Source organism: Bufo bufo, chromosome 4 (genome assembly GCF_905171765.1).
Source record: "Bufo bufo chromosome 4, aBufBuf1.1, whole genome shotgun sequence".
In the NCBI taxonomy this organism is placed as follows: domain Eukaryota; kingdom Metazoa; phylum Chordata; class Amphibia; order Anura; family Bufonidae; genus Bufo; species Bufo bufo.
Genome location: NC_053392.1, coordinates 31,051,677 through 31,123,765, shown reverse-complemented (window position 1 = coordinate 31,123,765; position 72,089 = coordinate 31,051,677). Strand labels below are relative to the sequence as shown.

At 45.2% G+C, this 72,089-nt stretch overlaps 1 protein-coding gene across 1 annotated transcript; it reads right to left on the bottom strand.

Moving 5' to 3' along the window:
• Positions 1-24,306: 24,306 nt before the first annotated feature.
• LOC120997107 lies at positions 24,307-55,342 on the bottom strand. The gene is made up of 3 exons (XM_040427046.1): positions 55,217-55,342; positions 52,326-52,447; positions 24,307-25,115 (listed from the first exon to the last, which is right to left on the bottom strand). The coding sequence occupies exons 2-3, from the start codon at positions 52,439-52,441 to the stop codon at positions 24,554-24,556; spliced, it is 678 nt and encodes a 225-aa protein (XP_040282980.1). The 5' UTR covers positions 52,442-52,447; positions 55,217-55,342; the 3' UTR covers positions 24,307-24,553.
• Between the last annotated feature and the right edge of the window lie 16,747 nt (positions 55,343-72,089).

Here is a 72,089-nt window from a genome sequence, read left to right as displayed (position 1 = left end):
CTCACTGGCGCTAACCACTCATCGATCTGTTGATCAACGCCTGTCCATAGCTCCTGCGCGGTTTGGGGTTTGTCCCCCAAACAGATACGTTTTAAAACTGCCTGCTGTCGTTTACCCCTGGCTGTGCTGAAGTGAAGGTGTAACGCTGACCGGAGGAGGAGTCGGTAGAGGATGAGAAAGCGGAGTAGGAGGAGGAAGCAACAGGAGGCAAACTGAAGCGCCCTGCAATCCTCGGTGGTGGACGGAATTGCTATCCGTCTCAGGCCCAGCCACCACTGCATTTACCCAGTGTGCTGTTAGGGAGATATAACGTCCCTGACCGTGCTTACTGGTCATCGTATCCGTAGTTAGGTGGACCTTGCCACAGGTGGCGTTGCGCAGTGCACACCTGATTTTGTCCCCCACTTGGTTGTGCAGGGAAGGGATGGCATGCCTGGAAAAGTAGTGGCGGCTGGGCACGACGTACTGTGGGAAAGCCACCGCCGTAAAGCTTTTAAAACTCTCTGTCTCCACCAGACGGAATTACAGCATTTCAATGGCCAGTAATTTTTGAAATGCTGGCATTCAGGGCCATGGATCGCATGTGGGTAGGGGATACTTCCTCTTCCGCTCCAGTGTTTGGAGGATGGATTGCTGAACTCTTCCGGGGGACATTGCAGAGATGCTTGGTGACCCAGGTGGTGTTGTTGCTGGCAGATCCTCTGTTTGTGGGGTGGCAGATGGCACTGTCACTCCAGAGTTGGATAAAGAGGCCAAGACTGCAGCAGAAGAGGAAGCAGGAGGAGCCATAGATCTTTCTTGGTTTTTGAGGTGTCTACTAGAGTTGAGCGAACACCTGGATGTTCGGGTTCGACGAGTTCGGCCGAACTTTCGAAAAAAATGTTCGGGTTCGGGATCCGAACTCGACCCGAACTTCATCCCGAACCCGAACCCCATAGAAGTCAATGGGGACCCGAACTTTTGGGCACTAAAAAGGCTGTAAAACACACCCGGAAAGGGCTAGAGGGCTGCAAAAGGCAGCAAAATGTAGTTAAATCCCCTGCAAACAAATGTAGATAGGGAAATGATGAGTTAACATAAAATAAATAAAAATTAAACAATATTAATTGGAGTGAGGTCCCATAGCACAGAATCAGGCTTCAAGTCACCCACCAATGGAGAAGGTCACTTACTATTATTTTGACCACAGCACCCAGACAAAGGAGAGAGGTCCCACAGCAGAGAACCAGGCATCATATCACCCACCACAGGAGTAGGCCACCATTTAGTTACTTTGACCCCTACACCCAGACGGAGGAGAGAGGTTACACAGCAGAGAATCAGGCATTTAGATCACCCACCACAGGAGTAGGCCACCATTGAATCAGACCCCGGCAACCATGTCAGATGGCACAAGCATAAGCTTTATATCAATCAGCACAGGAGAAGGCGACTTTGACAGACTTTGACCCCTACACCCGGACGGAGGAGAGAGGTTTCAAAGCAGAGAATCAGGCATTTAGATCACCCACCACAGGAGTAGGCCCCAATTTAATGGGACCCCGGCAACCATGTCAGATGGCACAACCATCAGCTTCATATCAATCAGCACAGGAGAAGGCGACTTTGAAAGACTTTGACCCCTACACCCAGACGGAGGAGAGAGGTTTCACAGCAGAGAATCAGGCATTTAGATCACCCACCACAGGAGTAGGCCCCCATTGAATCAGACCCTGGCAACCATGTCAGATGGCACAACCATCAGCTTTATATCAATCAGCACAGGAGAAGGCGACTTTGAAAGACTTTGACCCTTACACCCAGATGGAGGAGAGAGGTTTCACAGCAGAGAATCAGGCATCATATCAACCACCACAGGAGAAGCCACCATTTAGTTACTTTGACCCCTGCACCCAGGAAGAGGAGAGAGGCACCACAGCACATATTCTGGCATCATATCAGCCACCACAGGAGAAGCCACCATTGAGTTACTTTGACCCCCGCACCCAGGAAGAGGAGAGAGGCACCACAGCACATATTCTGGCATCATATCAGCCACCACAGGAGAAGCCACCATTGAGTTACTTTGACCCCCGCACCCAGGAAGAGGAGAGAGGCACCACAGCACATATTCTGGCATCATATCAGCCACCACAGGAGAAGCCACCATTGAGTTACTTTGACCCCTGCACCCAGGAAGAGGAGAGAGGCACCACAGCACATATTCTGGCATCATATCAGCCACTACAGGAGAAGCCACCATTGAGTTACTTTGACCCCTGCACCCAGGAAGAGGAGAGAGGCCCCACAGCACATATTCTGGCATCATATCAGCCACCACAGGAGAAGCCACCATTTAGTTACTTTGACCTATTCACCCAAACAGAGGAGAGAGGTTCCACATCAGAGAATCAGGCATCATATTAACCACCACAGGAGTAGGCCACAATTTAATGGGACCCCGGCAACCATGTCAGATGGCACAACCATCAGCTTCATATCAATCAGCACAGGAGAAGGCGACTTTGAAAGACTTTGACCCCTACACCCAGACGGAGGAGAGAGGTTTCACAGCAGAGAATCAGGCATTTAGATCACCCACCACAGGAGTAGGCCCCCATTGAATCAGACCCTGGCAACCATGTCAGATGGCACAACCATCAGCTTTATATCAATCAGCACAGGAGAAGCCACCATTGAGTTACTTTGACCCCCGCACCCAGGAAGAGGAGAGAGGCACCACAGCACATATTCTGGTATCATATCAGCCACCACAGGAGAAGCCACCATTGAGTTACTTTGACCCCTGCACCCAGGAAGAGGAGAGAGGCCCCACAGCACATATTCTGGCATCATACTAACCACCACAGGAGAAGCCACCATTGAGTTACTTTGACCCCTGCACCCAGGAAGAGGAGAGAGGCCCCACAGCACATATTCTGGCATCATATCAGCCACCACAGGAGAAGCCACCATTGAGTTACTTTGACCCCCGCACCCAGGAAGAGGAGAGAGGCACCACAGCACATATTCTGGCATCATATCAGCCACCACAGGAGAAGCCACCATTGAGTTACTTTGACCCCCGCACCCAGGAAGAGGAGAGAGGCACCACAGCACATATTCAGGCATCATATCACACACCACAGGAGAAGGCCTCTTTCAGTGATTTAGGCCTTTGGACCCAGACAGAGGAGAGAGGCACCACAGCACATATTCTGGCATCATATCAGCCACCACAGGAGAAGCCACCATTGAGTTACTTTGACCCCTGCACCCAGGAAGAGGAGAGAGGCCCCACAGCACATATTCTGGCATCATATCAGCCACCACAGGAGAAGCCACCATTTAGTTACTTTGACCCCTGCACCCAGGAAGAGGAGAGAGGCACCACAGCACATATTCTGGCATCATATCAGCCACCACAGGAGAAGCCACCATTTAGTTACTTTGACCCCTTCACCCAAACAGAGGAGAGAGGTTCCACATCAGAGAATCAGGCATCATATCAACCACCACAGAAGTAGGCCACAATTTAGTTTATTTGACCCCTGCACCCAGGAAGAGGAGAGATGCCCCACAGCACATATTCTGGCATCATATCACACACCACAGGAGAAGGCCTCTTTCAGTGATTTAGGCCTTTGGACCCAGACAGAGGAGAGAGGTCAGAGATTAGCTTCATATCCCCCAGCACAGCAGAAGACCGCTTTATTTGACTTAGGCCTCAGCACCCAGACAGAAGACAGAGGTAGCATGGCAGAGGTTATGGCTTCATGTCACCCGTTAGTTTAACCGGCCACTTTCATCTGGTTAGGCCCCGGCGCCCAGACAGAGAAGAGTTTCATTCAACTGTGGGTTTCATAAAATTTGTATCAAATAAAGAAGTGGCCCGTAGCACAACAAGACATGTTTTAGGCAGTTAATAAGGACTACTCTGCACAAGGGAGGGACAGGTCCTGTGGGATCCATGCCTGGTTCATCTTTATGAAGGTCAGCTTGTCCACGTTGGCTGTGGACAGGCGGCTGCGCTTGTCAGTAATGACGCCCCCTGCCGTGCTGAATACGCGTTCAGATAAAACGCTGGCCGCCGGGCAGGAAAGCACCTCCAAGGCATAACATGCTAACTCTGGCCACGTGGACAATTTCGAAACCCAGTAGTTGAATGGGGCCGAACCATCCGTCAGGATGTGGAGGGGTGTGCAGACATACTGTTCAACCATGTTAGTGAAATGCTGCCTCCTGCTAACACGTTCCGTATCAGGTGTCGGTGCAGATAGCTGTGGCGTGGAGACAAAACTTTTCCACATTTCTGCCATGCTAACCCTGCCCTCAGATGAGCTGGCCGTGACACAGCTGCGTTGGCGACCTCTTGCCACTCCTCTGCCTTCACCTTCCACCTGTTCCCCTGTGACATGTGGGAATGCTCTCAAGAGCGCCTCTATCAGCGTGCGCTTGTACTCGCGCATCTTACGGTCGCGCTCCAGTTCAGGAATTAAAGTGGGCACATTGTCTTTATACCGGGGATCCAGCAGGGTGGCCACCCAGTAGTCTGCACACGTTAAAACGTGGGCAACTCTGCTGTCGTTGCGCAGGCATTGGAGCATATATTCGCTCATGTGGGCCAGGCTACCCATGGGTAAGGACAAGCTGTCCTCTGTGGGAGGCGTATCGTCATCGTCCACCGTATCCCCCCAGCCACGCACCAGTGATGGGCCTGGGCTGCCACCCCGCTGTGAACTTGCGTCATCCTCGTCCCCCTCCACCTCCTCCTCCTCATCCTCCTCGTCCTCCAGTACAGTGCCTTGGCTGGCGACTTGTGAACCTGTCCTCTGCTGCTTAAACAAACCTCCCTCTGAGCCACTTCGAACAGACTGGCCCGAAAGTGTTAGAAACGAGCCCTCATCCTCCTCCTCCTCCTCCACCTGGGCCACCTCCTCTAACATCATTGCCCTAAGTGTTTTCTCAAGGAGACATAGAAGTGGTATTGTAACGCTGATAACAGTGTCATCGCCACTGGCCATGTTGGTGGAGTACTCGAAACAGCGCAGCAGGGCACACAGGTCTCGCATGGAGGCCCAATCATTGGTGGTGAAGTGGTGCTGTTCGGCAGTACGACTGACGCGAGCGTGCTGCAGCTGAAACTCCACTATGGCCTGCTGCTGCTCGCACAGTCTCTCCAGCATGTGCAAGGTGGAGTTCCACCGGGTGGGCACGTCGCATATGAGGCGGTGAGCGGGAAGGCCGAAGTTCCGCTGTAGCGCAGACAGGCGAGCAGCGGCAGGATGTGAACGGCGGAAGCGCGCACAGACGGCCCGCACTTTATGCAGCAGCTCTGACATGTTGGGGTAGTTGTGAATGAACCTCTGCACCACCAAGTTCAGCACATGCGCCAGGCAAGGGATGTGCGTCAAACCGGCTAGTCCCAGAGCTGCCACGAGATTTCGCCCATTATCGCATACCACCAGGCCTGGCTTGAGGCCCACCGGCAGAAACCACTCGTCGGTCTGTTGTTCAATACCCCGCCACAACTCCTTTGCGCTGTGGGGCCTGTCCCCCAAACATATGAGTTTCAGAATGGCCTGCTGACGTTTACCCCGGGCTGTGCTGAAGTTGGTGGTGAAGGTGTGTGGCTGACCGGATGAGCTGGTGGAAGCAGTGGAGGAGGAAGCAGAGTAGGAGGAGGAGGCTACAGGAGGCAGAGAATGATGCCCTGCGATCCTAGGGGGCGGAAGGACGTGCGCCAAGGAACTGTCCGCCGGGGGCCCAGCCGCCACTAAATTCATCCAGTGTGCAGTTAGTGAGATATAGCGTCCCTGGCCGTGCTTACTGGTCCACGTATCTGTGGTTAGGTGGACCTTGCCACAAATGGCGTTGCGCAGTGCACACTTGATTTTATCGGACACTTGCATGTGCAGGGAAGGCACGGCTGTCTTGGAGAAGTAGTGGCGGCTGGGAACCACATACTGCGGGACAGCCATGGCCATCAGCTGTTTGAAGCTGTCTGTGTCCACCAGCCGGAATGACAGCATTTCAAAGGCCAGCAGTTTAGAAACGCTGGCGTTCAGGCCAAGGGCTCGAGGGTGACTCGGGGGGAATTTGCGCTTCCTCTCTAAGGTTTGAGATATTGAGAGCTGAACGCTGCTGTGTGATATAGTGGAGACGCTAGTTGACGGTGGCGGTGGTGGTGGTGTCGGTGGCACATCCTCTGTTTGCTGCTCGGCAGGTGGCAACATTCCTCTCGAGGCGGAAGCCGAGGCAGCAGCGGTAGAGGGAGCAGGGGGAGCCTCAGCGAGTGCCTGGTTTTTAAGGTGTGTACCCCACTGCAGTTCATGCTTTGCATGTAGATGCCTGGTCATGCAGGTTGTGCTGAGGTTCAGAACGTTAATGCCTCGCCTCAGGCTCTGATGGCAGAGCGTGCAAGTCACTCGGGTATTGTCGGTAGGACATTGTTTAAAGAAGTGCCATGCCAGGGAACTCTTTGAAGCTGCCTTTGTGGGGCTGGGTCCCTGTTGGCGATGTCCAGTAGCAGGCGAACTCTGGGGGCGGCGGCTCGTCTGCTTTGGCCCCCTGCTCCCTCTTTGGCTTCGCTGTTGTCTCGGTCTCACCACTACCTCTTCTTCTGAACTGTGAAAGTCATCGCCACGACCTTCAGTCCATGTGGGGTCTAAGACCTCATCGTCCTCTGCATCGTCTTCCACCCAGTCTCCCTCCCTGACCTCCTCCTGTTCAGTCTGCACACTGCAAAAAGACGCGGCAGTGGGCACCTGTGTTTCGTCATCATCAGAGAGTCGGTGACTCTGCTGTGGTGGTATTCCCATGTCCTCTTCATCTGGAGACATAAGTGGTTGTGCGTCAGTGCATGGTATGTCTTCCTCCACTGGGGAAGGGCTAGGTGGACGCCCCTGGGAAACCCTGGAAGCAGAGTCTTCAAACAGAAGAAGAGACTGCTGCATAACTTGTGGCTCAGACCGTTTCCCTGATATGCTTGGGGGTGATGTGACAGACTGATGGGCTTGGTTTTCAGGTGCCACCTGTGCGCTTTCCGCAGAAGACTGGGTGGAAGACCATGTGGTGAACGTGCTGGAAGCACTGTCGGCCACCCAATCGATTAATGCCTGTACCTGCTCAGGCCTTACCATCCTAAGAGCGGCATTGGGCCCCACGAGATATTGCGGTACATTCTGCCGGCTAGTTGAGGGAGTTCGTTCCCTACTGTGTGCGCCTGGGGCCGAACGGCCACGTCCTCTACCAGCAACAGAGGCTCCACGGACACCACCACGACCGCGTCCTCGTCCCTTAATAGTATTTTTCTTCATTGTTGCGATTCAACTCGCACCACAATGAAATATATTATTTTTTATAAGCAAAATCCCCTCACTGGAATACTTTCAGTCTTTTGACTGTATGGATTACAGATGGAATGACTGTTATATGTGAGTACCGCTTTCTTTGACAGATTCTAGTATGGGTACATATATGTTTTCCCAACCCCAGCACATTAGTTTGCTAATTCCAGATGTATGAAACGCAGGCCTAACTGTATCTAGTATATTGAACGCCAGATAAACTAACTTGGCCTTTTTTAAATAAAAAAATAATTCCCTCACTGGAATACTTTCAGTCTTTTGACTGTATGGATTACAGATGGAATGACTGTTATATGTGAGTACCGCTTTCTTTGACAGATTCTAGTATGGGTACATATATGTTTTCCCAACCCCAGCACATTAGTTTGCTAATTCCAGATGTATGAAACGCAGGCCTAACTGTATCTAGTATATTGAACGCCAGATAAACTAACTTGGCCTTTTTTAAATAAAAAAAATTCCCTCACTGGAATACTTTCAGTCTTTTGACTGTATGGATTACAGATGGAATGACTGTTATATGTGAGTACCGCTTTCTTTGACAGATTCTAGTATGGGTACATATATGTTTTCCCAACCCCAGCACATTAGTTTGCTAATTCCAGATGTATGAAACGCAGGCCTAACTGTATCTAGTATATTGAACGCCAGATAAACTAACTTGGCCTTTTTTAAATAAAAAAAATCCCCTCACTGGAATACTTTCAGTCTTTTGACTGTATGGATTACAGATGGAATGACTGTTATATGTGAGTACCGCTTTCTTTGACAGATTCTAGTATGGGTACATATATGTTTTCCCAACCCCAGCACATTAGTTTGCTAATTCCAGATGTATGAAACGCAGGCCTAACTGTATCTAGTATATTGAACGCCAGATAAACTAACTTGGCCTTTTTTAAATAAAAAAAATCCCCTCACTGGAATAATTTCAGTCTTTTGACTGTATGGATTACAGATGGAATGACTGTTATATGTGAGTACCGCTTTCTTTGACAGATTCTAGTATGGGTACATATATGTTTTCCCAACCCCAGCACATTAGTTTGCTAATTCCAGATGTATGAAACGCAGGCCTAACTGTATCTAGTATATTGAACGCCAGATAAACTAACTTGGCCTTTTTTAAATAAAAAAAATTCCCTCACTGGAATACTTTCAGTCTTTTGACTGTATGGATTACAGATGGAATGACTGTTATATGTGAGTACCGCTTTCTTTGACAGATTCTAGTATGGGTACATATATGTTTTCCCAACCCCAGCACATTAGTTTGCTAATTCCAGATGTATGAAACGCAGGCCTAACTGTATCTAGTATATTGAACGCCAGATAAACTAACTTGGCCTTTTTTAAATAAAAAAAAAATTCCCTCACTGGAATACTTTATGGCTTTTCACTGTATGGATTACAGGTGGACTGGTATTAGTAGGGGTGACACAAGCACACCCAAGTCCCTGATGTAGGATTTCTATGGCACAGACCACTATTACAAGTGATTAATGGACGTTGGGAGAGATTGTGCTGCAGCACTAGTCCCAAGATGGCCGCCGCCTATCAGCCCAGTAACATGTGCCACAAAATGGTCTGCACAACCTTTAAAAAAAATAGCCTTGGACTGTGCTGCTAAATCGCTATTGGTCTGAATCCCAGGTGTAGATGTCTGACTTGTTTGGAGCTTTGGAATGCACACTGTGGCAGCTTCTGCTGCAGCACTACAAGTCGCAAAATGGCGGCCGGCGGTCAGCCCAGGTACATGTGGATGGAAAAATCACTCTGGCCACTCTAAAAATAGCCAATCCCTATCAAAAAAGCAGCTCAGCTGCAGTTGTTCAGATGAATCACAGGTGGAGGAGAGAAATTTGCTTCCAGTTATTCAATTATCCCTGCCTATTCTCGCCCTAGCATCAGCTGCGTCTATCCCTGTTCTATTCACATCGGGAGTGAGCACGTCCCGACGTGCGCACAAGCTTATAAAGAGGCTGAGTCACATGCTGCACTTGGCCAATCACAGCCTTGCCAATAGTAGTCATGGCTGCGATGGCATCTTAGGGCAAGTAGTATGATGCATGTTGATTGGCTGCTTTGCAGCCTTTCAAAATGCGCCAAAATACATGCCGAACGACGAACCCGAACCCGAACTTTTACGAAAAAGTTCGGGTTCGGGTCCGTGTCACGAACACCCCAAAATTCGGTACGGACCCGAACTATGCTCGAACTGTTCGCTCAACACTAGTGTCTACTCAACTGCAGCTCGTGCTTTGCACTTAGATACCTGGTCATGCAGGTTGTACTCAGGTTGAGAACGTTTATGCCTCGCTTCAGGCTCTGATTGCACAGCGTGCAAACCACTCGTGTCTTGTCGTCAGCACATTGTCTGAAGAACTGCCACGCCAGGGAACGCCTTGGAGCTAGATTTGGTGTGCTCGGTCCCTTGCTGCAGTGGGCAGTAGCAGGCGTATTGTCTAGGGGACGGCCGCTCCGCTTTTGCACCCTGCTACCTCTTCTGCTGTGCTGGTGGCTCTGTGCGACCACCGCCTCTTCCTCCGAACTACACAGGTCACTCGCATGACCTTGATTCCATGTGGGGTCGAGGACCTCATCGTCCTCCGCATTATCTTCCACCCAGTCTTCACCCCTGCTCTGCTTGTCGGTCTGCACACTTTTGAAAGCCACAGCAGTTGGCACCTGTGTTTTGTCATCATCCAAGACGTGCTGTGATGGTCCTCCCATGTACTTATCTTGAAACATAAGTGGTTGGGCATCGGTGCACTCAATTTCTTCCACTTCTGGGGCAGGGCTAGGTGGATGGCCCTGGGAAACCCTGCTAGGAGAGTCATCAAAAAGCAGAAGAGACTGCTGCATGACTTGGGGCTCAGATTGCTTGGCTGATTTGCAAGGGGGTGAGGTGAAAGACTGATGGACATCGGCTGCAGGTGCCAACTCTGATCTTTCAGCAGGAGACTGGGTGGGAGACAATGTAAAGGAACTGGAGGCACTGTCAGCAACCCAATCTACTATTGTCTGTACTTGTTCTGGCCTCACCATTCGTAGAGCCGAATTAGGCCCGACCAAATAATGATGAAGGTTCTGTCGCCTACTCGCACCTGAGGAAGGGGTTTCACTTGTGCTTGTAGCTGGCACAGATCGACCACGTCCCTGCAACAGGAGCTCCACTAGCAGCACCATGACCGGGGCCACGTCCCTTTTTTGACGCTCTGCTCATATTTCTCAAATTTAGGATCTTGCCTTAGGCTGGGTTCACACTTGAGCGTTTTACAGCGCGTTCAAACGCGCTGTAAAACGCTCAACACATGAAAACCAATGCTTCCCTATGGCCTTGGTTCTCACTTGAGCGTTTTACAGCGCGTTTGAACGCGCTGAAAAACGCCCTACGCTCAAACAAGTTCTTGAGCTTCTTTGGGGCTTTTTGACGCGCGTTTGTGGCCATAGGACACTGCAGTCAATCACACAAACGCGCGTTTACTATTGCAAAAAACGCGCATAAAAACGCGCGATAAAAACGCGCGTTAAACGCGCATATCAAATACGCTCAGGTCTGAACCCAGCCTAAGGCTACTTTCACACTAGCGTTCGGGGCTCCGCTTGTGAGCTCCGTTTGAAGGGGCTCACAAGCGGCCCCGAACGCATCTGTACTGCCCTAATGCATTCTGAGTGGAGGCAGATCCGCTCAGAATGCATCAGTCTGGCAGCGTTCAGCCTCCGCTCCGCTCCGCAAGCGGACACCTGAACGCTGCTTGCAGCGTTCGGGTGTCCGCCTGGCCGTGTGGAGGCAAACGGATCCGTTTAGACTTACAATGTAAGTCAATGGGGGCGGATCGTTTGAATTTGACACTATATGCTCAATTTTCAAACGGATCCATCCCCCATTGACTTTCAATGTAAAGTCTGGACGGATCTGTCTGAAGCTACTTTCACACTTAGAATTTTTTCTACAATATAATGCAGATGGATCCATTCTGAACGGATCCAAAGTCTGCATTATATGAGCGGATCCGTCTGGGCAGACCCCAGACGGATCCGCTCTGAACGCTAGTGTGAAAGTAGCCTAAAATGGGTGTTTTTTTTTTATAACAGAATATAACAGCAGTATCTAACGCGTGTATCTCACACTGACAGAAGCAGCAAAGGCCGCAAATTTAGCTTTTTGCCAAAAATGGGTGTTTTTTTTATAAATGTCACGGATGGTGTTACAGAAAACTAGAAGACACAAATGAAGATCCGACTGACTTGATCCAAAACTAAGGAACAAAAGGGTAAGTGTCTCTTATCCGCCCCACACTTATATCTCTCACTCATGCTCTTTAGATTATCCTGAATCTTTTGCCAAATAGATGACAAAGACGAGGAGAATCTCTCCTAATCAGGTAAACCAGTAGACCCCTCTCCAGAGAATGTCCCAAACTGCGGATGAAACCCATATGCACCAAAAAATGGTGACTTATCAATGAGATTGACAGCTGCTCCACTATCTACAAAAATCTAAAAAAAAAATCTTGCTCTCTAGCGCCACCCTGGCAGGTAGGACAAAACGGGAACTACAAACAAACGGAAAACCTTCAATTTCCGCATCAACCTTGCCAATAGTAACAGATGGAACGTTTTTAGAGGATTTTTTTCTTTTTGATTCTTTATTTCTCTCAAAAAACTGCCTGAATCTCCTAGAGGGACAAACATTTGCCAAATGATTTATACCTCAACAACAGAAACAAACCCTCCTCTGAGAGCTGAATATTCTATTGTCAGAGGCAAGCAAACCCAGCTGCATGGGCTCCTGCTCAGAGGGGATTGAGAGAGACTGAGACCCCTGAGCACTGAAAGAGACCGCCGCACTGTCCTTGGAGTGAGTATGACAGGAAGGAGTGATCTCTCCTCTCTCTCTAAGACGCCTGTCAATGCGAATGGCCCGAGACATGGCAGAGTCCAAGGAGGTAGGTCTCTCATGAAGGGCAAATGCATCTTTCAATCCCTCTGAAAGACCATGGCAAAATTGACTTCGGAGTGCAGCATCATTCCAACCAGTATCAGCTGCCCATCTCCGAAATTCTGAACAGTATATCTCAGCAGACTGTTTACCCTGGCATAAAAGACGTAGTCTAGACTCAGCCAGAGCAATACGATCCGGATCATCATATATCTGACCCAGGGCTAAAAAAAATTCATCCACTGAACGGAGGGGCCGTTCCCCCACCGGCAGCGAAAAGGACCAGGACTGAGCGTTATCCCTGAGTAGCGAGATGATGATCCCCACCCTCCGCTCCTCATCACCAGAGGAATGGGGAAGTAGGCGAAAATGGAGTTTGCAAGCCTCTCTAAAACGAACAAAATTCTCACTACCCCCGGAGAACGTATCCGGAAGCGAGATTTTAGGCTCAGAACAAATTCCATGAACGCAAGCAGAACGGTCACCTCAAACTAAAAGACAGTTTTCCGGAGATCTGCTACCTCCAGTGAAAGACCCTGCATGCGGTCAATCAAGGTTGAAACCGGATTCATGCTTAAGACGGTTTTGGCGGTTTATAATGTCACGGATGGTGTTACAGAAAACTAGAAGACACAAATGAAGATCCGACTGACTTGATCCAAAACTAAGGAACAAAAGGGTAAGCCCCGTAACAACCCTAGCTCTCTCCCTTACTGCTCAGCCTATGCAAAAATCTCAATGGTAGAAAATTGCATACCCTCGCTCCTCGACTGTATGACACCTGAACACCCTATAATAGTGAGGGAACACGACCACCGACTCCCTACACTTAATACGGAGAGAGTCAGGGTCACCTAGGATCAAGCCCAAAGGAAAACAGAAATAAAGAAACAGACTTATCTTGTGGATGCAGCAGTAACAGCTTCTAGCATCAGCACACTCCAGGAAGTTGTATAAACCGCAAAGTGATGCAGTATGGGAGGGGATTTATAGGGATGCAATCAGTGCAACTAGATGACAGCTGAGAGAGGGAAACGAGATGAGAAAACGAAAGCAAAACAAAAGAACCTCAAGCAGGAGGTTCTGAAGAACGTCTGTCAGAGCTTCTCAGATGCCTGGCGGTGACAATAACAGAATAGAACACCAGTATCTAATGCATGTATCTCACACTGACAGATGCAGCAATGGCTGCAAATTTAGTTTTTTGCCCAAAATGGATATTCTCTGAATGTGGCAGATGAGGAAATGGGGGAGGACATTACACAGGGTGAAAGCCAGCCAACCCTCAGTTCGTCTTCTCAGCGCAAATTGGACCATAAAGAGGAGGAGGAGGAGGAGCTGGAGACAGTTGCCTCTGCTACTTTAATTTTATCTGTTCAGCGTGGATGGGAAGAAGAGTAGGAGGAGGAGATGGAGAGTCATCCTGATGTTGACATCGACGTCTTGCCTGTTGGTACTCTGGCACACATGGCTGACTTCATGTTAGGCTGCCTTTCCAGTGACCCTCGCGTTATACACATTTTAGATCACACGGATTACTGGGTGTTCACCCTTCTCGACCCCCGCTACAAAGAGAACTTCTCATCTCTCATTCCTGTGGTGGAGAGGACGAGCAAAGTGGTGCAATACCAGAAGATCCTTGTTGGAAAATTGCTCCAAAATTTTCCATCAGACAACACTGGTGGCAGAGTCCGTACTTCCTTTGCCAACCGAGGAGGGGAGACAAGGGGAACACACAGCAGTTCCAACAGAGGCAGAGCAACACTCTCCAAAGCCTGGGACAATTTCATGACACCCCGCCAGCACCCTCACCCTGATGTGTGGCCTACTGCCACAAGGAGAGAGAAATTTTGGAAGATGGTGAAGGAGTACATAGCAGACCGTGTCAGCATCCTCAATGATCCCTCAGTGCCTTACAACTACTGGGTGTCCAAGCTGGACACTTGGCACGAACTGGCACTCTACGGCTTGGAGGTGCTGACCTGCCTTTCCCGCGACCCGCGCATATACGTATTTTAGACAACACGGATTACTGGTTGTTCACGCTTCTCGACCCCCGCTACAAAGAGAACTTCTCATCTCTCATTCCTCTGGTGGAGAGGACAAGCAAAACGGTGCTATACCAGAAAGTCCTTGTTGAAAAATTACTCCAAAGTTGATAGGGCAGACATCCAAAAGGATCGTCACCGTCTAGGGGGGATGTGTGACTGCCTAGAAGTTATCTAGAGTCAACAAAGCGGCAGCAGGCCCTCACCTACAAGTCCAGTCTCAGTATCCAAGAGTCTGGTCAACACAATGCTCACCATGATGGCACACTGGGTAAATGTTGTGGAGGCCGGGCGCAAGTTGGCTGCTGGCACCAAACTTGCCATCCAATAGATCCTCATTAACGGAAAGTGTACTCATTCCAATAACAGGGCCGCTTAGGAGTGCTGTATTGATATTTATCGTCACTACCTCTCCGAGTCGGGAGTGGGTAATTGCCACGCGCCTGCTGCCTTCCTTCAATGTTTTTGCTTTAATAGCTTGACACTCCCTCTCCACCCAATCAGATTTCAGCCATTGACCTCCCTTGGATGTGGTATCCCTTTCTCAATCTCCCTTTCCGGCATCAAACCCTGATTCCCCGTTACCCGTGATCACCATGGTAGGCGCAAAAAAGAACATCGAAAGTTGATAGGGCAGACATCCGAATGGATCATCGTCGTCACAGGGACATGCAATCACCCAGAGGTTATCTAGAGTCTCCAATGCGGCAGCAGGCCCTCACCCCTAAGGTTTTAGATGGTCAGATCAGCAGGCCCTTGCTCCAAATGTTTCTGAGGGTCACCAGCAGGCCATCAATCATAATTTTTCAATGGTGTGTATGATGCCCTCCTTTATGTGTAACAAAGGGTGTTTTGGAGTGCCGTTTCCTTGTAATTTTTGGCAGCCCTTTCACTTAGTGCATAGGCTTTATGAGTGTAGGAGTCCCACTACCTGAACAATTGTACCACAATGTGAATGAGGCCCTCCTTTATGTGATATACAGGCTGTATCAGAGTGCCTCTTGCTTGTAATTTTTTGCAGCACTTGCACTTTATATACAATTAAATATACTGGAAAGAATGTTTCCTAACAGTTTTTCCTGTAAAATAGATTTTTTTTGGGGGGTTTTGTGCGTATTTTTGTCAGTCTGTAAAAGTGGCGTACAACTCGGACTACATGGTTCCCAGCAGCAACCTGGGAGTCCAAGATGCATCCAGACATCGTCCCCATGCTGTTCCCGATCCATTTTGGTGCTATTTCTGTCACTTTCTGACCTTTCCCAATGGACCAAGGCACCTTCCCCTCTTCAGAGCAGGGGGTGCCTGGTTGTCTCCCATTGACTTCCATTATACTGGGGTGCTCGGAATATAGCAATGTGTTCGGCCCGAACACCCGAACACCCGAATACTTTGGTGCTCGATGATCACTAGTTATATCCTCTATGACTTATAGCAGACATATTTTATGCTAGGAGCATAGCTTTCTGCCTCTATGTGCTGTCATACAGCTTCCATACTCATGTCCCTGTCCTGCCATAGCTCTAAGCTTTATTTCTATATAGGATAAGAACATTATAATAAAGTGGTGGCTGATGTGATGGACACCAAGCTTTTGTGCTTTGTCATTGCGATGATGGGACTTTTTACTAAATAGAAGTTTTATTATCAGCAGTCGATGCCATATGAAAAAAAAATCAATTTTCCAGGTAAAATCCTTCAATCTTTATTTCATGCTTCTAAAATCCATGGAACCGACCAGAGTCACAGAATGGTCAGCGGGTTTCGATGTGTTGTCCTAATCATGTCATGACCGTTGACTGTTCTGTGACTCTGGTCGGTTCTATGGATTTTAGAAGCATGAAATAAAGATTGAAGGATTTTACCTGCTGTATTGGATGCTGGAAAATTGCTTTTTACATATGCCATCCCAGGTTCACGGTTCCCGTGCACAAACTGCTGGAAGCTTAGGTGAGCTGACACTTTTGTTTACTTGTCAGCAGTCAATGTTAGTGTTGGGCGAGCATGCTTGGCCAAACACCATTTTGACTCGAGCATCGCAAGGCTCGGCACATAGCAGTGTTCGGCCGAACACTGCATGTGCTCGAGCGCGATGCTCGAGTCTCCTCCCCGCATGTTTTCTGCCTTCTACGCAGCCAATAAACATGCTGTGAAGTTCTGGCACTCACTGTAATGCTGTAGCCATGTTGGTTACTGGCATTACAGTGATTGACTGGCTGAAACGCGTCATCGGGTGCTATATAGCACCTGATGACACATGGTTCGGCTCAGTCTTAGTCAGGGAGAGCTGCAGCAGAAGGGACAGATAGTGTAGGGACAGGAATTATTATTTTTTTTTAGGCAGGGTTTAATGTTGAAAGGTGTTAGAGACCCAAAAGTCCTTTTAAGGACTATTGTTTTATTTGGCTGCAATATATATTATTAGTGCAACCCTCGCTAAATTGCGTGCAATTGTTTGGCCGCTGCTGACAGTGACACAGCCTCTGCTACATCTGTTGTGTTACATTTGCGCATCGTAAATATCTGTGACATTCAGCGCAATTGTTTGGCCGCTGCTGACAGCGACATTATCTGCGCTACATCTCCTGTATAAGTTTGCGCATCCTAAATATCTCTGACATTCAGTGTAATTTTTTCTTAGCCGCTGGTGACAGTGACATTACCTGCGCTACATATCCTGTATAACGTTTGCGCATCCTAAATATCTGTGACATTCACAGTAATTTTTTCTTAGCCGCTGGTGACAGCGACATTACCTGCGCTACATCTCCTGTATAACGTTTGCGCATCCTAAATATCTGTGACATTCAGTGTAAGTTTTTCTTAGCCGCTGGTGACAGCGACATTATTTGTGCTATATCTCCTGTATAGCGTTTGCACATCTTAAATATCTGTGACATTCAGTGTAATTTTTTCTTAGCCGCTGCTGACAGCGACATTACCTGCGCTACATCTCCTGTATAACGTTTGCGCATTCTAAATATCTGTGACATTAAGTGTAATTTATTTCCGCATACACTTACAAAACCTGCGCTACTGTACGTGTGACATACTTGCAAGCATATATACCATTTAATATGCTCAAGGTGAGCAGTAAGGTACGAGGAAGTGGCTGTGCCTGCTGCCAGAGCACAAAAAAAACACTCATCCACGATACCTACTTCATGTGCCAGTTTGCAGGGTGGCGCAGGACACCACACTTGAAGTCACACCAGTGACGGTTGGATTGTAGCAGATAATGCTTCCAGTCGGTTAAGCACCACCCTGTCTTCCACAAAGTCCAGTCTCAATAGCCAGGAGTCTGGTCAACAGAATCCTCACCCTGATCCTCCTTCCTCCCACCATGGAGAATCTTGGCAAACAAGTCATCCCACACTCGGATATTCCAGGGAGCTCTTTTCATCGCCATTCCTTGATTTGGGCCTCTCGCCAAGCCTGCTTGAAGAGGGGCATGAGGAGATCTTGTGCACTGATTCCCAAACTCATGAGCATCCACAGTCAGACAGCAATTAGTGTTTCACGAGGTGGATGATGATGATGAGACACAGTTGCCAATAAGTCAACGGCAATTTGTGTCTCAAGAGGTTGATGATGAGGATGAGACACATTTGTCAATAAGTGAGGTTCTTGTTAGGTCAACAAGTCAGGAGAATGACCAGAGTGAGGAAGTGGAAGAGGAGGTGGTGGATAATGAAATCACTGACCCAACCTGAGAAGGTGGCAAGCCGAGCGAGGACAGCAGTACATAGGGGGAGGGATCCGCAGCACCACAACAGGCTGGAAGAGGCAGTGGGGTGGTAAAAGGGAGAAGGCAGGCCACATCAAAAAGGCCCGCAACTGTTCTCTGGAGCACACCCTTGCAGCAATCTCCCTTGCCAAGGGCTAGGTGTTCCACAGTCTGGCGCTTTTTTGAGGAAAGCTCGGAAGATAAAAGAATTGTCATTTGCAATCTGTCCCATACCAAAAGGAGCAGGGGCGTGAACACTAGCAACCTCACCAGCACCAACATGATCCGCCACATGACATCCAAGCACTCTAATAGGTGGGCCGAACACCTTGGTGCACAATCAGTGTCTGCGGGTCACACCACTGCCTCCTCTTCCCCTGTTTTACGTGCTGGCCAATCTCGTGTCCAAGGTGCAGGCCCGGATGCCTCCCGCCCTGCACCTAGACCTTCGCAAGCACCATCAGCTAGCACATCCACTTCTGTGTCCCAGCACAGCATACAGATGTCCATACCCCAGGCCTTTGAATGAAAGAGCAAATACCCAGCCACCCACCCATAGGCCATAACACTAAATGCGCACCTTTCCAAATTGCTGGCCCTGGAAATGTTGCCATTTAGGCTTGTGGACACTGAGGTTTTCGCAGCCTGATAATGGCGGCGGTCCCTCGTTACTCACTCCCCAGCCGCCACTATTTTTCCCAGTGTGCTGTCCCCGTATTACACTAGCATGTGTCCCATAACATCACCCGTGCCCTGACCAATGCAGTTATTGGGAAGGTCCACTTAAAGACTGACACATGGACAAGTGATTTTGGCCAGGGACGCTATATTTCCCTGACGGCACACTGGGTGAACGATGTGGAGGCCATGAGCGAGTCGTACCCTGGGATGGCACAGGTGCTATCGAAGCCAAGGATTGCGGGCCCTACTTCCATCAGGATTTCCGCCATCACCTACATTGGTGGCTGCAACTCCCCTTTTTCCACCTCCACCTCCTACCCCACTTCCACCTCTGAATTCTCATCTTGCAGCACCAGTCAGCCATCAGTCAGTAGCTGGAAGCAGTGTAGTACTGCAGTGGGGAAGCGGCAACAGGCCGTGCTGAAGCTGATCTGCTTAGGTGACAAACAGCACACCGCCACAGAGCTGTGGCAGGATATAAGGGACCAGACTGAGCTGTGACTCTCACCACTCAACCTACAACCAGGCATGGTTGTGTCTAATAATGGCCGTAAGTTGGTGGCGGCTTTGGAGCTCAGCAAGCTAACACACATCTCAAGCCTAGCCGACGTGTTCAACTTAGTGGTTCAGCAGTTTCTCAAAACCTACCCCAATTTGCCTGAGCTACTGGTGAAGGTGCTCCGCATGTGTGCCCATTTCCGAAAGTCATCTACAGCTGCCGCCGATCTGGCAACGCTGCAGTAGCGCTTGCAATTGCCAGCTCACCGACTGTTGTGCGAAGTGAGCACCGACTTGAACTCCACATTCCACATGTCGGTCAGGCTTTGTGAGCAGCAGAGGGCAGTAGTGGAATACCAGCTTCAACATTGTCGTCGCCTTTCCAGTCAGCTTCCGCTCTTCACAAGTGACAAGTGGGCATGAATGTCTGTGACCTCTGTGAGGTTTTACGCAACTTTGAGGAATCAACACAGATGGTGAGCGGCGATGCCGCTATTATCTGCATAACCATCCCACTTCTGTGTCTATTGACTTGCTCGCTGCTCACAATGAAGGCGGACACTTTGCATGTGGAAGAGGTGGAAATGGGAGAAGACAGTACACAGGTTGATAGCCAGACCACCCTCAGTTTGTCTTCTCAGCACAAATTGGATGATGAGGAGGAGGAGGAGCTGGAGTTGGTTGCCTCCGCTACAGAGGGTAGTACCCATAGCAGGTTTATTCCATCTGTTCAGCGTGGATGGCCAAAGGGGAGGTAGAGAATGAGGAGATTGAGAGTTATCCTCACCCCTATTGTTTTAGATGGTCAGCTCAGCAGCAGACCCTCCCCCCTAATGTTTTAGAAGGTCAGATCAGCAGCAGACCCGTACCCCTAATGTTTTAGATTCCCATGCACCCCTTCATCCACAATAAAGAGTATATGGTTCAATCTTTCTTTTTCTCATCCTCCTCCTCCATCATATCAACATGCATATTAGGCTGCCCTCGCTCCTAATGTTTTAGAGGGACAGCTCAGCAGCCAGCCCTCACTCCTAATGTTTTAGAGGGTCAGCTCAGCAGCAGACCTTCACCCCTAATGTTTTAGAGGGTCAGCAGCAGGCCCTCGCACATAATGTTTTAGATGGTCAAATCATCAGCAGGCCCTCACCCCTAATTTTTTTAAATGGTCATATTAGCAGCAGGCCCTCGCCGCTAATGTTTTAGAGGGTCAGCTCAGCAGCAGACCCTCACCCATAATGTTTTAGATGGTCAGATCAGCATCAGATTCTTACCCCAAATTTTTTACATGGTCAGCTCAGCAGCAAACCTCCACCCCTAATTTTTTAGATGGTCAGATAAGCAGCAGGCCTTCGCCCCTAATGTTTTAGATGGTCAGCTCAGCTGCAGACCCTCACCCCCAATTTTTTAGATGGTCAGCTCAGCAGCAGACCTCCACCCCTAAATTTTTAGATGGTCAGATCAGCAGCAGGCCCTCGCCCCCAATGTTTTAGATGGTCAGTTTAGCAGCAGACCCTCACCCCTAATGTTTTAGAAGGTCAGATCAGCAGGAGACCCTCACCCCTATATTTTTAGATGGTCAGATCAGCAGCAGGCCCTCACCCCTAATGTTTTAGAGGGTCACCAGCAGGCCCTTGCTCCAAATGTTTTTGAGGGTCACCAGCAGGCCATCAATCATCATTTTTCAAGGGTGTGTATGATGCCCTCCTTTATGTGTAATAAAGGGTGTATTGGAGTGCTGGTTCCTTGCAATTTTTGGCAGCCCTTTCACTTAGTGCATAGGCTTTATGAGTGTAGAAGTCCCGCTACCTGAACAATTGTACCACAATGTGAATGAGGCCCTCCTTTATGTGATATACAGTTTGTATCGGAGCGGTTCTTCCTTGTAATTTTTTGCAGCACTTGCACTTTATATACAAGTAAATATACAGGAAAGAATGTTTCCTAACAATTTTTCCACTAAAATTGATTTTATCTTATTTGGTGCGTATTATTGTCAGTCTGTAAAAGTGGCATACAACTTGGACAACATCATTCCCATCAGCGACCTGGGAGTCCAAGATGCATCCAGACATCCTGCCCTTGCTGTTCCTGAACCATTTCAGTGGTGTTTCCATCACTTTCTGACCTTTTCCTATGAACCAGACACCCTCCCCTCTTCAGAGCACGGGGTGCCTGGTTTAATGCTCGGGTTCTCCCATTGACTTCCATTGTGCTCTGGTGCTCTGTAGAGCACCCGAGCATCCCAAAGTGTCAAAATGGCAGCACTGATTGGATAGAGTGAGTCTGTGCAGGGACACCCCCCCAACTGGTTACCACACTTCTGTGCCCTTACTGCAGACTGCTAGCAATTCATTCATACCTTCTAGTGGAAATAATAAAGGAGTGGCACAACATAGAGCCATAAGAAGAGGTGTTCCAGAATAAGTTATTACATGGGGAGTGCATGAAGCTATTAAAACAGGCATGTCAGGAGAGGTGAAAGGTCCTCTCTAAGTCTCCAGGACTAGAGATTAACCCCTTAAGGACCGGGCTCATTTTTACCTTAAGGACCAGGCCATTTTTTGAAAATCTGATCAGTGTCACTTTATGCATTAATAACTCTGGGATGATTTTACCTATCATACTGATTCCGAGATAGTTTTTTCATGACATATTCTACTTTATGTTAGTGGTAAATTTTCGCCGATATTTACCTCATTTCTTTGTGAAAAATTTCATGAAAAATTGGAAAAGCTTGCATTTTTCTAACTTTGAAACTCTCTGCTTGTAAGAAAAATGGACATGTTTTTACTTTTTGAAGACGTTAGAGGGCTTCAAAGTTGAGCAGCAATTTTCCAATTTTTCATGAAAATTTCAAAATCTGAGTTTTCAGGGACCAGTTCAGTTTTGAAGTAAATTTGAGGGTCTTTATGTTAGAAATCCCCCATAAATGACTCCATTATAAAAACTGCACCCCTCAAAGTAATCAAAATGATATTCAGAAAGTTTGTTAACCCTTTAAGTGTTTCACAGAAATAGCTGCAAAGTGGAGGAGAAAATTCTAAATCTTTTCTTACACTAACATGTTCTTGTAGCCCCTTTTATCTCCTTTTTACAAGTGTTAAAAGGAGAAAAAGCACCACAAAATCCGTAGCCCAATTTCTCCCGAGTCAGAAAATACCTCATATGTTTTTTGGGGGGCATGTCACATTTAGGAAGCCCCCATGTTGTCCGAACAGCAAGAAACCTCCACATGGCACACCGTTTAGGAAACTAGACCACTCCATGTACATAACAAGGGGTACGGTGTCCCTTAACTCCCCACAGGTGTTTGGCGTAATGTTGTTAAAGTTGGACATCAAAATGAAAAATGTGATTTTTTACACTAAATTGCTGGTGTTACCCCAAATGTTTCATTTTTAAAAGGGGTAATAGGAGAAAAAGTGCCACGAAATTTGTAGCCCCATTTCTCCCGAGTAAGCACATATCCCATATGTGGAAGTAAAGTGCTCTGCGGGCAAACTACACGGCTCAGAAGAGAAGGAGCGCAATTGGGATTTTGGAGAGAGAATTTGCAGGTTTAAAATTTGGAAGACTGTGGACAAATAAATTAAAATGGGGGTAGGGGATTATAAATTTAGTACTCTATGGAAGTGTGGTACTCCCTGAAGCAACCGTCAATGCAGAGGCCCGGATGATCGGGGCACGTGTCCATTAGTATCCCCCTACTGTTACACGCTCTGCACTTTTTTGGGGACCGTTCCTTCTTTCCAGTATGGGGGACCACACCTGGAAAGTGTTGGCCAGGGACGATCCAGGCGCCTCCAGTTCCTGAGGTACTCCGGCCTGCTCTTTCCCGGTCAGAAAATATCAGGGCCTTGAGGACTGCCTCATAGAACTGGAGGAATTTCCCTGTGTTGCCAGCGCTCCGGGACAGCACAAAAGAGTTGCACAAGGCAACCTGCACCAAGTAGACCGCAACTTTTTCGTACCATGCCCGGGTTTTGCGCATGGCGTTATATGGCTTGAGGACTTGATCAGAGAGATCAACTCCTCCCATATACCGATTGTAGTCCACGATACAATCAGGCTTGAGGACCGGTGCCGCGGTGATCGGAAATACACAGGGCATACATGTACGCCCTGTCTCCTTAAGGACTCGGACATCAGGGCGTACATGTACGCCCTGTGTCCGTAAGAGGTTAAAGGCTATGTACACCTTCGGAGGCAATTTTTTAAAATTATTATTGCATTATACTTATTTTGAGCTAAAAATATTTTTTTTAGTTGGTCTTTATTAACAATATGGAATCCTTTTTTCTGTACAGAGCTGAGATGCTCTACTAGCTGCATGTGGATTTTATCTCTTTTCCGTCAGTTGGGGAGCTGACAGGCTCCTTATCTCTGCTCTCTGACATTATAAACACTAATTACAGCTCAGTTCTTATCTTACTAATAAGAATATGGCTTAAATAAGTATTTATTACCTCATATTATTTTAGAGATAAGGGTAATTAGATGACTGGCACAAAGTGAAAGTGAAAGTAGCAGTCACACAGTTAGAAAAATAGTTAACCCTTTGTAACTGAACAGCTCAATATTTTAAATAAAGGCCAATTGAAAATATGATTTTTAGCCAAAAATAAGTTAAATGCAATGATTTAAACAAATTACTCCAAAGGTGTACATAGCCTTTAAGGGGGTAATTTATGAAGACCGGCCGGTTTTAGACGCTGGTCTTAATAACCCCTTTAGCTGCCGGTGGATCTGGAGGAGTTATGAAGAGGCGCTGCCAGTTTTAAATATAATACAGCTTCCTTGCTGTCTTACATTTAGACCATTTTGTACGCCTAAAACAGGCAAAGAAAATGGTGAATGAGACAGGCCTGCGGCCCGACCCCTCCGCCGCCTCTCCATGGCAACTTTTTTTTAGACCTGGTGGGGAAAAGTCACAGATTTTGGCGCAAATAACCTTTTCGCTGCAATCTCTGCCGGAAATATGCCTAATATAGGCGCATTGCTGGATACTAAATGACCCCCTAAGTGCAGTGAAATGGAAATTAAACATCAAAGATTTTGAGATTAAAATTTCAGCAGTTTATTTATTATGCTGGTTATATGTTGTCATAAAGATATAAACTTTGAGCGTGACCACCAGCCGTCTCTCCTCAGATACTAGTATTTTATAGGTATTCATTTATGTATTTATTTCATTTGGTATACAAAAAACGCTAAATTAAAAAGGAAAAGCAAATCTTATAGTTAATATGCTACTGGGAAGATGTGTAATAGTTATAAGCAAAGCAGCAACGTAATCTGATCATCTAGACTAATCCTTATAGCAGGCCTCATTTTTTACTCCATTATTAAAGCATTTAATGCAGTTATTTCCGCTACACCGAAGTAAAGTCATTTTGCCATCGAGAACTCCCCAGTTTTTCCAAACCTCGTCCTCTGGTTTCTTCTTATCCTTCTCGAACACTTTGGTGTAAGCGAAGGCTCGGCTCGTGGGAAGGTTGTGTTTATTAAGTTTGTCGATAATGTTGTACTTCCCCTTGGGATCAGTGCAGGTCTGTACACAAGCGGAGTTCAGGGAGAAAAATACAACACAACCAGCAGCGGGGGTCCCCTCCAGTAGTTTGCTGATGGGAGACTTTGTAGGATCAGGGTTTAATAGGCGAGATTCGGAATGTATGTCAAATTTCTTCTCCTTTATGTAGGATGCGGCCACCATTCGAATTCCATTATAGATTTCTTTATCAACCACTTTTTTTCTTATGCCGGCAGATTTATCCTCTTTCAAAATCACGTCAAAATCTTTGGTTTGTAAATTTTTGTTGCATTCTTCATCAGTAAACTTAACAAAATAGGCATACTGATCCTGCAAACCCCTGTCAGATAATAAAACAAACCCGATTATTTACTTAAAACCTATTTTATATGTAAAATGAATAAAATAGTACAGTAATTACTGTTAAAAGTAAATTTTATTTCATACTTCTTACAAGGTAAATTATTTAGTATAATCCAGTGCTGCACTCACTATTCTGCTGGTGTAGTCCCTGTGTACATACATTACTTATCCTGTACTGATCCTGAGTTACATCCTGTATTATACTCCAGAGCTGCACTCACTATTCTGCTGGTGCAGTCACTGTGTACATACATTACTTATCCTGTACTGATCCTGAGTTACATCATGTATTATACTCCAGAGCTGCACTCACTATTCTGCTGGTGCAGTCACTGTGTACATACATTACATTACTTATCCTGTACTGATCCTGAGTTACATCCTGTATTATACTCCAGAGCTGCACTCACTATTCTGCTGGTGCAGTCACTGTGTACATACATTACTTATCCTGTACTGATCCTGAGTTACATCCTGTATTATATTCCAGAGCTGCACTCACTATTCTGCTGGTGCAGTCACTGTGTACATACATTACTTATCCTGTACTGATCCTGAGTTACATCCTGTATTATATTCCAGAGCTGCACTCACTATTCTGCTGGTGGAGTCACTGTGTACATACATTACTTATCCTGTACTGATCCTGAGTAGTGTTGATCGCAAATATTCTATTCACAAATTTTTATTGCGAATATCGACACTTCGAGAATTCGCGAAGATTTATAATATAGTGCTATATATTCGTATTCGCGAATATTCTAGATTTTTTTTATCTGAACCCATGATCCCTCCCTGCTTCTTGCTTTTGGGCCTATGAGAAGGCTGCAATGTCTTTGTCTGAGCTTAGCAACATCCCTAGCAACCAATAGGAAAGTTGCCTTTCCCTTACTATATAAGAACGTCCCCAGCAGCCATTTTCTGCTGTTTTTTTTGCAGTTCTGAGAGAGAAAGCAGTGCTATTGCTGTGCTCTGTGCTTTGCTGTGTAATTACATTAGATAGTTAGTTAGCATATATATATATTACAGATAGTTAGCGGGAGATAGTCAGTGTAGGTTAGATTGTGCTATAGTGTAGCTTATAGGTTCCAGTGCAGGGTGTTAGGTAGTTCTGCTGTCCATACATACATGCTACAGACATAGTGCTTAGTGCACAATACTTAATGCACCAATCAGTAATATGTAGTCAGACCTGATAAAATGTGAAGTTGCATGTATTGCGCCAAAAATGTGCGCATCATTAGTGCCGATGTTTGCAAATCACAATAATAATGACTGGAGATCACGAATTTGCTAATTTATTGCAAATATTAAGCGAAAAATGTGTGAAATATTGCGAAAAGGAATATTGCCTATGCCGCTCATCACTAATCCTGAGTTACAGATGTAGTAGATAACACACATGCTTTATGAGACGTGTTATCTAAACCAAATGTGTTAAGCAAACGCCTTCAATTGCTTTTCAGTGTCTTTTCTTTCAAGATAACCCGATGAGTTAAGAAATTCTGTACATCTTGTATTATACTCCAGAGCTGCACTCACTATTCTGCTGGTGCAGTCACTGTGTACATACATTACATTACTTATCCTGTACCGATCCTGAGTTATATCCTGTATTATACTCCAGAGCTGTACTCACTATTCTGCCGCTGCAGTCCCTGTGTACATACATTACTTATCCTGTACCGATCCTGAGTTACATCCTGTATTATACTCCAGAGCTGCACTCACTAATCTGCCGGTGCAGTCACTGTGTACATACAAAATATCACTGAAAGGAAATTACCCTCTAAAATATAACTTTTGTTTTATCATTAAAAAATATATAAATAAACCCCACAACAAATATTAGATGATTATATAAACCACACAAATAATCTGGTGTCCACAAAGAATGAATGACAACAATATAGTGAGGAAGAAACTAATAAGGAGACCTTCCTATAAGACTGATCTTGGTATAATAAAGATAAACTGGATAACAGGTGAATATCTAGCTTTTGACTTACGGTTACTTGATACCCAATTGTGTCCAAAGGGATGCCAAGTCGACAAGTGGAGTCGGGAAATGATTAAATCCCTAAAATAGCCCTACGACTATCCCTGCATGAAAGCGGAGCACGCGCCCCGACCCCACTTATCGGTAGCTAAACCATAGGATGACACCTGGAAGGCCCTAGAAGTATCTTCACGTTTTGCTATAACAGGCCAGTCCCGACGCGTTTCCCCAGTTGACGGTATACAAGTGGTTCATCAGGGGAATACAAATAAATATAAAGAAAGATAATGGCAACCTAGATTATATGGGCGCACCTGCATTTTGAAAGTAAAATTCATTTATAGTTCGATGGTCTGCATAACTTAAAGCACGTGGTTAAACTTCCAGCCGATGACGCACTTCCGGTAGCGGTAAACATAAGTTGCGGTCCAGCAAAATGAAAAAAGAAGTAGATGATGCTCATATAAATTCACTAATATAGCTATCCACTAGCCACATATTTAAAAAATATTTATAAACAGGCCTAACTAGGAGGCATAGAGGCAATGGAACGCACAGTGGGTCTGTCGCACCGGAAGTGCGTCATACAGCCATAAATGATGTGCACAGGTATGGAGAGAGATATGCTGGATCGGTGGAACGCAAAATGTGGTCCATCGTACCGGAAGAGCGCTTATAATGCTGATCTCAGATCGCATGCTCTAATTGTAACTAGCTATTGGAAGAGAGTAGACAGGGGTTCCAAACTGAGACGCATGCTATAGATAAGAGAGAATGACTAAATAGAAACAGACCGAAGGTAGCTTATTATTGTGCCAGCCTTCACTCGGTCAGCATTTGGTCAGTAATCCATCAGTATTGCTTATGCCAAAAAAACAGGAGTGGAACTAAAACAGAGATACGTAACTGGAATATTTGCATGTATTATGTGTTTTGTACCCACTCCTGCTTTTGGCTACCAAATCACAAGACAATTCTTTTTTTCTTTTTTTTTAATGGGGGAGAAAAAAAAACTGTTTATTTCACAAACAGGACACAGCAGGCACAGAAGGGGCAAAACCACAAGAATTAAAAGACAAACGGAAAAAAAAGTGCTTCATCAACAAGAATGGATTGACGACCAGTGTCGGGGTGACCATGATGGTAATGCATATTGATCCTGAATAGAGTTGAGCGGACACCTGGAAGTTTGGGTTAAACGGGTTCAGCCAAATTTCACAAAAAAGTTCGCGTTCGGGAGCCGAACTTGACCCCGAACACGATCCCCATTGAAGTCAATGGGGACCCAAACTTTGGAGCACTAAAATGGCTCTAAAAAGTCACGGAAAGGGCTAGAGGGCTGCAAATGGCAGCAAAATATGGTTAAGAGCTTTGCAAGTGCTCTGAAAACAAATGTGGATAGGGAAATGACTTAAAAAAACATAAAATATGTAAAAATAAAAAATATTGATCTAGGAGGAGGAGGTCCATATGAAGTAGGAGGTTGAGGAGGTGGTGGACGTAGTGCTGTAGGTGGAAGCGGCGGTGGAGGAGGAGGTAGCCAACACTGGTTTTTGGTTTTGTTTTTTATTTTATTTTATTATCTTTTTTTGTTTGTTTAAATTTAAGTAGACCCCAAAATTACGAAATATAAAAAATAAAACAAAGAGAAAGTGTGCTGGAGTACAACAATGGCTGGGTGAGGCCGGTATACATGTCTATTCTGCACAAGGTACGGACAAGTCCTGTAGGATCCATGCCTGGTTCATTTTAATGAACGTAAGCTTGACCATATTGGCTATGGACAGGTGGCTGCGCTTGACTGTGATAACGCCCCCTGCCGTGCTAAACAAACGTTCAGACAATACACTGGCTGCAGGGCAGGCCAGAACCTCCAAGGCGTAATGGGCAAGCTCAGGCGTTGTGCCAAATTTGGAGACCCAGAGGTTGAAGGGGGCAGACCCATCAGTCAGTACGTGTAGGCGTGTGCACACATACTGATCCACCATGTTGCTGAAATGCTGCCTCCTGCTAAGACGTTCCATATCAGCTGGTGGTGCTGGTTGTTGTGGTGTGCTGGCAAAACTTTTCCAAATTTCGGGCCATGCTAACCCTGCCTTCTGATATGCTGGTGGTGCCCCAGCTGCATTGGTGATCTCTTCCTCCTCCTTCGCCTTGTGCTTCCACTGACACCCCGCTGTCAGGTGGGAATGCCATCAGCAGCGCGTCTACCAGCATGCACTTGTGGTCGCGCATCTTCCGATCAGTAACGGACGTTTTTACTAAACTTAGTTCCGTGTCAGCAATGCAGAGCAGGGGTTTTTCACCAGCAAAAATGGGTTAATGTCAACCATCAATGAAACAGACGAATTTAAGAAATTTAGGTCCCTGTCACCTATGCAGAGCAAGGGTTTGTATACGGCAAAAATGGTAAAATGTCACCCAAGAATGTAACAGACGATTTTTTGTAAATTTAGGTCCCTGTCACCTATGCAGAGCAGGGGTTTGTTCACGGCAAAACTGGGTTCATGTCACCCACCAATGGAACAGACAATTTTACAAAATTTAGGTCCCTGTCACCTATGCAGAGCAGGGGTTTGTATATGGCAAAAATGGTAATGGACACGTACACACACACACACAGGGGGGAGGATAGTGACCACTGCGCTCCACCCTCACCCCTGGCCCTGCCTACTTGCCTCACGAGTCCTGATGACAGGGGACAACTGGACGGCAGTCCCTAGCTTAGTATACGTGCGGGAAGGACAGACAAGACAAATAACGGATAGTGAACGGACCGGGTCAAAACCAAGAGGACAACGCAGTACAGAGGGATAAGCAAAGAAAGGTCAGGAGAAGCCGGGGTCATAAATACCAGGAGAGTCGAGAAGTACCAAAGGAGGCCGCAAAGAATAGTCAGGTGGAAGCCGAGGTTCATATACCGGGAAGGATGCGCATTACAGGAGGAGCAGGCAAAGGATCGTCAGGGAACAGGATCAGGTAAGTACACAGGTATCCAACAACTGCCAGGAACCTAAATTAACAGGCAACCTGTGGCCAGCAGGCTGCCTGTATTTATAGTGGGGAGTGAGGGTCATGTGACATGGCCAGCGTCACATGACCGACAGACCAACCAGTCGAGCACCGAGTGATCAGCTCGGCACTCAAGGCAGACCTAGGAGCAGGGAGCCTCCCAGCTAGCAAAGCCGCCCTGGGAACGAGGTCAAACACAGATCCTCGCTCCCGAAGCTAAGCAGCAGGTCTGCGGCTGATGGGAGACCGAGTGTGCCTTCGGCACCCCGTTACAGGTAAAATGTCACCCGAGAATGTAATAGATGGTTTTGCACCCTGTTCCCTTTTTTGGCTCTGTGCGACCACCGCCTCTTCTGCCAAACTGCACAGGTCACTCGCATGACCTTGATTCCATGTGGGGTCGAGGACCTCATCGTCCTCCACATCATCTTTTACCCAGTCTTGACCCCAGCCCTCCTTGTTGGTCTGCACACTGCAGAAAGCCGCAGCAGTTGGCACCTGTGTTCCGTCATCATCCGAGAGTTGCTGCGGTGGTCCTTCCATGTACTCATCCTGAAACATAAGTGATTGGGCATCGGTGCACTCAATCTCTTCCACTTCTGGGGCAGGGCTATGTGGATGGCCCTGGGAAACCCTGCTAGAAGAGTCATCAAAAAGCAGAAGAGACTGCTGCATGACTTGGGGCTCAGACTGCTTGGCTGATTTGTAAAGGGGTGAGGTGAAAGACTGATGGCCATGGGGTGTAGGTGCCAACTCTGATCTTTCAGCAGGGGACTGGGTGGGAGACAATGTAAAGGAACTGGAAGTAACGTCTGCCACCCAATCTACTATAGCCTGTACTTGTTCTGGCCTCACCATTCGTAGAGCTGCATTCGGCCCGACCAAATAACGCTGAAGGTTCTGTCGCCTACTCGCACCTGAGGAAGGTGTTTTACTTGTGCGTGTAGCTGGCACAGATCGACCACGTCCTCTGCCTGCAACAGGAGCTCCACCAACACCCGTAACACCACGACCAGGGCCACGTCCCTTCTAATTTTTTGCGGTCACCCACCGAAGTAACAGACATTTTAACTAAATTAAGTTCCTTTTGAACAATGCAGAGCAGGGGGGTTTTGACGGCCAAAATGGGTTATTGCCACACATCAATGGAACAGACGAATTTTAGAAATTTTGGTCCCTGTCACCTAGGCAGAGCAGGGTTTTTTTGACGGGAAAAACCGGTTAATGTCACCCAACAATGGAACAGACAAATTTTTTTAACTTATAGCCCAGTCTGCTATGCAGTGCATGCAGCAAAGGTACTTTATTGCCCAAAAAGTTTTTTTCTCACACACAATAAGACAGATGGATTTAACTATATTTCTTTAACTACCAGAGATGCAGCACAGGGCAAAAAGGTACTTTATTGCCCTAAAAAAGTTTTTTTGTAACCCTAAATGAAATTGGATGGATTTAACTGAGATTATATTTCACTCTCACAAATGAAGCACAGGGATTTTTTACATAAAAAATGGTGAATATGTCCCCCCTACAATGAAACAGATGGATTTGCTGAATTTATGTGCCTGCCTATCACATGTGCAGGCCTCAGAGGTACTTTACATCCAAAAATGGGACTTTGAAGTCCAAAAGTGTAACAGCGGTATTTACTGGTTTTATTTGACTGACAGGAATGCAGCGCAGGCCGCAAATGTACTTTCTAGCAACAAAAATTTGCATTTTTCAACCAAAAATTTAACTGCAGTATTTGGCGGTTTTATTGGACTGTCAGAAATTCAGTACAGGGCAAAAAGGTACTTTATTGCCCAAAAAAGGGTTTCTTTAACCATAAATGAAACAGATTATATTTCAATCTCACAAATTAAGCGCAGGGTTTTTTTACATAAAAAATTAAAAATTGTGGATATGTCACCCCTACAATGGAACAGATGGATTTGCTGAATTTATGTGCCTGCCTGTCACATATGCAGTGCAGGCCTCAGAGGTACTTTACAACAAAAAATGTAAATACCGTATTTTCCGGCGTATAAGACGACTTTCTAACACTAAAAATTATTTTCAAAAGTCGGGGGTCGTCTTATACGCCGGGTATACTCAGATCCAATGGTATATTCTAACCCCCAGGCGTTCCCATGGGGACGGGGACGCTTGCCTGGGGGTTAGAATACACAGGGCCCCGCCGCTTAGAGGAGTATACATTTATTAACTGTAATCTGTAACTTTAACTTTAAATGAGCGCTCATCTCTTTACTAGGGTACCTTACTCTCAGCTCTGCTAACAGGCAGTGCGGGCGGCGCTCACTCACTGACGTTACGTGCCTGCTCCTCCCACTAGGCGGCGCAGGTGCGTGACGTCAGTGAGTGAGCACTGCCCGCACTGCCTGTTAGCGGAGCTGAGAGTAAGATACCCTAGTAAAGAGATGAGCGCTCATTTAAAGTTAAAGTTACAGATTACAGTTAATAAATGTATACTCCTCTGAGCGTTCGGGAGGGGGATCTGTGGATGGCACTGTCATGGCGGTGTGGGGGGATCTGTGGATGGCACTGTTATGGGAGGGAGATCTGTGGATGGCACTGTCATGGGGGGGGGGGGTCGGTGGATGACACTGTTATGGGGAGGGGAATCTGTGGATGGCACTGTTTAGTGGGGATCTGTGGATGGCACTGTCATGGGGTGGATCTGTGGATGACACATATAGCATAAGATGCTATATAGTGTCATCCATAGATCCCCCCCATAGCAGTGTCATCCACTGATCCCCCTCCCCATAGCAGTGTCATCCACTGATCCCCCTCCCCATATCAGTGCCATCCACAGATCCCAGTCAGTTCCCTGGACTGGAGAAGATCGTCTTGAAGACAGGGAGGGCTGAACATTCAGGGGTAGTCTTATACGGCAAGTATAGCCCAAACCCTATATTTTAAATGGAAAAGTTGGGGGTCGTCTTATACGCCCAGTCGTCTTATACGCCAGAATATACGGTATGTCACCCCACAATGGGACAGATGGATTTAACAGATTATATTTCACTCTCACAAATGCAGCACAGGGGTATTTTACAGAAAAAATGGGGATATGTCACCTCTCTGAACTCACAGACGGTATTATTTTCCCTTCCCCTGGCACATATGCAGTGCAGGTGCACTTTAAAAATGGGTATACAGTACAGACCAAAAGTTTGGACACACCTTCTCATTCAAAGAGTTTTCTTTATTTTCATGACTATGAAAATAGTAGATTCACACTGAAGGCATCAAAACTATGAATTAACACATGTGGAATTATATACATAACAAACAAGTGTGAAACAACTGAAAATATGTCATATTCTAGGTTCTTCAAAGTAGCCACTTTTTGCTTTGATTACTGCTTTGCACACTCTTGGCATTCTCTTGATGAGCTTCAAGAGGTAGTCCCCTGAAATGGTTTTCACTTCACAAGTGTGCCCTGTCAGGTTTAATAAGTGGGATTTCTTGCCTTATAAATGGGGTTGGGACCATCAATGGCATTGAGGAGAAGTCAGGTGGATACACAGCTGATAGTCCTACTGAATAGACTGTTAGAATTTGTATTATGGCAAGAAAAAAGCAGCTAAGTAAAGAAAAACTAGTGGACATCATTACTTTAAGAAATGAAGGTCAGTCAGTCAGCCGAAAAATTGGGAAAACTTTGAAAGTAAGGGCTATTTGACCATGAAGGAGAGTGATGGGGTGCTGCGCCAGATGACCTGGCCTCCACAGTCACCGGACCTGAACCCAATCGAGATGGTTTGGGGTGAGCTGGACCGCAGAGTGAAGGCAAAAGGGCCAACAAGTGCTAAGCATCTCTGGGAACTCCTTCAAGACTGTTGGAAGACCATTTCAGGGGACTACCTCTTGAAGCTCATCAAGAGAATGCCAAGAGTGTGCAAAGCAGTAATCAAAGCAAAAGGTGGCTACTTTGAAGGACCTAGAATATGACATATTTTCAGTTGTTTCACACTTGTTTGTTATGTATATAATTCCACATGTGTTAATTCATAGTTTTGATGCCTTCATAGTCATGAAAATAAAGAAAACTATTTGAATGAGAAGGTGTGTCCAAACTTTTGGTCTGCACTGTATGTCAACCACTGAACTACAAGAACAGGATTAAATGATTGTCCCTGGCACATATGCAGTGGTGGAGCACTGCTGTTGCACAAAATGGCCACCGACCCCCACCTAACTAACAGACAGATTCAAACTTTTTTTTCAGTCTCACTGGGCTCAGGGCAGGGTACAAAAATGTTGCATTGCACCCCCAAACAAAAAATGCTGTAGATCGCAGACTTCACACCAAGTGCAGATTTCAGAGTCTTTCCTAATCTCTCCCTCACAGCAGCAGCATCCTATCACTACAACTAGTAAGAGCAGAGTGACGTGCGTGCTACGTGACTCCAGTTTATATAGAGGCTTGGTCACATGCTGCACTTGGCCAATTACAGCCATGCCACAAATCTGTCTAAATCTGTGTTAGTGAGCACTTTTCCTTTGCCGAGATAATCCATCCAACCTCACAGGTGTGGCATATAAAGTTGCTGATTAGACAGCATGAATATTGCACAGTTGTGCCTTAGACTGCCCACAATAAGAGGCCACTCTGAAATGTGCACAGTTTTGCCTTACTGGAAGGGGGGGGGGGGGTCAGAAAACCAATCAGTATCTGGTGTGGCCACCATTTACCTCACGCAGTGCAACACATCTCCGTCGCATAAAGTTGATCAGGTTGTTGATTGTGGCCTGTGGAATGTTGGTCCACTCCTCTTCAATAGCTGTGCGAAGTTGCAGAATATTGTCAGCAACATGAGGTGATGGTCGTGGAAGAATGGCAAAACAATGGGCCTCAAGATCTCGTCACGGTACAGTATCTTTGTGCACTCAAAATGCCATCAATAAAATGCAAATGTGTTCATTGTCCATAACATACGCCTGCCCATACCATAACCCCACCGCCCCCATGGGCCACTCGATCCACAACGTTGACGTCAGCAAACCGCTCACCTACACGACGCCACACACGCTGTCTGCCATCTGCCCTGAACAGTGAAAACCGGGACTCATCCATGAACAGAACGCCTCTCCAATGTGCCACATGCCATCGAATGTGAGAATTTGCCCACTCAAGTAGGTTACGACGACGAACTGCAGTCAGGTCCAGACCCCGATGAGGAAGATGAGCATGCAGATAAGCTTTCCTGAAACGGTTTCTGACAGTTTGTGCAGAAATTCTTTAGTTATGCAAACCGATTGTTGCTGCAGCTGTCTGGGTGGCTAGTCTCAGACGATCATGGAGGTGAACATGCTGGATGTGGAGGTCCTGGGCTGGTGTGGTTAAATGTGGTCTGCGGTTCTGAGGCCGATTGGATGCACTGCCAAATTCTCTGAAATGCCTTTGGAGACGTCTTATGGTAGAGAAATTAATTACACGGGCAACAGCTCTGGTAGACATTCCTGCAGTCAGCATGCCAATTGCATGATCCCTCAAACATTGCAACATCTGTGGCATTGCGCTGTGTGATCAAACTTTTGGCCTTTTATTCTGTCTAAGGCACACCTGTGCAATATTCATGCTGTCTAATCAGCACCTTGCTATGCCACACCTGTGAGGTGTAATGGATTATCTTGGCAAAGGAAAAGTGCTCACTAACACAGATTTAGATACATTTGTGAACAATATTTGAGAGTAATGGGTCTTTTGTGTATGGTAGAAAATGTTTCAGATCTTTGAGTTCAGCTCATGCAAAATGGGAGCAAAACTGAAAGTGTTGCATTTATATTTTTGTTCAGTGTATATTGTCCTTTTAACCATAGTTACAGCTACCGACCAATTTTCCCAAAAAAGGCTGTATCATACAGAAGAAGGTCTACACCCATCAATTTTCCCCATAAAGCCTGTTTCACAAAAAAATGGCACCAATGAATGGCTAATCGACGTAATTTGGTTCATACAGAAGAAAGTCTAACGGCTAATAGGACGTACGTATCTATCCTATTAATCCACCCTGTAAATGGCTATAGTACTGTACAATGGAACTTCACCGCTGAACGGCAAATATTTTTCTTTTGCCACTATTACAGGACAAAAAGGGCTTTAGAACATATAACTGCACGGCTGAATGGCAAATAGGGCCTTATTTTTTTCCACTCATACACGCCACAAAAGGCTTTCGATCATATATCTGCACCGCTGAATGGCAAATATATTTTTCTTTTGCCACTAATACACGACAAAAATGGCTTTAGAACATATAACTGCACCGCCTAACAGCAAATATATTTTACTTTTGCCACTAATAAATGCCAAAAAGGGCTTTAGAACATATAACTGCACTGCTGAACGGCAAATAGGCCCTTATTTTTTTCCACCTATACACCTCACAAAAGGCTTCAGAACATATAACTGCACCACTGAACGGCAGATATATTTTTCTTTTGCCACTAATACATGACAAAAAAGGCTGTAATTTTCGCACTTCACCACACAACGGCTAATAAGCCCTTTTTCCCACGAATACAAGCCAAACAAAGCTTTAGAACATATAACTGCACCACTGAACGGCAGATATATTTTTCTTTTGCCACTAATGCATGACAAAAAGGGCTGTAATTTTCGCACTTCACCACACAACGGCTAATAAGATATAGAAATATTTCCAATATTTGTAATAAACCCTGTTAATAGCTGTATCAAACAGCCCTGCACTCCAATAACAAGAACGGTTAGCTGGAATTATTGAGCAGTATAATGGCAATTTGGGTCCCCAGTCAGTGCAGAAAGGTGTACTAGGATTGTTCCTATTACCCAGGCTGTAACCTGCCCTACTGAACCCTGTTCAACATAAATGCTAAGGAATGATACCTCCCTATCCTTTCCCTACACCTTGAATAATATTTCGCTGAACTTGTAAATCGTTATATTAGCACAATTACGTTTTTTCTAGCACTGTCCCTAGCTCCTGCTGACGTTTCTCCCTGCACTAAGTACACTGGAAAATGGTAGAATCCAAGATGGCTGAGGCTATTTATAGGGCTGTGACATCACAGGGCTGGCTGCTAATTGGCTGCATGCATGGCAATATGGGTGATCCCGCCATCCCAGAGTTCCTTGCTCCATGTCCTCACACGTGCAGCAGCCATTTTAGGAAAAAATGTGATTCGTTACCACGAAGCGCGAGAAAATTCTGATTTGATGCAAATCAAATTTTTCCTGAAATTCGGATCGAATTCCACTTCGTCAACTTCGATTCGCTTATCCCTAATTATAAGCGCTCTACCATGGACCGTGTTCGATGGACCGCATATTGTGTTCCACCAGCCCGGCATATCTCTCCTTACCCGTGTGCTTCATTCATGGCTGTATGATGCACTTCCGGTGCGATGGACCGCACTGTGAGTTCAATTGCCTCTATGCCTCCTAGTTAGGCCTGTTTATATATATTTTTTTTAAATGTGTGGCCGGCGGATAGCTATATTAGTGAATTTATATGAGGATCATCTACTTCTTTTTTCCTTTTCTGGACCACAACTTATGTTTATCGTGACCGGAAGTGCGTCATCGGCCGGAAGTTTAACCACATGCTTTAAGCTGTGCAGACCACGGAACTATAAATGGGGGCACCTTTCAATATGCAGGTGCGCTCATATTATCTAGGTTGCCATTATTTTTTTTTCTTTAGATTTATTTGTATTTTTATGAGTCCCCTGATGAGCCACTTGTATACCATCAACTGGGGAAATGCGTTGGGACTGGCCTGTTAATGCCAAACGTAAAGATACTTCTAGGGCCTTCCAGTGGGGTCGCCTCTTTTGTAGCGAGTGCTCCGCTTTCAGGCAGGGATAGCCGTACGGCTATTTTAGGGATTTAATCATCTCCTGACTCCACTTGTCGAATTGGCATCCCTTTGGACACAATTGGGTATCAAGCAACCGTAAGTCAAAACCTAGATATTCACCTGTTATCCAGTTTATCTGTATTATACCAAGATTATACTTATAGGAAGGTCTCCTTATTAGTTTCTTCCTCACTATATTGTTTTCATTCATGCTTTGTGGACACCAGATAATTTGTGTGGTTTATATAATCATCTAATATTTGTTGTGGGGTTTATTTATATATTTTTAAATTATAAAATAAAAGTTATATTTTAGAGAATAATTTCCTTTCAGTGATATTCTTTATTTATCCCTGTTTGTACTATATGTATTTTATCTGTGATCTCACTGTGTACATACAGGGAGTGCAGAATTATTAGGCAAGTTGTATTTTTGAGGATTAATTTTATTATTGAACAACAACCATGTTCTCAATGAACCCAAAAAACTCATTAATATCAAAGCTGAATATTTTTGGAAGTAGTTTTTAGTTTGTTTTTAGTTTTAGCTATTTTAGGGGGATATCTGTGTGTGTAGGTGACTATTACTGTGCATAATTATTAGGCAACTTAACAAAAAACAAATATATACCCATTTCAATTATTTCTTTTTACCAGTGAAACCAATATAACATCTCAACATTCACAAATATACATTTCTGACATTCAAAAACAAAACAAAAACAAATCAGTGACCAATATAGCCACTTTTCTTTGCAAGGACACTCAAAAGCCTGCCATCCATGGATTCTGTCAGTGTTTTGATCTGTTCACCATCAACATTGCGTGCAGCAGCAACCACAGCCTCCCAGACACTGTTCAGAGAGGTGTACTGTTTTCCCTCCTTGTAAATCTCACATTTGATGATGGACCACAGGTTCTCAATGGGGTTCAGATCAGGTGAACAAGGAGGCCATGTCATTAGATTTTCTTCTTTTATACCCTTTCTTGCCAGCCACGCTGTGGAGTACTTGGACGCGTGTGATGGAGCATTGTCCTGCATGAAAATCATGTTTTTCTTGAAGGATGCAGACTTCTTCCTGTACCACTGCTTGAAGAAGGTGTCTTCTAGAAACTGGCAGTAGGACTGGGAGTTGAGCTTGACTCCATCCTCAACCCGAAAAGGCCCCACAAGCTCATCTTTGATGATACCAGCCCAAACCAGTACTCCACCTCCACCTTGCTGGCGTCTGAGTCGGACTGGAGCTCTCTGCCCTTTACCAATCCAGCCACGGGCCCATCCATCTGGCCCATCAAGACTCACTCTCATTTCATCAGTCCATAAAACCTTAGAAAATTCAGTCTTGAGATATTTCTTGGCCCAGTCTTGACGTTTCAGCTTGTGTGTCTTGTTTAGTGGTGGTCGTCTTTCAGCCTTTCTTACCTTGGCCATGTCTCTGAGTATTGCACACCTTGTGCTTTTGGGCACTCCAGTGATGTTGCAGCTCTGAAATATGGCCAAACTGGTGGCAAGTGGCATCTTGGCAGCTGCACGCTTGACTTTTCTCAGTTCATGGGCAGTTATTTTGCGCCTTGGTTTTTCCACACGCTTCTTGCGACCCTGTTGACTATTTTGAATGAAACGCTTGATTGTTCGATGATCACGCTTCAGAAGCTTTTCAATTTTAAGAGTGTTGCATCCCTCTGCAAGATATCTCACTATTTTTGACTTTTCTGAGTCTGTCAAGTCCTTATTTTGACCCATTTTGCCAAAGGAAAGGAAGTTGCCTAATAATTATGCACACCTAATATAGGGTGTTGATGTCATTAGACCACACCCTTTCTCATTACAGAGATGCACATCACCTAATATGCTTAATTGGTAGTAGGCTTTCGAGCCTATACAGCTTGGAGTAAGACAACATGCATAAAGAGGATGATGTGGTCAAAATACTCATTTGCCTAATAATTCTGCACGCAGTGTACATTACAGTACTTATACTGTATTATACTCCAGAGCTGCACTCACTATTCTGCCAGCGCAGTCACTGTGTGCATACATTACATTACTTATCTTGTACTGATCCCAAGTTTACATTCTGTATTATACAGTTCTTTAGAGCTGGGGTTTTAGAGGGACCTTTGCTAACTGGCTGGAGCACTAGAGAGGGGGTTTAGTACTATTTGGGACATTTTAGGGTGCATTATTACTACTGGTGGAACAATGGGGGCATTATTATTGGTCTAAATATGAGGGCACTACTATTATCAGGGACATTCACAGGGAGCGTTATCATTGTAGGGGACACTGTTAGTAATGAGGGCACTCTAGGATATAATTATAATTGGTGTACCTTTGGGGTGCACAATTAGTATGGACAGACAATCTGTATGTTACTGTTATTTCTGAAGTATAGTATTTGAGGGCATTGGTTAGACTGGTGGGCACAGTATTGGGATAAGCAGGAAACCATTGTTCGAGCACCAGTAGGGAAGGATTTTGAAAATGTGAGGAAAGATGTCTGTGTGGTAAATTCTGCAGAGACGAGACGGCTGATAGATGTCCTCATTATGGTGTGCTCCCAATGGAGAAGATGAGGAAGGAGAACATCTACATCAGAGAAGAAGTCACTGAAAGTAAAAGGTTTGTAGTAGTGTTAGCGATCATGCTCGGCCGAACTGCTGTTCGGCTCGAGCATCGCTATGCTCGGCACATCCGAGTGCTCGGCCCAATACTGAAAGTGCTCGAGTACAATTTAATACAATGAAAGTCAATGGGAGATCCGAGCATCAAACCAGGCACCCCTTTGCTCTGAAGAAGAGAAGGTGTCTGGTTCACAAAACCAAAGGTTAGAAATTGATGGAAACCCTATCAAAATTGAAACAGCATTAAGAGGATGGCTAGATGTGTCTTGGACTCCTATTATCTACAACATACAAGCGCCATCTATTGGTTTCATAGTCTTATGACAAGACAATTAATGTAGCCTTTTGCATGGAAAATTTGCGATAAAAATTCGCAATTAGAATATTTGCGATCTACACTACTCATGAACAGCGCCATCTATTGGTTTCATAGTCTTGTCATAAGACTATGAAACCAATAGATGGCGCTGTTCATGAGTCATTGCAAGCAGGGCAATAGTCCTCAGATACACCCTAGCAAGCTTATATTACCGCAGATAAATTGCTAGAAGATGTGTGAATGATAGCAGCAATCTGATATACACCTCAGTGTTAGCGCAGGCTATTAAAGGCTGAGTGCTACACGGTGTGTGGACTCTGTTGAGCAGTGTGCCCCACTTACTAGCGCCCCAACAAGATGAACAGCGCCATCTATTGGTTTCATAATCTTATGACAAGAGTAATTGTCTTGTCATAAGACTATGAAACCAATAGATGGCGCTGTTCATGACTCATGAACAGTGCCATCTATTGGTTTCATAGTCTTATGACAAGACTATTACTCTTGTCATAAGACTATGAAACCAATATATGGGGCTGTTCATGAGTAGTGTAGATCGCAAATTTTCCATGCAAATGGTTTTTCAGCAATAAAACAAGGCAGATTCTGCTCATTTGCATGTCTTTCCCATATGCCCATGTTTACGCAAATTAGTTTTTACATGACAAAACTGTATAGAAAGGTTATTGAATATTATGTTAGGACAATCAGAAAACTTTTTGTCACCCTAATGATATTGATCTAGGTGCGCAGGTCCACCCAAGTTATCCAACAGATGTGAAGTAACTTTTAGGCTTACTGGCTCTTAGTCAGATGAGAGCTGGTTTGAATGTCTCATAGTGCACAAGGCTGCCATTGTAAGGTATGCTGACTAAGTCTGTTATCTGTTTCATGGATAGTTTGTTGGTTTGTACATACCTGGCTTTTGTAATATAGCCTTTCTGTGGTTGTCTATTGTATGTCATAGATAATAGGAGTCCAAGACGCATCCAGCCATCCTCTTAATGCTGTTTCCAAAACATTTCTAACCTTTTTTTTGTGAACCAGACACCCTCTTCTCTTCCGAGCATGGGGTGCCTGGGGTTCTCCTATTGACTTCCATTGTGCTCGGGTGCTCAGTAGAGCACACGAGTGTACCGATGTGTTTGGCCAGAGCACCCGAGCACTTTGGTGCTCGATCAACACTAGTTTGTAGTGCTGTATTATTGTATTATCCTGGATGTTAAATAGTGGTGAATGTAATCTCTACCCAAATATATCATTTGCACTGAGTTGGTGGAGGTACAAACATATTTCACATTCACCACACAACTAGTGGAACTAAAAAGTTCAAGAGGGGCATGAATGTATTTCTGCAGTGTAATAATATGGCTATAGGTACTAGAGATGGGTCGTTGATGCAGGGAGTTATTCTGATTGCATGATTGGAGTCGGGAAGAAATTTTTTCCCCTTAAGTGGGGAAAATTGGCTTCTACCTCACAGTTTTTTTTTGCCTTCCTCTGGATCAACTTGCAGGATAACAGGCTAAACTGGATGGAAAAATGTCTATTTTTGGCCTTATAAACAATGTTACTATGTTACTAATGGGTCTGTCATGCCCTGACTTGGCAGGCAGATTAGAACAGTGGCCAGAACTGCCCCATTTTGCTCTCACTGTACTGTCTTGTCCAGGCTCCAGTGTCATCTCAGAGATGATTTTCAGAACAGCGGGTGAAGTCTTCACACCTAAATGGACAAACTTGTCATTGCACACACCTGCTACTGAGACTAATAAAAGGATTAGCCATTACTAACCTTGGCTATTTCCCCAGTTGCCTCCATGACAGCTCATCCTGAGAGACTTACTAACTCTGATAGGACAGAAAAAAACACTGAGAGGTTTAAATCACAACCTCTTCCCTCCATCACCAGTGTTTCTTCCTGTTCAGCGAAAGGAAGGAAGATAAGAGAGGTTCTGGGAGCTTTATGGGGTTCCTGGCAGTGTGTACCTTTCTCTTGCAGACGGAGGTCGGATGTGGCAGTGGGGCTCTCCCTCCTCCCATTATGGCCTTTGCCCAGGTGCGGAGTCCCTGGTGAAGATCCCTCCAGTGGTGGCCCAGAGGGTTTACATGCAGAGAGGAAAGATGGCGGCCGGAGTGACTCTTTGCCGCGATCCCTCCCGGTGATGACGTTAGACCCTGGGAGACGGGACCATGCATCTGTCACCGCCAGTTCTGTAAGAAGGTCTGGCAGACGTTCTTCTCTACCTCTTGTATGACGTTCTTTGTTTTGGTTTCACTTTGTCATCTCCTTTCTTTTTGCCAGGTGTCACTTATTTAGACTAATCGTCTTCCTTTATATTCCCTCCCATACTGCCTCATTTTGCGGTTTATACTACTTCCTGGATGAAGTGTTCACTGCTGGAGGCTGCTGCTGCTGTTTGCTCAGATAAGTCTTTTCCTTTATTGTGTTTCCTTGCTGGCTTAATTCTAGGTGACCCTGACTTCGTCCGTATTAAGTGCAGGGAGCTGGTGGTCGTGTCCCCTCACCATTATAGGGTTTTCAGGTGTCACACAGTCTTAGGTACGTGGGCATGCAATCATCTACCATTGAGACCCTTGCATGTGCATAGCAGTCAGGGAGAGCTCTTAGGGTTTTAAAGGGCTCACCTATATGTTCCTTAGTTTGGGATCAAGCCAGTCGGTCATTCCAGCTATCTGCAACTTCATCCGTGACAGCATCATGACATCAGGCTCCTTCTTTGTATATTCACCCTGTTATGGCTGATCTTTCTCTCCCTTATATATTTCAGGGAGAAAATAAATCATCCTCTACTGTTAAAACTAAATCAAGAAAATGTGGGTTGTGCTCCAAACGCTTACCAAGCTCAGGATCTAAACCCTTACATAAGGAATTCATGGCTAGGTGGTTAAGGGAGAGGCGTCCAGCTTCCTTAAAGATATTAGAGTATTGTTCAGAGAAGAAGTTCAATCTGCCCTTTCCTCTCGGGATTAAGCCTTTTCCTCCAGGATCTCTCCTGTGACCATTAAAGACTTTCAGAATGTGGGTAGTGACTCTGAGTCTAATGATCTGGATTTATCTGATATTGGTGAATGTGAGAAAATATATGGTTCTTCTGATAAAGATAATTAGAGATGAGCGGATTTTTCAAAAATTAGATTCGGTCGGTTAGCCGAATTTTCTGAAACGTCTTGATTCAATCCGAATTTATTCATGGCGAATCGCTTTAAAAAAACAGCTATTTCCTGGCTGCAGAGAGACTGTATAGTGATGTAGAACACCTTTCCTTGCAGTAACACGCATAGGGAGTCTGCTGTGGTAGTGAAATAATACTGTGAGTCATTATGACATGCAGATGACAGGCGTCGCTTTTAGAATCACTGCGCACTTCACTTATTTGGGCAGTTACGGGGCCAAAACTGACCAAATAACTCAAGTATGAACTCAGCCTTACAGGTCGATGTTAGAGCCAAGAAGAAGCGCACACCTTTTACACCGTCATCAGCTGATTCCACATAGATGTCTACAGAACCTGTTCTATTAAATGCTTATACAAGTAGAGCCACCCGACAGAGTGGAGAGGGTGTCAGCAGTAACTTTGTGTTGACGTCACTGATTATTTTGCCCTTCCTCTTATCCATCAGAACAATAACCCCCAAAAAAGGATCCTGTCTGTTGAGCATCTGCCTTCAGCATTTGGTCAGTAATCCATCAGTATCGCTAATGCCAAAAAAACAGGAGTGGATCCAAAACAGAGATGAAACGTGAATGGAATATTTGCATGTCTTCTGTGTTTTGTACCCACTCCTGCTTTGGTTACCAAATCATAAGCCAGTTCTGATAGGACCAGGGCTGGCTCCAGGTTCATGTAGGCCCTTGGGCGATAAAGTCTCAGTGGGCCCTCTTGTGGCATTTTGCACGGCACTTACAGCAATGAAACTGCATGTATTACAGATTAAATACCTTAAACAGAGCATGCTACAGAGCGGATATATGTGAATCAATCCTTATGTGCCTACTTTCATTTTCTACCCAGTGTTTCAGTCCCTCAGGTCTACTCACAGATATGTGCCCCCTCACAGTAGATATGCCAAGATATGCCCCCTTTTTAGTAGATATGCCAAGATATGTGCCCTCCTCACAGGAGATATATTGCTATATATTCTTGTTTTTCAATAATATGAATATTCTAAAAAATGAATATATTTGTTTTCTAGAATAGTCGTCTTTTTTTTTTAAATCTGTACAGTACTACTTTGGCATACTCCTCCCCGTCAACATGGGAACGCCTGGGGGTTAGAATATACCATCGGATCTGAGTTTTCACAATCTAATTGATTCTCATTACAAAAATTAGCATCACGAAAATTCTCATTACGAAAATTTGCAATCAACACTACTCCTAACGAATATTCAAATTGGCGAATATTCTACGAATAGTCAACGAAATATTTGCAAAATATTGCAAATTCAAATATGACCCCTGCCGCTCATCACTAGTTAGGACATTGTGCTGCTGTTGCTGCTGTGGAGCGCTGGCGGCTCAATGGTGGAGCGGAGCTTCAATGGCGTGCCTATGGTGTTTGGCACTCGGGGCGGGTCCTTTCTCTGGCACTCCCATCCCCAATACTTTAAAAAAAATGGTACCCCTCACAGTAGTATTGCCCTTATTCTATAACCTTCACAGTAGTTTTGTACAGAAGTGTGCCCCCTCACAGTAGTTATGCCCACATTGTGCCCTCTCATAGTAGTTATGCCCTCTCTGTGCCCCTTTCACAGTTGTAATGCCCTCTCTGTGCCCCCTTCACAGAAATAATCCCCATTGTGCCCCTTTCACAGTAATAATCCCCAATGTGCCCCTTGACAGTAATAATCCCCATTGTGCCCCCTTCATAGTAATAATCTCCATTGTGCCCCCTTCATAGTAGAAATACCCATTGTGACCCCTTCACTGTAATAATGCCCACTGTGCCCCCTTCACAGTAATAATGCCCACTGTTCCCCCTTCATTGTAGTAATGCCCTCTGTGCCCCCTCTAGAGTAGTATTGCCCTCTGTGCCCCCTCCGAAGTAATAAAGACCCCTGTTTCCCCTCCATAGTAATAAAGTCATCTGTGCCCCCTTCATAGTAATAAAGACCTCTGTGCCCCCTCCATTGTAATAAAGTCCTCTGTGCCCTCTCCATAGTAATACAGTACACTGTGCCCCCTCCATAGTAATAAAGACCTATGTGCCCCCTCCATAGTAATAAAGTCCTCTGTGCCCCTTCCATAGGAATAAATTGCTTTGTGCACCCCCCATAGTAATAAAGTCCTCTGTGCCCCCTCTGAATTAAAAACTAAAAAACACAGTAACTACTCACCTTGTCCCGTTTCTGAAGCTCACAGTCCTCTCTTCCCTGCAGGCACAGATCGCTCTGCAGCGCAGTGTTGTCGGAGCCTATGCAGATTACCGGGCTGCAGGCTCTGCCCATACAGGCGGCAGCGCGATCTGTGTCTGCAGGCTGAATGGTGGATCGGGGAGAAGTATTCCTGCTTCACCATTCAGAGCGCCACCGGCCTGAAGAAGGGAAAGAGCGCGGGGAGCTGAACGGTGAGTGACAGGACCCAGCTTCCTGCGCTCCGGCAATGACCGCTTCCGTCTGTATTAATGAAAGCGTTCATTGCTTCTGGCATCTGGCAGATATGCTGTGGGCCCCCGCAGGAGCTGTGGGCTCTGGCACTTGCCCGGGTATTCCAGGTGTTGATGCCAGCCTTGGATGGGACGATACAGGCCTTACAGCTGCTAATCAGACAGGATCTGTTGTTTGTCTCATTTTTCCTTCCTTCTGACAAATCAGAAGAAAGGTCAATTAAATGATGATGTCATCCAGGATAAAAAGGAAAAATGGTGGCCAAGTCATGGAGTGGGAAGGGTGGGAACAGCTTGAGAAGTCCACAGAGTGGCCCAATGACATAGTGGAGAGGTGGAAGCAGCAGCAGCATGAGGAGGCCACAGAGTGTAACAGTACAGCCTGGATCACAGCGGCTCCCTGTGACGATACGCTGACTTGCGCTCCAGCGTGGAACGCACCGGCCGTCTGCGATGATACGCTGACTTGCGCTCCAGCGTGGAACGCAGCGACCGCCTGTGTTGTTACGCTGGCTTGCGCTCCAGCGTGGAACGCAGTGGCTGCTGGGCCGTCCTGTGACTCCGCCCACTTACCGTCCGGCCCTTAAATAGAAGACAGGTGCTAAGCAGGGTGTTCCACTAATGGAGTGTGCACCCTGCTAGCTCCACTGCATCTGAGGACTCTGTTCACATATCCAGACCTGGATCCCTAACAACAGCGTGAAGGACTGTCTACCTTCTTGCCACTGGCTTCCCCACTGCTAGCTTCCTAGCCAGGACCAACTAACCGCAAGTATATGCCTGTTACCTGCTCTCATTAATGTCCTGGAACTCTGAGTGGGGTGGTTCCTGACTGGTGTGAGACAATACTCCCAAACCAACTCTGAACCTACTGCATACTATATACTAAACTGTGGACATGCTCTGAACCTACTGCATACTATATACTAAACTGTGGACATGCTATACTAACTCTGAACCTACTGCATACTATATACTAAACTGTGGACATGCTCTGAACCTACTGCATACTATATACTAAACTGTGGACATGCTCTGAACCTACTGCATACTATATACTAAACTGTGGACATGCTCTGAACCTACTGCATACTATATACTAAACTGTGGACATGCTCTGAACCTACTGCATACTATATACTAAACTGTGGACATGCTCTGAACCTACTGCATACTATATACTAAACTGTGGACATGTTCTAAACCCACTGCATACTATATACTAAACTGTGGACATGCTCTGAACCTACTGCATTCTATATACTAAACTGAGGACATGCTATATACTAACCCTGAACCTATGGCATACAATATACTAAACTGAGGACATGCTATATACTAACCCTGAACTTATTGCATACTAGATACTAACTCTGAACTGTGCACAAGCTTATACTAACTTGTGACTCCTGTAATACTGGGAGACCTTCCTCTCCAGCAGTAATACTAAATAGATGGATAGCGGTAAATGATTTTGTTACCCCAAACTCTCCGCCCAAGACTGAGAGAGACACCTGGGGTACATACTGAGTAACCGCGAATCCCACAGCCAAGAACAAGGGCAGTGGGATAATAGTGCATGTCCATTGCTTCCGCAGTTGAGATCCTAACTGATCAACTAGGTGCGTTACACAGAGTGGCATAATGACAGAGTGTGTAGGTGGCAGCAGAAGCATGAGGAGGCCACAAATTGGCAGGGTGACATAATGTTGAGGTAGCAGCAGCAGAATGAGGAGCCCACAGAGTGGCACAATGACAGAGTGTGGAGGGGGCAGCCGCAGCAGCATGAGGAGGCCACAGAGTGGCCCAGTGACATGGTGTTGAGGAAGTAGCAGCATGAGGCCACAGAGTGACACAATGACAGAGTGTGGAGGTGGCAGCATCAGCATGAGGAGGCCACAGAGTGGCAAGGTGACATAGTGTTGAGGTAGCAGCAGCATGAGGAGGCCACAGAATGGCAAGGTGACATAGTGTGGAGGTGGCAGCAGCATGAGGAGACCACAGAGTGGAAAGGTGACATAGTGTGGAGGTGGCAGCAGCAGCATGAGGAGACCACAGAGTGAGCCGGCGACAGAGTGGGGAGGTGGGTGGCAATAGCAGTACACGCTGATGATGGTGGGTGTAGGAAGGAGCACTTGGCATCAGATGTGTGGCATCAGGTGGATGCAGGATCAGAATAGTAGCTGAGGCAGATAGCCAGAAGAAACCGGTCCCTTTTGTCAAGGTTTGGGTGAGGCAGCATGGATGATCTAATCTTATGCATCAGGCATTGGTGGGTGGAAATCCTGGCTGATCCACACCTGATTCATCTTGACAGTCTCTCCACATTGTGGCTGGACAGGGAAGTTCTCCTTGAGGTAACTATGGCCCCTGCCGCACTAAACACCCACTCTGATGCCACACTACTGGCCGGGAAGGACAGCTTTTCCAGGGCAAACAGCCACAAATCCAGTTTGGCTGCCCAGTAGTTCAACAGATATTGGATGACGGATGGCAGAGTGCACTCCAAGTATGCCACCACCTGCTGGTTCAGGTTCTGCTCTATGTCTAGCTGCTGGTGAGTAGTTTCTTTACTATGCGGGTGAAGAAAGCTGCTCATCAGTGACTCTAGACTCAGCAGCCATGGCAGTGGAACATGAGCGCAGAGGGCCCCCTTCCGGTCAGACTTGCGAGAGGAAGGATGATTGCGCAGATAGGCAGCGGCCAACATACTACATAGGATGTCTCTATAGTAGTTCAGTTTGTCCTCCCTCTCATCGGGTGTAAAAAAAAGGCCCCCATTTTGGACCGGTAGCGAGGGTCTAACATGGTGGAGAGCCAGAAGTCATCCCTCTGGCGAATGGTGACAATTCGGCTGTCACTACGCAAGCAAGTGAGCATGCAGCAGGCCATTTGTGCAAGTGACTTGGATGGACTCCCTGCCTTCATCTCCACTGCATACTGCCACGGTGTGCCTGGGTCATCTGCCTCGTCTTCCTCATCTCCCTCTTGCTCCTCCGGCTGCTCCTCCTCTCCTGTTTCCTGTGTAGAAATACCACCCATTTTGCTACACATTGCTTGTGCTCCAATGTCCCCCTCCTCCCTCTCCTCCATTTCAGCCCCCACAGGGCTCATGTGGCCGTGAGATGTAGCCGCCACATCACCAGTCCAGTGACCAGCCAGATTTACCAGCATATTTTCCAGGATATGAATCCATGGAATGATGTTGTTCATCCCGTAGTCCTGACAACTGACAAATAACGTGGCCTCCTCAAATGGCCTGAGCAAACGGCAGTTGTCACGCATGAGCTGCCACTAGCTAACATCGAAAATACACAGGGGAGTACCTCTGTCCGCTTGGATCATCAAGAAATCGTTTATGGTCTTTCTCTGTTCGTATAGTCAGTCCAAAATATGGAGGGTGGAATTCCAACGGGTGGAAACGTCGCATATCAGCCTATGTTGGAGGACACCGTTTTGACGCTGCAGCTCAAGGAGGGTGTGCTTGGCGGTGTACAAGTGGCTGAAGTGCATTCAAAGTTTCCTGGCCATTTTTAGGATGTCTTTTTAGGATGTTCCTGAAGGCTGGAAGACTTCAGGAACCGCTTTACAACCAGATTGAACACGTGCGCCATGCAGGGAGAATGGCTCAGCCCTCCTTGACGCAGCGCTGACACCATGTTCTTCTAGTTGTCGGTCACCATGGTTTCCGATTTTGAGTTGTCGTGGAGAAAGCCAGGATTTGATTTCTTGATGAAGGACATGGAGCAGTTTCTCCCCTGTGTGACTCTGTTCGCCTAGGCAAATGATGTGTAAAACAGTGTGACACCGCTGTGCCCTGCACATGTGTTATGCTGGGAGGGGGACTGTAAAATGTCCCTGCAGTGGAGGCTGACGACACGGTGGAGGATGAGGAGGCAGAGGCGGACATTGTCGCAGTACCAACTGCGTGAGAACATCGAGGCTGAAGCGTCGTCACCTGGCCAAGTTGCTGGTATGGCTGGGTAGGAACCACATTTAACCAGTAGAGCGTAAAGGACATATATTGTCCTTCACCGTAGTTACAGCTACTGACCAATTTTCCCAAAAAAAGCTGTGTCACAAACACATGTCAACACTGAATGGTGAAACATCCATGATTGGCATTATTTCCAATCAAGGATTCTGCATTTGGGCATCTGATGTGTAAAACTCGGCGGCTAAGGAGCCCACTCAGCTCTTGAGCAGGCATCATCTTTAAAATGCTGACTTGGGCAGTACTTGTAAGGTGCAAGTTGGGAAGGGGTTAAGTACAGTGCTGCCCATAATTATTCATACCCCTGGCAAATTTTGACTTAAAGTTACTTTTATTCAACCAGCAAGTAATTTTTTGACAGGAAATGACATAGGTGTCTCCCAAAAGATAATAAGACGATGTACAAGAGGCATTATTGTGGAAAAAAAACATTTCTCAGCTTTTATTTACATTTGAGCAAAAAATACAAGATGTTCCGCACTGTGGAAAATCTCAGAGGACGTGGTCGGAAGCCAAAAGTGACACTTGTGCTGGCCAGGAGGATAGTTAGAGAGGTGAAAAAGAATCCAAGGATCACCACCAAGGCCATCCTGGTGAATCTGGGCTCTGCTGGTGGCAATGTCTCAAGACCAATGAGGACGTCACTTCTCCAGATAAGACACACAAAAGCTCACTTGGCCTTTGCAAAAGCTCATCTGGACAAAGAAGAAGACTTCTGCTCTTCTGTGTTATGGTTAGATGAAACAAAAATTTAATTGTTTGGTCACAATGATGTTTCCTTCATTTGGCATAAAAAAGGAGAAGCCTTCAACCTAAAGAACACCATCCCCACTGTCAAACATGGTGGTGGTAACCTAATGCTTTGGGGGTATTTTTCAGCCAATGGACCAGGGAACCTAATCACAGTGAACGGCACCATGAAAAAAGAGCAATACATGAGGATTCTCAACGACGACATCAGGCAGTCTGCAGAGAAACTTGGCCTTGGGCACCAGTGGACATTTCAGCATGACAATGACCCAAAACACACAGCAAAAGTGGTGAAGAAATGGTCAACAGACAACAACATTAACGTTTTGGAGTGGCCCATCCAGAGTCCAGACTTGAATCCAATTGAGAATCTGTGGAGGGAGCTAAAGATCAGGGTGATGGCAAGAAGACCCTCCAACCTGAAAGATTTGGAGCTCATTGCTGAAGATGAATGGGCAAGAATACCTGTGGAGACCTGCAGAAAGCTGGTCTGCAATTCTAGGAAGAGTTTGATTGCTGTAATAGCCAATAAAGGCTTTTCTATTGATTATTGAGAAGGGTAGGAATAATTTTGGACTGGACACTTTTTGCTCAAATGTAAATAAAAGCTGAGAAATGTTTTTTTTTCCACAATAATGCCTTTTAGTACATCGTCTTATTATCTTTTGGGAGACACCTATGTCATTTTCCGCCAAAAAAATTACTTGCCAGTTGAATAAAAGTAACTTTAAGTCAAAATTTGCCAGGGGTATAAATAATTATGGGCAGCACTGTATGTTTGACATGTTTAAATAAAAATAGCATTTTGATAGTTTTTCTTGTACAGAATTTTCTATCACGGTGGATTAGAGCACCATCGTGGCTTGACATATCGTTACCCTGAACACACAACAGATTTCCTTCAACTCTACTGGTAATGGAAGCTCTGAATGTAGCCTCTCATGGCACTGCCAAAATAAGAAATTCTCCTGATATGTATAGTAAGTGAGATGAGTGCAACTTACTGGAAGATGTTTTGCTCAATGTAATTTGTGATTCTTCCTACTTGCTCTTGGCTTATAGGTGTCACAGTCAGCACACAGCTCCACAGACAGAGGGCGGTCAGGATCGCGGGTCCCATCTTCACCTGTAATGGTATGGAAGATTTTTAAAGAGGAGCTGTCACTCCCTGTCATGTCTGTTCTAGTAACTACCTACATTCTCCATGTAATGTAACAATTCTGGAACATCTATTATTATGACTTAATGTTGTGTCATTCCTCTATTATTCCTTTTAGAAGTTATGAAGGAATCACTAGCAGTCAGCAATAAGGGTCCAGCTGGGTGTTACCAGTTGAGGGGGGGTGTTCTGTCACAGTCTTACACTGGCAGCACTGATTGGAAAGTGCCAGACTTTGAAGGGGCACACCCCCAACTGGTTACAGCCAGGTGGACCTTTCATAAACTTCTAGCAGCAATTACAGAGGAATGGTACAAGGTGAAGTCATAAGAATAGATGCTCCAGCATTGCTGTATTTTGGAAAATGGACATCAGGAGAGGTAACGGATCCTCCTTAATACCAACATATCAGACATTTCTGACCGATAGATGTGCAGATGTGCCTAAAGGGTCAGATGATGAGTTATAAAGTGTATACAGCCAATTGGTGGCACTACAGAGATGGCTGCTTTTCTCTTGGAAGAGATATAATCTGCCTATAAGACTCCCTGTGCCAGCTCTGGTGCTCTCTTCAAGGAAAAACAGAACCTCCTGGATTTAGCAGATGAAACAGACCTGACAAAGATCTCAGTCAATATGTCAGTCCTGGCTCAGGAACATAGAATATATCATTATCTGTAGGATTCTTCTGGAGACTCCACCCAAATGTCTCAAAACACAAAAGATCATTGACTTCCTCTAAAAATGTGTGGACACATCTGATACAGTATGAGGAAATCATAGAGCAGCTGATACATGAGGACAGCCTCTGTGTATACCTTCTGTACAACGCCATTATAGCAGAACATATCACAGTCATACAGAAGTCTGACGATATAGAAGGAGTATAAGTAGGAAACATAAGGAATCTAAAAACAGACAAAACATACTGATAACAAAAGACGTTAATAACATTCCCAGTGAGAGGAATGCTAAAGTAATACAATGGTGATTCTGATATAAGTAAAGAATTAAAAATAAAAATAAATAAATACTGTAACCTGAGTCTATAATAATAAAGTCTAGAGAACGACACTACAGGGAGTGCAGAATTATTAGGCAAGTTGTATTTTTGAGGATTAATTTTATTATTGAACAACAACCATGTTCTCAATGAACCCAAAAAACTCATTAATATCAAAGCTGAATATTTTTGGAAGTAGTTTTTAGTTTGTTTTTAGTTTTAGCTATTTTAGGGGGATATCTGTGTGTGCAGGTGACTATTACTGTGCATAATTATTAGGCAACTTAACAAAAAACAAATATATACCCATTTCAATTATTTCTTTTTACCAGTGAAACCAATATAACATCTCAACATTCACAAATATACATTTCTGACATTCAAAAACAAAACAAAAACAAATCAGTGACCAATATAGCCACCTTTCTTTGCAAGGACACTCAAAAGCCTGCCATCCATGGATTCTGTCAGTGTTTTGATCTGTTCACCATCAACATTGCGTGCAGCAGCAACCACAGCCTCCCAGACACTGTTCAGAGAGGTGTACTGTTTTCCCTCCTTGTAAATCTCACATTTGATGATGGACCACAGGTTCTCAATGGGGTTCAGATCAGGTGAACAAGGAGGCCATGTCATTAGATTTTCTTCTTTTATACCCTTTCTTGCCAGCCACGCTGTGGAGTACTTGGACGCGTGTGATGGAGCATTGTCCTGCATGAAAAGCATGTTTTTCTTGAAGGATGCAGACTTCTTCCTGTACCACTGCTTGAAGAAGGTGTCTTCCAGAAACTGGCAGTAGGACTGGGAGTTGAGCTTGACTCCATCCTCAACCCGAAAAGGCCCCACAAGCTCATCTTTGATGATACCAGCCCAAACCAGTACTCCACCTCCACCTTGCTGGCGTCTGAGTCGGACTGGAGCTCTCTGCCCTTTACCAATCCAGCCACGGGCCCATCCATCTGGCCCATCAAGACTCACTCTCATTTCATCAGTCCATAAAACCTTAGAAAAATCAGTCTTGAGATATTTCTTGGCCCAGTCTTGACGTTTCAGCTTGTGTGTCTTGTTCAGTGGTGGTCGTCTTTCAGCCTTTCTTACCTTGGCCATGTCTCTGAGTATTGCACACCTTGTGCTTTTGGGCACTCCAGTGATGTTGCAGCTCTGAAATATGGCCAAACTGGTGGCAAGTGGCATCTTGGCAGCTGCACGCTTGACTTTTCTCAGTTCATGGGCAGTTATTTTGCGCCTTGGTTTTTCCACACGCTTCTTGCGACCCTGTTGACTATTTTGAATGAAACGCTTGATTGTTCGATGATCACGCTTCAGAAGCTTTGCAATTTTAAGAGTGCTGCATCCCTCTGCAAGATATCTCACTATTTTTGACTTTTCTGAGCCTGTCAAGTCCTTCTTTTGACCCATTTTGCCAAAGGAAAGGAAGTTGCCTGATAATTATGCACACCTGATATAGGGTGTTGATGTCATTAGACCACACCCCTTCTCATTACAGAGATGCACATCACCTAATATGCTTAATTGGTAGTAGGCTTTCGAGCCTATACAGCTTGGAGTAAGACAACATGCATAAAGAGGATGATGTGGTCAAAATACTCATTTGCCTAATAATTCTGCACTCCCTGTAATAACAGGTGGCGGTTCCCACCCTCCAGTCCTGCTGAGGATTTCATGTTATGGAGGATGGGGCACAATATCAATGACTGGGGTTCATTACTCACAGGATTGGGGTCACACAAGTAATGAGAGGAGAAGTCGCCGTCTGGGTCCCTGTAAGGTAGTGGAACCACAGAGCGCAGCAGCAGAGCGTCTCGTGTGACTGCTGAACTGAGAGCCTCCAGGAAACACTTGTGTCCGAGATAACAATGTCTGGGACGGTTTTAGTTTCACTTACTGTTACTTTCGTTTGCACTTTATTTATTTGATTTACTATAAGCTAATTGGTTAATCATAAAAGGAACTGGTCACCAGGAAAATGCAGTGAATCTGCAGGCAGCATGTTGTCGACCTGCTCTTTCTGAGCTCGATAATATGTGAGCGTCTCTAAAAAATGACTGATAGCATTCCTTGTATAAGTTTCTTGCATATACATAGACAGCTGTCAGTCACTGATCAGGACTGTTTTCGGATCCTGAGTTACATCATGTTCTGTATTTCTATTATTATAAAATTATAAAACATAACAATAACACAATGTAACAATATAACAATAATATTAAACATAATCAGCATAAAATATCAAACACAACCAAACGGTAAATAACTAACCCTGGTCCAGCCACTCTCTCCAAAATTAATATTGTATTATATTGTATTATATACATACACTATACATATATACACTCACCCTACACCAATTGTATACAACTATACATAAACAATATCCAGCCCATAATATTATATACATACTACCACCCTACAACATCATGTTCTGTACTTTACTCCAGAGCTGCACTCACTATTCTGCTGGTGCAGTCACTGTGTACATACATTACTTATCCTGTACTGATCCTGAGTTGCATCCTGTATTATTCTCCAGAGCTGCACTCACTATTCTGCTGGTGGAGTCGCTGTGTACATACATTACTTATCCTGTACTGGTCCTGAGTTACAACCTGTATTATACTCCAGAGCTGCACTCACTATTCTGCTGGTGCAGTCACTGTGTACATACATTACATTACTTATCCTGTACTGATCCTGAGTTACATCCTGTATTATACTCCAGAGCTGCACTCACTATTCTGCTGGTGCAGTCACTGTGTACATACATTACTTATCCTGTACTGATCCTGAGTCACATCCTGTATTATACTCCAGAGCTGTACTCGCTATTCTGCTGGTGCAGTCACTGTGTACATACATTACATTACTTATTCTGTACTGATCCTGAGTTACATTCTGTATTATACTCCAGAGCTGCACTCACTATTCTGCTGGTGGAGTCACTGTGTACATACATTACATTACTTATCCTGTACTGATCCCGAGTTACATCCTGTATTATACTCCAGAGCTGCACTCACTATTCTGCCGGTGCAGTGACTGTGTACAAACATTACTTATCCTGTACTGATCCTGAGTTACGCCCTGTATTATACTCCAGAGCTGCACTCACTGTTCTGCTGGTGCAGTCACTGTGTACATACATTACATTACTTATCCTGTACTGATCCTGAGTTACATCCTGTATTATACTCCAGAGCTGCACTCACTATTCTGCTGGTGCAGTCACTGTGTACATATATTACATTACTTATCCTGTACTGATCCTGAGTTACATCCTGTATTATACTCCAGTGCTGCACTCACTATTCTGCTGGTGGAGTCACTGTGTACATACATTACTTATCCTGTACTGATCCCGAGTTACATCCTGTATTATACTCCAGAGCTGCACTCACTATTCTGCTGGTGCAGTCACTGTGTGCATATATTACTTATCCTATACTGATCCTGAGTTACATCCTGTATTATACTCCAGAGCTGCACTCACTATTCTGCTGGTGCAGTCACTGTGTACATACATTACATTACTTATCCTGTACTGATCCTGAGTTACATCCTGTATTATACTCCAGAGCTGCACTCACTATTCTGCTGGTGCAGTCACTGTGTACATACATTACATTACTTATCCTGTACTGATCCTGAGTTACATCCTGTATTATACTCCAGAGCTGCACTCACTATTCTGCTGGTGCAGTCACTGTGTACATACATTACTTATCCTGTACTGATCCTGAGTTACATCCTGTATTATACTCCAGAGCTGCACTCACTATTCTGCTGGTGCAGTCACTGTGTACATGCATTACATTACTTATCCTGTACTGATCCTGAGTTACATCCTGTATTATACTCCAGAGCTGCACTCACTATTCTGCTGGTGCAGTCACTGTGTACATACATTACTTATCCTGTACTGATCCTGAGTTACATCCTGTATTATACTCCAGAGCTGCACTCACTATTCTGCTGGTGCAGTCACTGTGTACATGCATTACATTACTTATGCTGTATTGCTCCTGAGTCACTGTCTTCATACATTACATTACTTATGCTGTCTTCATACATTGCATTACTTTCCCTCCCTAATTCAGATTTTTGTCAGGTTGGTATTCTGTTCTGTACATGTACTGTACAGAGGTCATGTAGAAGAAGAGGGTTCGTCAAAAAGGTTTTGAGAAAGAGAGACTGTGAGAAGGGGATGTTATACAGTATATCATGATTCAAAATTTCTTGGCAGTAATTTCCTCTCTTCCTCTACAAAAGTGACCATCGACATCAAATGTAAAAGGTTTAGCTGAGTCGTGAAAAAAATTGGGTAAGGACATGTTTATTAGCAGAAAAACCCACCTGCACACATTCCGACACATGTCACCACTAAAGGCATTGATTGGCAGGCAACGGTGATAATGGCAAATTACACTTCACAACCTACATGAGGAGGAAGGTTAATGCAGATTGTGCTGCAGATTTTTCAGTCAATGTCAAAAGTGGATCCAGCAGAAAGGAGAGGTATAAGTTCTTACTGAATCTTTCAAATTCCTTACAATTACACTTCTGGCTTTGGCTGTAAAACCTGCTCCTCCAAAAACTCAGTATGAACTTCGCCTCACCGATTAGACAGAGTCTGAATCCAAACATCACAAGTCTAAGAACGTTTTTCCTTACTTTAACTTTACATATTACAAAAGGCTAAGGTTATTTTAGGAGTTGAGAAAGGAGATATTCTAACTGTACAAGTTGACAATTATGTTGTCATCAGCTTTCCCAACATCTTTAATTTCCAACTCTAAAGAAAAAGAATTGTGTCCAGTAGAAATCAGATTGAATTGTTTACAGTATGGCTTCTCCAACATTTTCTACCAGGTTCACCAGCCAGAACATCATGGTGCTGGAGCTTCATCACTTGTGGCCAAAGTCCTGGTCAAAATTTTTATGTTGTTCGATTTAACCGCCAATTTTGTAGAACATTAAAATAAGCACTAAAATAGTTGATTATGCTACTATGCTCAGATGTAGAATTTTACAGGTTATAACATCATATCTACAGTCTACCATTGAAAATGAATGTGACAATCATCATCTGTCCTAGACTAAAATGTTATTGGGTTATATGGCAAAATGATGTGCTAAAAGTCTTAACGGCAGAAGACCACAAACATGGACTTTTTGGATTCAGCTCTGACATGAGTTCAACCTTAAAGTTGTGTTAGAACCTGAAACGTGCAATTCCTGCAGGGAATCCTTCCAATATATCTGAAGAAAGTCCCTTCGAGAAATTCATCTGTTGCACTCACTATTCTGCTGGTAATAATAATAGGATGGAGGTTTATTGTAAATATTGCTCCTAAAGATGATACCAGTGTGGGGCAGGTAGAGCAGTTTCTTTTGCTAATCAGTGAAATAGGTTGAGCTCGGATACATTTTCAAATGAATAAATACAGTTGTAATACAAATCGGTATTATTTCATTACTCAGCTAGTGGAACCATCAGAAATCAGTAACAGTGAATGTCTCGAAGGGCGTGAATCGTTTTCATATCACTGCACTGAAATTGAAATGGGACTGGCACCTGCATGGATAGCAAAGCATAAAATATTAGATACTAAAGTCTCTTAGTTTGATATGATCAGATCTGTACTTCACCTGAGAGAAGTGCTTCTGCTGGCGAAGATATGACCTTGACTCAAGATCTGAAGACCTTTGCTCAGTATTTGTGTGACGCAGGATTTATATTTTCAGCAGTTAGTTCCTGAAGGCGACTAGCTTCCTATGTCACAACGTTAAAAAAATAAGATTGTAACACATCTTGTGATAAGACCACAGAGGACAGCTCTATATAGTATATAGATGCCGTATATCGAGACATGTCAGAAAATAACATCATTGATGCTCTGCGGCTTAGACTCCTACCAGTTACTAGAAAAAAAACGTCAATGGCATTGTCAGATTGTAAGCTCTTGTGAGCAGGGTCCTCATTCCTCTTGTTACTATGTTATTTATTTATTTTATTTTATGTACTTATATAGCGCTACTATATTCCGCAGCGCTTTACAGACATTAGCATCAGGCTGTCCCCAATGGGGCTCCCAATCTAAGTTATTTATGACTGTTTGTACCCCCTGATTGTAAAGTGCTGCAGAATATGTTGGCGCGATATAAAAAAAGATTATTATGGATAAAGGATAACTGAATTGTGTAAAACACTATTATTAATATAATTACATGCATTTACAATGGTTGGGGGACACTGCATGTTACTGCGAGGTGACTTTTAGCACAAAGTGATAGAAAAAACTACACATCTTTTACATACACAATTCTATTGGTATATACACGTACATTACTGGAGCTTCTTCATATAAAATGTACTAAAAAGAGTACTGCCTCCCTGTCTCTACCTATAAACTGATGTGGGTATAGACAGCACTTCCTTGTTGTCTCTCCTTGAAAGTTATGTAGGTGCAGATAGTACTGTCTCCCTGTCTCTCTATAAATTATGTAGGTACAGATAGTACTGCCGCCCTGCCTCTATAAATGATGCAGGTGCAGAAAATACTGCCCTCCTGTCTCTATAAATGATGTAGGTACAGATAGCATTGCCTCTCTGTCTCGCTCTGTAAATGATATAGGTACAGATAGTAATTCCTCCCCATCCCTCCTTGTAAATTAAGTCCATACAGAAGACCCCCTCCCTTTATCTCCCTGTATTCTAGCCCATGTCTCTTCATGTAAATAATGTAGGTACATGTAGTACTGCCTCCCTGTCTCTCCCTGTGAATTATGTAGGTACACAAGTATACATTGCACCACAAGGATATGCAACTGACAACACTGGCTAATCCCTCAGGTTGATGTTAAAAACTGAGACTTTAGCCAATGTATTCCAGTCAGAAACACAACAAAGCCCTTTTGTACCACCGTCAAGGTATCTCGGTGTGGCATGGGTCCTACCCACTAGACTACCTATGATGTGTGAACATGGTCTGAATGGTGCTAAGATCTAACTCACAGCCAAGCTCCCACATACCTCCATAGTAGTGGGAGAAGAGATAGGGCTGCAAGCCCAACCTATAACAGGCCATGTGACACAGGCTACCAGGTGCAGCCCTATCTCTTCTCCCACTGCATGAGTGATCTCACTAGGGAGGTATGTGGGAGCTTGGCTGTGAGTTAGATCTTAGCACCATTCAGACCGTGTTCACACACCATAGGTAGTCTAGTGGTAGGACACATGCCACACTGAGATATCTTGACGGTGATGCAAAAGGGCTCCGATGTGTTCCTGACTGGAATACATTGACTAAAGTCTCAGTTTTTAACATCAGCCTGAAGGTGTAATATGTATCCAAATGTAAAATATTTATGTATGGAAAAATATATCAACCTGATTTGGTAATCCTCTCCAAATCTAGTGTATGCTGATTTGGAGTAAAGAACACCTGGAGGACTCTTCACCAGGATTCAACAAGAGTTATACAAAAAAATGAATAATGTGATTTATTTTCAGTCTTCATAAGAGTTGATTACTTATAGAAATAGTTTAGGAAAAGTTTTAGTCTAATTGTCCATGAGTGAATGTTGAAAGTCCTTGAAGTATCATTGTTGAAGGTCAGGAATCCTCTTCTCAAGGCTCCATGTGTCTTCATCTCTAGCCAGCAAACAACAACCCCCAACAGACTTGAGAGTGAGTGTAAGAAGACCACCCCTTGTCTGTCCCTGTCAGTCATTTATACCAGAGATACAGGTGTGTCTTTACTAATGTATGGGCTTATACATTGTCATATATGGTAGACTTCAAATATAGCTCTTGACGTTCGCATACGGACCTCCCATCACCCATATGTATCACTATAAATGGTGTCACTGTGTAGTGTAATACATACTTTATATTAAATACCAATTAATATTATATCACATATTATTTAACATTTCCCCTTCTTGTGGGTGAGATAATCTTTTCAAAATTTTACAATTATCTTGGACTCGTCATTCTTCTTTTCTTCTTTATAAATTAATTGTCCTTCATTTATTTGACAAAATAATAATATTTGCTGAACACATGGTAAGTTGTGATTTGAATACCAATGAAATAAATTTAGGAACTAATCTAATATCTATGAGGCATCTTTTTCTCTTCATCATCTTCCTCTGGTCTCGTCATGATCTTGATACTGTAGTTTCACTTATTTATCTTAAATTTGAATCACATAAAGTGTATGATAGGATTGATAGAACTGGATGTAGATGATGTGCAGTCCTTCAATCAAAATTTATCATATTTTCCAATGATGTTTATGTACAAGATTTATCACCACTGACAACTTGTGACAACTTGTGGTGTCACAGCTTTCCCGAGCACAGATTTTGACTTACAAACATATCAGGAATTCCTTGGTCTTCATAAGCGTCTCTTTCTCACCAGTTATAATTTGTTAGAAATTTCTAAGGAGTTTAGAGTTGTCCATTTAGCCTCATATGAGGAATTCCACGCTCTCAGCATGATTGTTGACAATCAAGTAAAATTAATGTAGTCCTTGCACAAAGCTTTTAACTTTAGTATCACAAGTAGCAGATTCCTAAACTTCACAGAGGTGTTTATGGCAATCCAATGGAATAGCTTTTTTCAGAAAAAAACAAACAACCTAGGCCGTACATAGGCGCTAAAATATCTCACTTCTGAAAACCTTAGCTAATCTAACTCTAAATTACTTACTGAAGCTCTTCAGCACTCACTCTACTTTGAGCTCAGTTCTCCATTTTTTTTATGCCATTCCTTCTGTCACAGACCTCCTTTTTGTGTCGACAGAACTTTCTTTTTATGAAATTTACTTCTGGAGCTGTCTATGGACAGGTGTGCTTCAGGTGCTCTTCACCCTGATCTTGGGTCACTCTGCAGTCTTCACACCTTTCCCAGAATATAACACAGATTTCTTTACCTCCAAGTCTTTTCCTGGGACTTTGTGCACATCAGTCTTTATGTTTATAGACTTCATGAATATCACAGTCTCTAGAAAACATTATGTTTCCTGTTGACTTTAGTCTTGATTAAACATATGTTCTTCTTTCCTATAACTACAACAAAGTTGGTGATTATAGCTAACCTATAGTATCACAGTGTATCATACCATACCATTAATTTATTACCATATTATATTTGAACATAATATAGATGTTTATATATTATTGAAAATATAATATAAAATCCTTTATGTAAGTGTAGCCTTTTTATCTTTATTCCTTTAGTCATGTATCTTTGTGTATGTTTGTGGAATTTTTATAAATAAAAATTATATTAATTAATTTCATTGACCAGACAAAATCTTTCTTTCTACAGTAAAACCAAATCTTTACCTTTTTTTAATAAAGTAATAATCTGCATGAGATATGAGATATTACTCTATTAAATATCATTATATTATTCTTCTTTAAAATATAACTGTAATTATAAACCTTTGTTTAGATAATCAACAAATATGTATTAACATAATCCTTATAGCTAAAATGATAATTTGTCCCAAATTTCATCATTGATATCCCTCTGAAAGTGACAGGTGCAAGTTGAAAACATAATTAATAAATAAATAGGATAAGATCAACGAACCAGCATGGGGGAGGAATGGCATCTCGCTCAGAAGAATGAGCATGCCCATGACCTCACGCCAAAATTGAAGCGACTCTCTGTCAGCTGATCATGGCACATCCGGGATGTGATGAAAGGCAGAGTCATGACTAGGGATGAGCGAACCCAAACTGTATAGTTCAGGTTCGTACCGAATTTTGGGGTGTCCGTGACACGGACCCGAACCCGAACATTTTCGTAAAAGTCCGAGTTCGGGTTCGGTGTTCGTCGCTTTCTTGGCGCTTTTTGAAAGGCTGCAAAGCAGCCAATCAACAAGCGTCATACTACTTGCCCCAAGAGGCCATCACAGCCATGCCTACTATTGGCATTGCTGTGATTGGCCAGTGCAGCATGTGACCCAGCATCTATTTAAGCTGGAGTCACGTAGCGCCGCACGTCACTCTGCTCTGATCAGTGTAGGGAGAGGTTGCAGCTGCTGTTAGGGCGAGATTAGGCAGTGATTAACTCAGCAAAAACACTTAATTCAGTGATCGATCTACAGCTGTGGATCATTGAACTGCTGCTATTTAATTGCTCACTGTTTTTAGGCTGCCCAGAGCGTTTTTATGTCACTTTTTTCTTGGGTGATCGGCGGTCATTTTGTGTCTTGTGGTGCGCCAGCACAAGCTGCCACCAAGTCCATTTAACCATCAATAGTGTGGTTATTTTTTTGCTATATCCTACATCAGGGGCTTGGCTGTGCTTGCTATTTTATTGAGGGGTGAAATACAATTGCCAAAATAGCAGTACCATAAATCTGGTGTTTCAGCTGTGGCTAGCCAATTGTAATACTGTCTGCTGTCTGGCAAAGGATATATTTTTGTTCTGGGTTGAAATACAATTCCCAAGTTAGCAATTCCCTGTATCAGGCCAAGTTTAAATCGATCCATAAAAGGGTATATTAGATTTAAGGTGCGGATAGTGTCATCCTCAATAACTTCACACGCTACCGTGCATTTCCAAGTCTAATTCTGTCCGTAAACATATACCTTTCATCCAGCGCCTAAATAATAGGCCTAAAATTTATATTCAGCTAAATCTGTGTTTATTGCTGAGGCTGGACAATTCATTTAGTGTCCGCCAAAGCACAGTTTTTCTTCTGGGTTGAAATACAATTCCCAACTTAGCAATTCCCTAAATCAGTGGTTTCTGCTGTATCTGGCCAACTTTAAATCTATCCATAAAAGGGTATATTAGATTGAAGGTGCGGATAGGGTCATTCTCAATAACTTCACACGCTACCGTGCATTTCCAAGTCTAATTCTGTCCGTAAACGTATACCTGTCATCCAGGGCCTAAATACTAGGCCTACAATTTATATTCAGCTAAATCTGTTGTTACTGCTGTGCCTGTATTAGTGTAATACGGTACCTAAATAGATAGCCAGATAGTGTTAGGTGTCTGTAAAAAAAGGCCTGAATTTGAATTCAATACATTGGGCCAAATAATTTTTTTTCTTATTGTGGTGAACAGTGAAAATGAGGAAAACATCTAGTAAGGGACGCGGACGCGGACATAGTCGTGGTGGTGTTAGTGGACCCTCTGGTGCTGGGAGAGGACGTGGCCGTTCTGCCACAGCCACATGTCGTAGTGAACCAACTACCTCAGGTCCCAGTAGCCGCCAGAATTTACAGCGATATTTGGTGGGGCCCAATGCCGTTCTAAGGATAGTAAGGCCTGAGCAGGTACAGGCATTAGTCATTTGGGTGGCCGACAGTGGATCCAGCACGTTCACATTATCTCCCACCCAGTCTTCTGCAGAAAGTGCACAGATGGCGCCTGAAAACCAAGCCCATTAGTCTGTCACATCACCCCCATGCATATCAGGTAAACTGTCTGAGCCTCAAGTTATGCAGCAGTCTCTTATGCTGCTTGAAGACTCTGCTGGCAGGGTTTCCCAAGGGCATCCACCTAGCCCTTCCCCAGCGGTGGAAGACATAGAATGCACTGACGCACAACCACTTATGTTTCCTGATGATGAGGACATGGGAATACCACCTCAGCACGTCTCTGATGATGACGAAACACAGGTGCCAACTGCTGCGTCTTTCTGCAGTGTGCAGACTGAACAGGAGGTCAGGGATCAAGACTGGGTGGAAGACGATTCAAGGGACGATGAGGTCCTAGACCCCACATGGAATGAAGGTCGTGCCACTGACTTTCACAGTTCGGAGGAAGAGGCAGTGGTGAGACCGAGCCAACAGTGTAGCAAAAGAGGGAGCAGTGGGCAAAAGCAGAACACCCGCCGCCAAGAGACTCCGCCTGCTACTGACTGCCGCCATCTGGGACCGAGCACCCCAAAGGCAGCTTCAAGGAGTTCCCTGGCATGGCACTTCTTCAAACAATGTGCTGACGACAAGACCCGAGTGGTTTGCACGCTGTGCCATCAGAGCCTGAAGCGAGGCATTAACGTTCTGAACCTTAGCACAACCTGCATGACCAGGCACCTGCATGCAAAGCATGAACTGCAGTGGAGTAAAGACCTTAAAAACAAGGAACTCACTCAGGCTCCCCCTGCTACCTCTTCTGCTGCTGCCGCCTCGGCCTCTTCCTCCGCCTCTAGAGGAACGTTGGCACCTGCCGCCCAGCAAACAGAGGATGTACCACCAACACCACCACCTCCGTCACCAAGCATCTCAACCATGTCACACAGCAGCATTCAGCTCCCCATCTCACAAACATTTGAGAGAAAGCGTAAATTCCCACCTAGCCACCCTCGATCCCTGGCCCTGAATGCCAGCATTTCTAAACTACTGGCCTATGAAATGCTGTCATTCAGGCTGGTGGACACAAACAGCTTCAAACAGCTCATGTCGCTTGCTGCCCCACAGTATGTTGTTCCCAGCCGCCACTACTTCTCCAAGAGAGCCATGCCTTCCCTGCACAAACAAGTATCCGATAAAATCAAGTGTGCACTGCACAACGCCATCTGTGGCAAGGTCCACCTAACCACAGATACGTGGACCAGTAAGCACGGCCAGGGACGCTATATCTACCTAACTGCACACTGGGTAAATGTAGTGGTGGCTGGGCCCCAGGCGGAGAGCTGTTTGGCGCACGTCCTTCCGCCGCCAAGGATCGCAGGGCAACATTCTTTGCCTCCTGTTGCCTCCTCCTCCTACTCGGCTTCCTCCTCCTCTTCTTCCACCTGCTCATCCAGTCAGCCACACACCTTCACCACCAACTTCAGCACAGCCCGGGGTAAACGTCAGCAGGCCATTCTGAAACTCATATGTTTGGGGGACAGGCCCCACACCGCACAGGAGTTGTGGCGGGGTATAGAACAACAGACCGACGAGTGGTTGCTGCCGGTGAGCCTCAAGCCCGGCCTGGTGGTGTGCGATAATGTTCGAAATCTCGTTGCAGCTCTGGGACCAGCCGGTTTGACGCACATCCCTTGCCTGGCGCATGTGCTGAATTTGGTGGTGCAGAAGTTCATTCACAACTACCCCGACATGTCAGAGCTGCTGCATAAAGTGCAGGCCGTCTGTGCGCGCTTCCGGCGTTCACACCGCCTCATATGCGACGTTCCCACCAGGTGGAACTCCACCTTGCACATGCTGGACAGACTGTGCGAGCAGCAGCAGGCCATAGTGGAGTTTCAGCTGCAGCACGCCTGGGTCAGTCGCACTGCGGAACAGCACCACTTCACCACCAATGACTGGGCCTCCATGCGAGACCTGTGTGCCCTGTTGCGCTGTTTCGAGTACTCTACCTACATGGCCAGTGGCGATGATGCCGTTATCAGCGTTACAATACCACTTCTATGTCTCCTTGAGAAAACACTTAGGGCGATGATGGAAGAGGAGGTGGCCCAGGAGGAGAAGGAGGAAGAGGGGTAATTTTTAGCACTTTCAGGCCAGTCTCTTAGAAGTGACTCAGAGGGAGGTTTTTTGCAACAGCAGATGCCAGCTACAAATGTGGCCAGACAGGGCCCACTACTGGAGGACGAGGAGGATGAGGATGAGGAGGAGGTGGAGGAGGATGAGGATGAAGCATGTTCACAGCGGGGTGGCACCCAACGCAGCTCGGGCCCATCACTGGTGCGTGGCTGGGGGGAAACGCAGGACGATGACGATACGCCTCCCACAGAGGACAGCTTGTCCTTACCTCTGGGCAGCCTGGCACACATGAGCGACTACATGCTGCAGTGCCTGCGCAACGACAGCAGAGTTGCCCACATTTTAACGTGTGCGGACTACTGGGTTGCCACCCTGCTGGATCCCCGGTACAAAGACAATGTGCCCACCTTACTTCCTACACTGGAGCGTGATAGGAAGATGCGCGAGTACAAGCGCACATTGGTAGACGCGCTACTGAGAGCATTCCCAAATGTCACAGGGGAACAAGTGGAAGCCCAAGGCGAAGGCAGAGGAGGAGCAAGAGGTCGCCAACACAGCTGTGTCATGGCCAGCTCCTCTGAGGGCAGGGTTAGCATGGCAGAGATGTGGAAAAGTTTTGTCAACACGCCACAGCTAACTGCACCACCACCTGATAGGGAACGTGTTAGCAGGAGGCAACATTTCACTAACATGGTGGAACAGTACGTGTGCACACCCCTCCACGTACTGACTGATGGTTCGGCCCCATTCAACTTCTGGGTCTCCAAATTGTCCACGTGGCCAGAGCTAGCCTTTTATGCCTTGGAGGTGCTGGCCTGCCCCGCGGCCAGCGTTTTGTCTGAACGTGTATTCAGCATGGCAGGGGGCGTCATTACAGACAAACGCAGCCGCCTGTCTACAGCCAATGTGGACAAGCTGACGTTCAGAAAAATGAACCAGGCATGGATCCCACAGGACCTGTCCATCCCTTGTGCAGATTAGACATTAACTACCTCCCCTTAACCATATATTATTGTACTCCAGGGCACTTCCTCATTCAATCCTATTTTTTTTTCATTTTACCATTATATTGCGGGGCAACCCAAAGTTGAATGAACCTCTCCTCTGTCTGGGTGCCAGGGCTTAAAAATATCTGACAGTGGCCTGTTCCAGTGTTGGGTGACGTGAAGCCTGATTCTCTGCTATGACATGAAGCCTGAATCTCTGCTATGGGACCTCTCTCCTCTGTCTAGGTGCCGGGGCTAAAATATCTGACAATGGACTGTTCCAGTTTTGGGTGACGTGAAGCATGATTCTCTGTTATGACATGAAGACTGATTCTCTGCTGACATGAAGCCTGAATCTCTGTTATGGGACCTCTCTCCTCTGTCTGGGAGTCATTTTACCATTATATTGCGGGGCAACCCAAAGTTGAATGAACCTCTCCTCTGTCTGGGTGCCAGGGCTTAAAAATATCTGACAGTGGCCTGTTCCAGTGTTGGGTGACGTGAAGCCTGATTCTCTGCTATGACATGAAGCCTAAATCTCTGCTATGGGACCTCTCTCCTCTGTCTAGGTGCCGGGGCCAAAATATCTGACAATGGACTGTTCCAGTTTTGGGTGACGTGAAGCATGATTCTCTGTTATGACATGAAGACTGATTCTCTGCTGACATGAAGCCTGAATCTCTGTTATGGGACCTCTCTCCTCTGTCTGGGAGTCGGGGCCTAAATATCTGACAATGGACTGTTTCAGTTTTGGCTGACATGAAGCCTGATTCTCTGCTATGACATGAAGCCTGAATCTCTGCTATGGGACCTCTCTCCTCTGTCTGGGTGCCGGGGCCTAAATATATGACAATGGACTGTTCCAGTTTTGGCTGACATGAAGACTGATTCTCTGCTAACATGAAGCCGAAATCTTTGTTATGGGACCTCTCTCCTCTGTCTAGGTGCCGGGGCCAAAATATCTGACAATGGACTGTTCCAGTTTTGGGTGACGTGAAGCATGATTCTCTGCTATGACATGAAGACTGATTCTCTGCTGACATGAAGCCTGAATCTCTGTTATGAGACCTCTCGCCTCTGTCTGGGAGTCGGGGCCTAAATATCTGACAATGGACTGTTCCAGTTTTGGCTGACATGAAGCCTGATTCTCTGCTATGACATGAAGCCTGAATCTCTGCTATGGGACCTCTCTCCTCTGTCTGGGTGCCGGGGCCTAAATATATGACAATGGACTGTTCCAGTTTTGGCTGACATGAAGCCTGATTCTCTGCTATGACATGAAGACTGATTCTCTGCTGACATGAAGCCTGAATCTCTGTTATGGGACCTCTCTCCTCTGTCTGGGTGCCGGGGCCTAAATATATGACAATGGACTGTTCCAGTTTTGGCTGACGTGAAGCCTGATTCTCTGCTATGACATGAAGACTGATTCTCTGCTGACATGAAGCCGGAATCTTTGTTATGGGACCTCTGTCTGGGTGCCGGGGCCTAAATATATGACAATGGACTGTTCCAGTTTTGGCTGACGTGAAGCCTGATTCTCTGCTATGACATGAAGACTGATTCTCTGCTGACATGAAGCCTGATTCTCTGCTATAGGACTTCTCTCCAATTGATATTGGTTAATTTTTTTATTTTATTTTTATTTTAATTCATTTCCCTATCCACATTTGTTTGCAGGGAATTTAACTACATTTTGCTGCCTTTTGCAGCCCTCTAGCCCTTTCCTGGGCTGTTTTACAGTCTTTTTAGTGTCAAAAAGTTCGGGTCCCCATTGACTTCAATGGGGTTCGGGACGAAGTTCGGGTCGGGTTCGGATCCCGAACTCGAACATTTCCGGGAAGTTCGGCTGAACTTCTCGAACCCGAACATCCAGGTGTTCGCTCAACTCTAGTCATGACGCATAAGCTGAGAGCGGAGGAGGGGAGGCGGGCCGCCCGAGATCACGCGAACACTCGTGGTCACCTGACCGCAGCACGTCCGTCCTCCCAACCGAAGCCACCAACCCACATCGCAAACTACGCGCAGCATATCACGTGACAAAAGCACATGATCGCACAAGTCAAAGGGCACGGGCATATCAAATGCCAGAAGCTACCAGCACTGCAAATAACCGCAAATAAAATATAATAATAATGTGTCTCACCAGCAAACTCAATCAAATAATAAAAATTCAAATAAAGAATACATAAGGGAGAGAAAGAGAAGACGCGCTCACCATTATATTAAAATACCATGTAGAACGATATCACAGTCATCACATAGTAACTCCATAGTTAAGACAGATACTATCTCAATGCTAAAGTGGTGCGGATTAGATTAGAACAGAATCCAAGGTTTATAATCCACATTTAACCCTCTTGGTTTGAGTGTATTAAGTTTAGAAATCCAATGGATCTCACATTTTTTAAGAGACAAGATTCTATTTCCTCCTCTCCAGGAGACTGGGACATGATCAATGATCATGCACCTGAGGTCCCTGTCCTTATGTCCGCAATCCGTAAAATGTTTAGACACCGGCAAATCGATGCGTTTTTTACTAATGGTGTACCGATGTTGGTTATATCTTGTCTTGAAATCTAAGACGTCTCTCCTATGTATAACATATTGCATGGACACCACAGAATATAGACAACAAAAGTTGAATCACAAGTTAAGAAGTATCTAATAGGAAACTTCTTCCCAGTAACCGGGTGAATAAAAAAACTCCCTTTTTGTATAAATTGGCAGTTAATACAGTTCAAACACGGAAAACAACCCATTTTTTCTGTGTATAGGACCATTTGTCCTGATCACCAAACAAGAAGTAATTATAGGTAATTACAGTATGTAACAGCATCAAAATAAAATCATTACAACCAGGAGAAAAATCTGAATTCATCAATGCCACTTTCACAACCTGAATGCCAAATTCATGCCTAATAGATGTATAGAGGCTAACGATGTCAAACGATACCAAAATAGCATCAGTGGGCAGAGGCGTTGTTAGGTCAAAACATTCGGGGCTTCAGCCCCGGATGTTTTGACCAATGCCCCGAATGTTATCCTAGCAGTCATTTCCACACAATCTCCTGCACAGTCCGGAGCCTGACTCCGCCCACTCATGTGACTGATCATGTGCTCCTGACATCATGAAAGGTCCTTTTGCCCACTAGGAACTATCATCTCCTGAGGTAGGACATGTGAATGGAGCATTTCTAGGTGCATGTTTTGGCTGTATTCTGCCCCCTGCCCTGTGTTATACCCCCTATGCTGCACTGTGTGTGCCTCCTGCCCTGTACTGTACCCCCCTATGCTGCACTGTGCATCCCCCCATTGCCCTGTACTGTACCCTCTATACTATACTGTGCCCTGTACATTGCAGCCTCCCTTCTCTGTCTCTAGTGCTTGCCACTTGGCACTATCATGGCACACTAAGGCCGCTTTCACATTACGTTTTGCCATTCGTCTAATGCAGCGGTAGGCAACCTACGGCACTCCAGCTGTTGTGAAACTACAACTCCCAGCATGCATTATTGCTCTGCTCTTCTCATAACTCCCATAGAAATTAATGGAACATGCTGGGAAATGTGGTTTCACAACAGCTGGAGTGCCGAAGGTTGCTGACCCCTGGTAATGTACAGTATACATAAAATGTATATGTTAACAGGTGACTCAGACTGACACCATAAAAAAAATGATACGTTAATGTATACGTTTTTTTTTTAACAGACTTTGCAGGATACAAAAGCGTAGTGTGCTGCGCCTTTGTATCCCATTTTCCAACGAAAACATCAAACGGATGGCAAAAATGTGATGTGAACTCTCCCTTACATATGTACATATAGGATGTCAGGATAGTCATGGAGGGGGTGCCCTATAAATATTTTTGCTGTGGGGCCCAGTCAGTTCTAGCCTCTCCTTCGCTGCGCAGCCCCGCCACCCTAATACGTATCCTGCAGTAATTGAACTTTAAAACAGCGCTTATGATTAGAGTTGAGCGAACACCTGGATGTTTGGGTTCGAGAAGTTCGGCCGAACTTCCCGGAAATGTTCGGGTTCGGGATCCGAACACGACCAGAACTTCGTCCCGAACACCATTGAAGTCAATGGGGACCCGAACTTTTCGGCACTAAAAAGGCTGTAAAAAAGCCCA

Coding starts and splice junctions, on each gene's coding strand:
- LOC120997107 (XM_040427046.1), bottom strand. CDS start 52,441: ATGGGACCCGCGATCCTGACCGCCCTCTGTCTGTGGAGCTGTGTGCTG. Junction 25,116..52,325: donor ATTGAGCAAAACATCTTCCA/GTAAGTTGCACT, acceptor ATTATCTGACAG/GGGTTTGCAGGATCAGTATG.